Genomic DNA, 70,232 nt, shown 5'->3' with positions numbered 1-70,232 from the left:
AAAAGCCTCCTCCTCACTCACACGCCAGCTCTAGGGGCTAGACACATCTTGTGTGCAGCTCAGAATCCCTCAAGGAAGCCCTTTGTGTCCTAGAGTAATGACAAACAAATGGGCTATTGTTCCTTGTTTCTATTACCACCACCATTTAATTAGAAATGGCTCTGCCTGAATAGAAAAGTTTTCTGTTGGTTCCTCGAGCAGACAAGGCTAGGAGCAAAAATCCTAAACCTTCAGAGGACAGACACCTGTGCAACGCCCTCCGAACATCTCCAGCCAGTGCTGAATGCCGTTGCTGTCCTCGAATATTCCAGCGCCCATACTTTGACCTCTCATTGTCTATTTCAAGTGGCAACCTCATTAATACAAAAAGTTTCATTTAAAAATATAAACACAGTCTCCTCTGAGACTTTTCATGGCGTAGAGATTCCTTGGTAAACTGCTGCGTGTGAATGCCAAGAGCAGGGGCCAGACAGTTGTTCCTGCAAATAAATGAAGTGTTCACTCGAGTAAATGAAAAAAAAAATGGCTCCATGACACCTTCACTGTTATAAGAAAAATCTCCTTACTAATATGTAAAAAAGTCCTGTTCTCCCAAAGGGAGAGGTTCTTCAAGTCCTCTTTAGCTTGGTCTTTCTCCATCTCAGTCACTGGACAAGCACTCGTTCAACATGGAGCCACAGAAAGCAGCAAAGCCCAGATCTCGACGTGTGCAGGCTCCTCACCCAGCAGGTCCAGAGATGACACAATCATGTTTTAGGTGTAGGTATGTGACATGCAGAGAGTAGGAGACGGCGAGTGGAGGGAAAGCTCTGCATGGGATGGGAGGTTCAAAGAACCCCATCATTGTCATGGAAACAACTCACTTGTCATTGTTGAATTCACTTCCTCATCATCCAGGACAAAGGCTTTTACCAGTCTTCTTGGAATCAAGTGGAGCCATGAAACTAACTCTAGCCCATGTGGACAGCTATGATGTGTCAATGGTGGTTTACTTCCGATTCAGCCAGTAAAACAACTCTCATGCCAGACTCTTTGTTCCCCCATGGCAAATACAGAACCACACATTGGGGGTGGGGGGGTTGCCCAATAAAGGGGTCAGCCTCCATCATAGTCACTGCCCGCCGCAGAACACTAACCCCAGTGGACCATCTTCACTGGACATCAGGCGGGTGTGAAATAAACTTTTATTTGGTTGAATCAGTGAAACAATGTGTGCAATGTTATGGAAATTGGTGTTTTGAAGTAGGTTGCTGCTATAACAACAACAAAAAAAAACTTTCTTAGAAACTGGAAAAAAGTGGGGAAAGGTTCCAGCAGGTGGCTGGAACCTGTTACACTGTGAGTGCCCATCTGGGGAAGGGAGCATGGGCAGAGACTCTGAGGCCGATTCTAAGGGCAAAGGCACAGAGGAGTGTCACGGGCATCAGAATGGTAGGAGTATGTTGTTACTGCAAACGATTGTTTGGAAAGGCAAGGGATGGGCTGTGGCTTCTCCAGGGACAGGTGTCTGGGCTCACTTCCTGTGGCAGACGCAGAGCACGTTCTACTCCCTGGGAAGGAAAACAATGCAAGGCAAGGACCAGAAGTGTGGCCAACAGCAGAAACAATGCTATGCTTACATTGCATGTTTTTGTTTCCCCTCCACGATAAAAATAAATCCCAATCCTGTTCTGTATGGGTATGTTAGGTGATTCGTTTTGACTTGTATACTATAGGTAAAAATTAGATAATCCTGTAATGGCTGTGTTGTAAAAAAAAATGCTTTGATGTGCATTCCTTCTGCTGTGATGGTAGAGGCCTGGCGGTAGACAGCAGGATGCAGGCGCAGAGAGAGCCTACTTCCCCGAATGACCACCCAGAGAGCTATCCAAGAGAACCAACCAGAAACATCCACAGAAGATTCTGAGGGAAAAATGAACTGCTAGTGGGCTGAGCAGTCTACAGCAGACAAGAGAAGGGAACCATAGGAAGGCAGAGGAAGGCCTAAGATGCATGAGTGTGTTTACCAGACGCAGTTCCTACTGGCCAAGGGCCCTGGCGATTCCAGCAGCAATGTGGAAATGAGGGAAAGGGCAGAAGGATCAGTGATAAGGATCCACAAGTCCCATTTGGAAGCTGAAGACAGTAGCACTCTGTAAGCAATATGGCGAGACCGATTATAAGCTGGAATTGATAACGGTATACTATTGCCATTTAACGTCCTTGACAGCTTGCATATGGAAATGCAAACTTCTTAGCCTGTATTCTTCAAATCTATGGAGGTGAGGAAAGATGAGTCACGCAGAACGGTCAGACCGGAGGTGGTCAGGAAGACTACTCACACTGTGCAAGTCTTGACTTCATACCAAGACAGAAAAGGGGTGGGGAAAACTGCAACTCCACCAAGATCCGTGGTTTAGCTCAGTGTCCTGTGTCCATTGCAGTTTTTCTGGCCTGAGAATTGTACTCAAGTCATGTGAGAACTCTGTACTATTTTCAACATTTCCACAACCATCTACAGCTATCAGCAAATAACAGTTCATGAACTACATAACTGGAGAGTAGGGATGGGAGAAGAAAGGAGGAGAAGAAAAGAAGGTGTGACATTGATCAAGAAGCATTGTAAGCCGGGCGCTGGTGGCTCACGCCTGTAATCCTAGCTACTCAGGAGGCTGAGATCTGAGGATCGCGGTTCAAAGCCAGCCTGGGCAGGAGAGACTGTGAGACTCCTATCTCCAATAAACCACCAGAAAACCAGAAGTGGTGCTGTAGCTCAAGTGGTAGAGCGCTCGCCTTGAGCTGAAGAGCTGAGGGACAGCACCCAGGCCCAGAGTTCAAGCCCCACAACCGACAAAAAAAAAAAAGAAGCATTGTATTCATAATCTGACTTACGGAATTGCAACCTCTTTGTACAATGACATCATCATCATAAAAGAAGTTAAACAACCCCTCTCAAAAGAAAAAAAAACAAAACACTATTGCAAGGGATCAGATTGGAAATCTGAAAGGACTACAGCAAGAATAGAATGGGGCAGAGAGGTTTGCTAAGATGGATAGGTAGACGGAGGTGGCACATAAAATTCTAGTCATTCGTGTTCCTAAAGCAAGGCCCCCAAGCTTTAGGCATCAGATGCCTATGTACACGTAGCAAATGTCAAGTTCAATGGCTTTCACCCCTAGACATCAGCCTGTTGCTTCTCCAAGCTTTCTTACATTGAATCCAAATTCATCCTCGAAGTTAAGAGATGGCAAAGCGTAAAGAAGGCAGAGACCAGTTTAGGTTGGTAGGAGTCTGTCTAGATCCCCGAAAGTTGTGTGATGGCTAAAACTTAGTATTCTAAACACCTGTCATCTGGGCCTGACATGCTATCACCAGCTGGGGACGCGGAAGAAGAAAGCGGAGGTTTGGGTGCAAGACAACGCTTACTAACAATAGGGTTCTCAGCCTCAGCTGGGCCCAACCCCGAGAGCAATCCTTTCCCTCTGCCTGAGCTAATTCAGACACGCAGGAAGTATTCATGTGCCCAGCTACGTCTGGCACCCTGTTCAAATCTGGGAATATGGGAATGAGCCAGACAGACATGCCCTCTGTTGATGGAGCTTAGATTCCAGAGGGAAGACAGCCATTGAACAAACAATTACACAACCAATGGCACCGAACACTGCCAAATATATATTCTGTTGAATCTTTCTCCTAGCCTTCTCCAAAAGGCCAGAATCTATTTAGAAGAACAGATGTGCAGTGGGAAAGAGAAACACTCAGACTTTTGAGGATGACTAGACAATGGCTTTGAAGTGATGCTAATGTGTAGAAATAATAATGCCACTGTTTCATGAGACACAGGGAGGTTTATGTCAGGACAATGGTAAATACGGTCTGGCCTGAGTCCTACAATGGGTCCTGTGGGCCGTAGACTCACTTTGGTGCTATTTGCCCAGTGCCTCACAATATTAATTAGACTGCACACAGTCAGCAACTGGAAAATTATGCATGTTGCTTCCCAAAGTGCTCAGGATAGGATAATAAAAGGGGACAAGAAGTCTAAGAACATTTCCTTCTTTTGAGATCAATAAGCCAAAACCCAATACTGCCTCTCTGGCTGGAGTACAGTTTGGTATGATCTGAAGCTTGAATGATATGAAGTATCAGAAGTATTTCTGCAGTAAACTCTGACTGGCTTTCCTAATAATCTGAATGTACATCGGTAAAAAGAGAAGGTAACTGGACTGTGGATTCCTATAAACGTACAAAAGTGCTAATTCCAACAGCAGCCGCTCTTCTGTGCATAGTGCCTTTATCAGACTATCAGCACAGTGACTGGTACTTTATATGTCATGATTCATTGTGGAAAATACTTTTCCAATTTGCAAGGACCAGAAATGACCTGTGTCCTCTAAAGGTTGCAGCGTTCACTTCCTCTGTAGGAGGTGTCAGCTTTGGGAAGTGTGGTTTAGGATGCCCATCTCATCCCTCTCCTCCGTACTAGCTGACTCTTCTTACGGTCTTTGTGGCTCAGAAAAGATCATCTTTAATTGGGTTTTTACTATCTTTCAGTAGTCCTACAAAGGGGTTGCAGTCCCCAGTCAGTGCATGAGTACATGCATCTTGATCAATGTCCCTTCCATCTTCCTCCCCTTCCCTCCCCACCCAAGAGCAGCACAGACCTGCTCTCCCCCTCAGCCAAGCTGTGGGGACTGGTATGCCAGAGCTTTGGCTTTATCCCCGCTTTGATCTGCTGTTACCGCCAAGTTCCAGGCTAGTGGCAGAGGAGGCTTCTTATTCCTTTCTGGCTGGAGTTCTTCCTTCGAGGGACGACCTCCCTCGGGAACAGCCTCCCCTCCCCCCCCCCCCCCCCCCCGACTTCTCTTTCACACACAGCAGAGAGGAGGAGACCACAGCACAGCTATCTGGCATTCCCGCCCCAGGGCTGTGTTCAGGCCTCGAGACACTCTCAGGAGCTCCCCAAACTTCTGACCGGGGGCAGATGGCACTCATCAAGGAGTCTGTGCTCTGAGGGGGGAAGGCGGCTATTCTAGAATTTACCCCACCCCTGCCCCACCCTACCCAGCTCTGGGCCTGCAGGGTCTCTGTGCAGGTGCCCATTGCGGCCTTCATTTCCCAGGAAGACTTAAAATGAACGTCCCTGCCCCCCCCCCCCGAATTTGGATAGCACCAACAGACCACAGAATGAGTGGAACAAGCCCAGCTTGACAAGCACCCCAGTTTTCTCAGGGTTGGGTGGAGATTGCCACCCCAGCTCCCACCTTTTCCTACTTTATGTAAGTGTAGGTGGCATCCAGCAGAGGGCAGCCCAGAGTCAGCCCAGACAGTTGCTGTGCGCCTGAGGGTGAGCTTTCTTCCAGTCCTCACTGGGTCCTTCAAAGGTCTCTATGAACCGCTGTCCTGCCGTGGCTGGCTGAGTCTTGCTGCAGTCTGGCACCAAGCCTCGGCGCATGCAACTGCCTAGTCTGGCTCTGCCTTGCATTTGGAGAACTGGTTGTTTTTCTTTTTCTCTTTGGAGTGGGGGAGGGTAAGAGGTTTGAACTTGGGGCGTGCAGCTTGCTTGGCTTTCTTGTTCAGCTGGCTCTCTATCCACTAGCTACACCCAGTGTTTAAATAGTTACATTTGGAGTAGTCTCAAGGACTTTTCTACCTGGGCTGGTTTTGAAGCTCAATCCTCTTATCTCAGCCTCCATAGTCAATAGGGTTACAAGCTTGGGAAATTGACACTCAGCCCCGCCCACCCCACCCCCCTTAAAACAATTCCAGCATGTTTCATTGTTCTATGTTCACACATGCATGTAAACTACTTGGACCATATGCATCCTCCTGTTAATACCCCCTCAGCACAGCCTGCTTTACTTTCTTGAAACATACCAGATTTTGATAAGTTCATCCTTGTTACTTGCACTCGTTCTATCTAGTGAAAGGCACTGCAAAGAGGGATTCATGAATGCTGGAGCATTGCTCTTAGAGGAAATGTAGAGCTAGGTTCCTGCCAGTATCTGGTGACAGGTTCATCAATTGATCAATAAATAACCTTGCTTTATTGTTAACTAACTAATAGCTTATTAAAGACATTTTTAGAATATGTTATCACCCAATTAACATTGAACTCACCCAACCAACACATTGTTATTCACGTGTGAATGAAGTGGACCTAGAACATGTACGTCCCCGTAGCCACAGCACTGAAGCAGGGTCATTAGGCAGCACTTTCTTTCACAGTCAGTGTACTTGGGCCCTACATTAAACAGTGAAATGGCCAATTAAAGGCACAAAAATGTGAATACCATGGTACCTAGATGAATCACAGGAAGCAAGGTGTTAATAGTCTGTGAGCAGAACAGACAGAATGACAGTCTGATCAGCCTTGATCAGAAATACACACTTTGGAGGACTCACAACTTTTTTTTAAATTGCTTTATAAAAGTGTCATGACTTGCTAGATGCTAGTGTGCATGCCTCTAATCCTTGCTACTCAGGAGGCTGAGGATTAAGGTAGGACAGTAGCCTGGTCCCTTAAGAAGGGATACCAATGGAATATATGTCCCTAAAAAAATAATCTTTCTGTAGATGACTTGTGAAGATCTTAAATCAGAAACAGGGAAGGGAGAGAGGTAGGCAGCTGGGGTTTAAGATTTGGTGATACTGGGCTTAGACTATTTCTATGATGCACCATGTGGAAAGGAACTGGTGTCTTTTTTCAGAGAAGAGACTTTTCTAACAATCATCTTGAATGTATCCAGATATATTTAATGAGCACCTATTGGGTACCAACCATGGGGCTTCTGGGAAGCAAGGATGAGTAGGCCACTGTCTCCCTCCTGGGGACTTGGGCAGGCCATAAGTTCTAACTGGGAGAGGACCAAACCCCGGGCATCACTTTTGGCAGGATGATCATCTCTGGGGTGAGAAGTCTGAGGTTGGGGAGGAAATACATTCCCAATGAAGTCAGAGAAGGCTTCCGGAAGGAGGCCACCTTTGGGAAGTCTTGAAAATCCTTCACCAATTTTATAAACATCACAAATACCCCAAGACGGTTCCAGTTGAAAATGCGTGGCCTTCTACTGCTAATCTGTCTGTTACCACTCCGCTGCAGTGAAACTTCATGGGAGAGGAGGACATTCTTTTCTCCCCTCCAATCATGCTATACGGTAGCAAAGGGAAGAGCTGGCCACCACTAACCCACGAATGGCTTATTTTCCTGAGGACACATGCTGCTCTGCTGGGTAGGGCTGGGCATTTACACTGTTTCCTTGTTCAAGTGGTTTGCATAGGAATTCTCATCTGTTCTCAAGGCCATCCCCTGAGGCTCTCTCTTCACGTTACCTCCCAAACCCAGGTTATCGGGACAAGGATACTGACCTTTCTTACCATATGAACTTTCTAGCTGGGAGTGGGGTGGGGGGTGGACACTATATCTTTTTGGTGCTTCTACTTCTTGCTCTCAGCCAGAGTAGAGCCAGACCTGTTAGAGGCAAGAGAAGTGGATTCCTAGTACTCTATAGCAAAACCACTACAGATAAGAAAACAGTACTACACAGGGCCAGGGCCCCAGCAAACTTTTCAGGCCTTTGGACATTAAAAAAAACAATCTAAGGCCAACCGAAATTATTCCAGCTATTGGCCAGATTTCTTTTAGGACAATAGACAACTTATTTTCGAGTGTGTGTGTGTGTGTGTGTGTGTGAGAGAGAGAGAGAGAGAGACAGACAGACAGACAGACAGACAGACAGACAGATAGAGACAGAGACAGAATGAGAGAGGAGAGACAAACAGACAGACAGAGTTCCTGAATACAACCTGGAATCTAGCTTCCAGTGATGTGCAGGCCATTCTGACAAGCAGCATGTTCTCAGGTACGCAGCAGAGGTGACGGTACCACCATGGACAGCGCCCCGAGGTTCTCCACCAGGATTGGCTGCCCAATAAAACAGCACTGCGGATCTAAAAGCACTGCAGGCAGACCGGTCAGAAAAAAAAAATCAGAAGAATTGCTATGCGTGTGAATATATTTTAAAGCAGATCACACAGTTTAACTACTGACATTTAGAGAAGAGATGGGGATGTGTCTGCTACAGTGTAAGTGTCTGTCTGCTACAGTGTAAGTGTCTGTCCATGACCAGCATTTGCCTGTGGACTGGGTACAGCAGACCCGGTGGCCCTGGGGACAGACAGCACCTGGGAGAGTGGCAAGGCCTGGACCTGGGAATTAAGCAGCCCACAGACCACACGGGGCAGGGGAAGGGCCACAGAACCAGCTTTGGGCTCAGACTGCCCTTCTCACAGTATTGGTTTCTCTCTGTTCCATAAAGATGAAACACCTCTCCTGATTTATAGTTTTCAGTGTAAAGATCTTTCACCCTTTTGATGTACCTATTTCTGGGTATTTTATTGTAAGTGGTGGCGGAGATGGTGGCGGTGGTGGCTTGTGTGTGTGTGTGTGTGTGTGTGTGTGTGTGTGTGTGTGTGTGTAAAATGAACTACTTTGGACTGCAACCTTCCTATTTACAGTTCCTGCATAGCTGGGATGACAGGTGCGTACCACCACACTAGCTTTCTTGGTGGAGATGGGATCTCATGAAATTTTGTTTTGCTCCTGCTACCCTGGAATAGTGAGCCTCCTGATCTCCATCTCCTAAGTCGTTAGGATTAAAGGTGTAGGCCACAAGCACTGGGTTTCTTCTGCTATTCATATCCTGATTATTACAGCACAGGTTAGTTTATTTTTATTAAACATTCCTAACCTGAAGATTATAAAAGATACATTTAAATAGGTATCAAAATACCTATTGGGAAAACATCTGACAAACATGACAACTACAAATTAATAGAAAAATTGTGATTCAATGTATGTTGTTTTAAGACACATGCTTAGTGAAAAAAACGTATTTCTCCAGAAATATGGTCTGATTTGAGTTGGCCAAAGAAATACATAATGTTTGGAAGGTATAAGTAATCATTGGTCTTAAAAATAAGAAGGTACCAATCAGAGAAGGTTATCAGAGTCAGAAATAATAACAGAGGAGGGGTTGGGAAGGTGGTTCAGTGGTAGAGCGCTTGTCTTGCATACCTGAGGCCCTGGATTCGATTCTTCAGCACCACATACGCAAAAAGAAAAAAGCCAGAAGTGACGCTGTGGCTCAAGTGGTAGAGTGCTATCCTTGAGCTGAAGAGCTGAGGGACAGCGCCCAGGCCCAGAGTTCAGGCCCCACGACCAGACCCCTCCCCCCCAAATAATAATAACAACAACAGAGGAATACAGAGACAACTGGTAGACCTTAACTCACCTTTGTTTTTCTCCAGTTCAGGATCCAGGTTGTCATACTTGCTAATAGTCCTGCTTGGAAACTGTGCCTCCAGTCCAGCACCAGGCATGTGGCTGTGGGCCTGGACAGGCAGCAGTCACATAACACCAGTGCTTTCTCCACATGAACTTGCCCTCTGTGGCCCCACTCTCTATACCCACAGATCCCACTGTGCCCCGCCCCGGATGCCCCAGGTGAGCAGATGAATGTCCCCTTCTTTTACCTCCACCACCCTACCCACCCCCCCCCCCCATGGTCACAGAAAGCATCTGTCTTTCTGACACAGTTATGACTCAGAGAATTGAATGGTGCACAGAGGAGATTTTATATTGTTAGAGTGTTCAGTTCAGAATTAATATGCAATGAATGAATCTTCAGTTACCAGAAGAGTACTTTTTTTTAAAAAAAAAAAAAAAGGCAAAAATTATTTAGACAGAAAGAAAATTGGCAGAAACAGAACTTTATGTTACAGAAATTTGAGGACCTAATGAAATTAGTGTTCTGTTAGAAAGAGACAAACAACTCCGAGAGATGTGATTTGAAATAGAGTGCCAGGGAAGAGCTCTTGAAAATCTGTCTTCAATGCTGTGGTGGCCAGACAGTTGTACAAATCATTGTCATGATACATGCACTTATTATTCAATTTGTATATTACATGTACATGCATGCGTACTACATCTATATGTAATTTTATGGTTGCTAAGGAGAGAAGCCAGAGTCTTTCACATGTAGGTAAATACTCTATCACTGAGCTATGCCTTTAGCCTCCCAATTATCATGAAATCATAAAGGTCATGATCATGACATCTTTGTGCCTAAGTATATTACAAGCACAAAAATGTTAAAATATGTTTATTGACCAGTAGTATATTCCAGAAATAATGCACCAGGCCTAAGTAGATATTATTGCTGGAGAGTGAGGATCATATAACATGAATGAATCTGTTCTGTTCTTTTTGTTTTGGTTTGTCTTCATGAAGCTGGGATTGAAGCCAGGGTCATGCACAGAATAGGTAAGCACTCAACCACTGAGCTACATCCTCAGCTGGTCCTATGATGCTTTCATTTTGTTTTTGCAATAAGCTTAACAAGGATGTGCAAAGTTTCTGAAAAGCCATACTCCATTTCAAGACCAAATATTCTTCTTATAAATATTTAGTTATAATTTCATAAAATTATTTATAGAAACTAAAAATTTCATATAATCCAGCAATTTCAAATAAATAACAACTCCATTCAAATTTCACATTGTCCTTAACAAAAGTATGCTATGATTTCCCTGGAACAATGCATTTTTGCTAGAATACATAATCTTAAAGGTAACAAAATTCCGAAGAAGGGTGTCCTGTGTGAGTGTGTGGGTGTGTGGGTGTGCGTGCATGTATGTGTGCCAATAGAAGGGCTTGGACTCAGAGCCTGGGCACTGTCTCTTAAATTTTTTTCACTCAAAGTTAACTTTACTACTCAAGCAACAACTCCATTCCTTGCTTTTTGCTGGTTATTTGGACATAAGAGTTTCAAGGACTTTCCTGCCCAGGCTGGCTTTAAACTGTGATCCTCAGATCTCAGTCTCCTGAGTAGCTAGGATCCCAGGTGTGAGCCAATGGTGCCCAGCTCTGGAAGGTGTCTGTCTTACTAGATATGAAATGGACAGATTTTTATCAGTATATTATATAAATGTAATCTAATAATTAAATGTGATTTTTGGTCAAAGAGTAAGCATGCAAACCATTGGACTAAAATACAACCTTTAGAAACATATCAAAGTGTTTGCAGGAATTTACTACATCATAATCTTGATCACTGCAGAAATAGTGCATTGAACAAATGACCAATAATTTAGGAACAACCATTTCTTATCTAGTGTTTTCCACAAAAATAAAGTTTTAAATGTAAAATATAAAAGCTGTTGGAAATTATTCAATGTCCTTGTTGGGTGAGAAAAGCCTGGCATGACTCACTATCAGAAGCAAGCATTCTACCTGAACTTCTTCCCAGTTTGTTGGCCAGTATTCTTAAAATATAATACTTGAAAGTTATCAGAATAAAAAAAAAGTTATCAGAATCAAAAAGGAATGTCTTGTGTCAAGCCCAACAGAAAAGAAAAGAAGGAGGGAAGGATGGATGTGAAGGTAAGGAAGAAATGGAAGAAGAGAAGAAGAGAAGAAATAGGGAAGGAAAGGAAGGAAAGTGGAAGGAAGGAAGGAAGGAAGAAAGGAAGGAAAGAAGGAAAAGCAAGTGAGCAGGCAAGCAGGGGAGTTGTAAAGTTCTTATAGTTGTCTGGTAGTTACTGTGTACTATCACAAGAGACTGCTTAATCCACCTTGTCGGACAATGGCAATTGTAACTCTACACAGAAAGAGTTCTGCAAGAACTTTGTGGCAGGCATCATCTGTGATTTTGATCCTTGTAGTCAAGGATTATTGTTTCAAAATGTCTTTTGTAACCATCCTTCTTTCTTGTTGAAAATCTTCCCCTTGTCTCAACCTTTTCCAATTTGCAGTTTTCTATGGCGCATGAAATCCCTCTGCAATGAGACTCCACAAGAAACTTTCTTTCTCTACTTGTTATTTAATTTAATACTAACCTGTTGAATGACTGCTTTATGTTTCAAATCTATCAGATAGAAATGGTGTGTACAGGCCAGGCACCGGTGGCTCACACCTGTAATCCTAGCTACTCAGGAGGCTGAGATCTGAGGACGGTGGTTCAAAGCCAGCCCTGGCAGGAAAGTCTGTGAGACTTTTTTTTTCTTTTCTTTTTTTCAACAGCACCACTTCTGGTTTTTTCTTTTTTGCTTATGTGGTGCTGAGGAATCGAACCCAGGGCCTCAAGCATGCAAGGCAAGCGCTCTACCACTGAGCCACCTTCCCAGCCCAAGTCTGTGAGACTCTTATCTCAAATACACCACCAGAAAACTGGAAATGTCAATGTGGCTCAAGTGGTAGAGCACTCGCCTTGAGCTGAAGAGCTGAGGGACAGCAGCCAGGCCCAGAGCTCAAGCCCCACAACAGAAAAAAGAGAGAGAGAGAAAAGAAAGAAAGAAATGCTGTGTACATTTGGCCCTGAAATCCATTCTCTCCCCCCTCAAACTTAGAAATTTAGAAGATTTTGCCAGTAATGGGCTTTATCATGGGCATTTTTTTCTATCACAAAATTATATCACATTTTACACATCAGGAGACTTTAGGTTCTAAGAAGTTGCAATTCAAATTTAAAATGTATATTATGCAATGTTACTGTCATAAAGAAAAATGGAATCATATCATTTGCAGAAAAATGGATGGAACTGGAGTTCATGTTGAGTGACATAAAGCCAAGTTCAAAAAGCCAAATATCTGTGTTTGCATTCATCAACTTAAAATGCCTATGATGATGATGATGATGATGACAATTATGATGATGGAAAACAAATGTAAGAGGGGGATGAATGTCGGGGGATCAGCAGGAGAGGGAGAGGAAAGAGAAGGACGATAAGATGGATGGAAGCATCTCATAGTGCAGGTCTATGTCTAGCCACATCTATACCTACATGGAAATGGCATATTGAAATTCACCAAGCACTGTTGAAAAAACAAACAAAAAAGCCCAAGGAGGAGCATGTTGGGTTTCCTTCTGGCATTTTGTAAATGTGGTATGTTTGGCCTAGAGCTTTCTGATTTGTGAACCGTCCCATAGTTTGTCATTTCATTGTTTAGACTGGAAACAGATGCATCCATCTGCCACTCACCTCGCTCCATGAATAGCCTTGTCACAGTATTTATGCACACATTTCTTCTAATGCTCCAGATGTGACAAGGCCTTCCTTAAAATTACTGGTAGAAGAAAGAGGGGAATTTCTCCCCTCTCCCTGCCATAGTCTGTGCCTTGGAAGACTTGTGCTCTGACCCTTGTCTCTAAATTATGCTGAGAGCATTGATCGAGAGGAGTAAGCTCCTCTGGGGGGAAAAAAGCTCAGCTAAAAATCACTCCCTGTAACTTGATTTTAAAAAATAGCATTGTAGCCAAAATGCAAATGTTCCATTGCAAAAGCAATAGGAATAAATTTTAGGATGATTTTTTTTGATGGAGCCAAAGATGAGGGCAAAGTCAATTGAACATATTTTCTTCTACTCTGACAGTTTCCTTGAAATGTTTAAGCTTCTCACTATGACTGTCCTAATAAGCAACCCGTTTCAAACTTTCGACATGGACTAAGTAGCTGCTTGCCACTTTGGCCATGTGTAAACACTTGTGCCTCTCATCCTCTAGGAAACCTCTTCCTGAAAGTGGGCGGGTTCAGTGTTTGGCAGCCTTGGCTGAATAATCCTTAAATATTTATGGACATCAATGCTTTTCTGGTACTTCTGATGTTTGACCACCTACAAAGGAGCCGTGCTTCTCTCCCTCTCGTTTTGACAGACATAATGGCTGTTAGGACACTCCCCTGGGATTCTGGGGACACCTGCTGCAATCTCTGTTTCCCCCCACATCCAAGGGTAGCAGAGGACTGGAGAGGTGTGTGGACAAATTCAAACCACATGACCAAGTGTGAATCGAGTACAGACCACAGACTGCGGCCGGCGAAGGGCTCAGACTCCTGGAAGCCAGGCTCCGCAGTCCTCTTGGAATATTCAGTAAGAGAGTGAAACATTAAACACAGCAGCTCTCTAATTACACAGCTAAGTAAATCATTTATTTGAGGTAATAAGAGTTAATATAGTTCAATGCAATAAAAGAAGCCATATCACTCATTTCCAAAATCATGGCAGTAATAATCAAAAAATGACTATAAATCTCTACCTCCCAATTCTCCCGCTTAGGGGAAGAGGCTTCCTGGGCCAGGGTCTGCAGGCTTGGGCTGTACTGGGAGAGGTGGCCATGAAGTGGGGAGAGTCTTCAGGAAATGGAAATGCCCTGAACCATGGGGAGAAGCAAACAAGCCTGTGGCTCCATGGTGGGGGGAGGGGGGGCACTGTGAGCAATCAAACCTTACACTTCAGGCTCCAGCAATTTAGTGGGTGGCTGATAGGAGACTGGGAAGGAGCTGTGGTCAGAGTGGAGAAGATCTCACATGCTAGTTCTGTTACTGAATTCAGCCAAGGCCACACAGCAACACTTTGCCTCAAAACAAAACAGAAGACCAATGCAGTAGCTCACACCTTTAATCCCAGCTCCTCAGAGATTAAAGGCCAGCCCAGGACAAAGTGAGATCCTCTCTCTACCAGTAACAGCTGGGCATGGTGAGGCACACCTGTCATCCCAGGAGGACCACATGTAGGTCAGCATCAAGATAAACCTGAGACCTGTTTGGAAAATAATTGGAGCAAAAGGGTTGGGAATGTGACTCAAGCAGTCGAGCACCTGCCTAGTAAGTGTGAGGCCCTGAGTTCAAAATCCAGTACTGCCAGACAGACAAAACCACCACAACAAAAGAGGGCAGAGTTGGCACTGTGCTTCCAATGTAAACGAGCAAACTCGCACGCACAACCCGGCCCTGTGTGAAAGGGGAAGAAGAGGGCTTCTCCCAGGTCATCTGAGCCAGGCCCCAGGGGCAAGGGGGGGCAGCGTCGTCAGGCAGCAAGCCAGGCGCCTGCAGGGACGGCCGTGGGACGCCCCCTCCCCCCCAAGTAAGGGCATGGCTAGAACGTGGGATGAGGAACACAACCCCGCCCCCCAACACAAGGCTAAACCTTCACACCGCTTTGGCTCCCTCCATTTCCAGACACCCTGAGTCAGAACATCCACAAATCTTAAACTTTTTTTTTTTGACAAAGAAAGTAGTGGACTTGCTATTGGCTATTTTTTAGTCAGCCGGACAAGGGCAGGAAGCAGCACCCCATTTACTAGCTCGGCCTCCCCGAGGTGGACGCGCAGGCACCAGGCAGAGCATCCTTGGCCCGGATGGATTTCCCGTTATCCACCTGGGTCTCCGGCCTCTTCTCCCTCCCAGAGGCCCACGCAGGGCAGGGCAGGGGTTCCCTGGCCCTGGGACCGAGGGGCACACTGCTGCAGCCCAGGTCTCTGAAGGAAGTTCTGTAGGGAGAGCTGCCATCAGTATGGGAGAGGGGAAGCTAGGTAAAAGATGGCAGCTGGGACAGGCTCCAACGCGGGGTGGGGTGGGGGTGGGATGCGGGGGCGGGGCTCTGCCAAGTGCCTGTGGAGAGCCCCCCTTGCCCCCCCCCCGCAGTGCATGCGCACCCCTTAACCAATTGGATCAGGAGCACGCCCTAAGGAGCAGGAGACAAGGGGCCCTCCAGAATACAGACCAAAGGGGCAGAGGAGAGGAGGAGGAGGGGGGAGGAGACGAGGGGGAGGGGGAGGAGACGAGGGGGAGGGGGAGGAGACGAGGGGGAGGGAAAGGAGAGGGAGACATTGTGGACATTTTGCTCCAGGAATCCTCCTTGTACAAGGACTCTATTTTGCTGTCTCTTTCTCACTGAGACTTTCACTCTTTACATTTCAAACAAACTTTATCTGCTTTAAACACATTCCTGGCAGGCGCAGGTGGCCCACACCTGTAATCCTAGTTACTCAGGAGGCTGAGATCTGAGGATCATAGTTCAAAGCCAGCCCTGGCAGGAAAGTCCTTGAGACTCTGATCTCCAATGAACCACCAGAAAACAGGAAGTGGCACCGTGGCTCTAGTGTTAGAGCGCTCACCTTGAGCTGAAGAGCTGAGGGACAGCGCCCAGGCCCAGAGTTCAAGCCCCACGACCGACAAAAAAAAAAAAAAATGTTCCTGTCCTTTAATCAAACCCAAACCCTAGACTAGATGGCATCCCTATGTACGTGTCGATCTGAAGGCTGTTCCTTTTGATAGCACTTGTGAGCAAAAGCTAACTATGAAGACACTTTAAAAAAAAAAAAAGAACTTTCACGCAATGTTTTGTGGGTTGGATAAAGCCTGCCTTGGGCTAGGCATACTCCATTATAGATACTCACCCTCTCCCTGCCTCCAGGGCGGGAGTGACCTCTGGTGCTGCCAGGAGGTCGATCTCTTACCCCCAGAAACGATGCTCTGCTTCAAGAAATGAGTGTGCAAGGGCAGCGCGATGGCCCACAGCCCTGGCAGCCATCCTCCCCCCCCTCCCCCACTTCACACCAAGCAGGGGCAATGTCTCCTCGGCCTCCCCAGACTTCCAAAATGGTGACTACCACTGAGATCAGCACTCAGATCTGGAGGGGAGGTCTCCAACAGCCCTCCAGGAAACCACCATGCTCTGAAGCCCAGCTGAGGCCCAGCAGAGCCAACACAAAACACTCCTCCAATTGCTCACATGGCCTCTGGAGGAGTGAATGCATCCAGGCTGCTCAGCCAGTGCAAATGCCATCGCCACAGCGAGGAGGCCTGAGTGCCCGGACAGGGGACTTCAGAATGTGGCCATCCTATGTCCCCCCTGTCAATGGTGATTAGTGGCTGGAGCCATCATGTGTGGAGTGACCACAACTCGGAGGGTGGCATTCAGAAGCAATGGTCCAGAAGGTAGGAGTCTCTTATTCACAATAAGCAACCAGTTGGAGGGATATAGTGAGTGTGGTCATCTCCTACTGCTGAGGGCACACGAGTCTCTGGAAAGGTCTGGGCTGGTCAGGCCCTGGGCCCAGCCTCTATCTGTCTGTGTCTGGAAGTAGGGCCTGAGCCTTCCAGGCTGCTAGCGGGCGGGCGGGCGGGCGCATGCACAAAGCCTTGCTGTCATGAGGAAAGAATGTGCAGGTCTGTAAACTTGCTATTTTTAGACCTCTGTGGACTTAGGCCAGTCCCCTAGTGTAGTAATGCCCACATATTTCATTGACTAGGGCTTTGAAAAATTACAACACATGCTTCAAGCATACTCAGAAAGACAAGCAGGTTGAAAAATGTCATACGAGTAATTCACAAAGACAGACTGACCAAGCCCCAAACTCCCTGTGTCTGCTCATGCTCTCAGGCTGGTCATGTGCCCGGTCTGCCCTGGGATGCAGGAACTCGTGTGGCTCCCCTCCTCTCTAAGAGGCACAGGAGCCTGCCCTTGTCTCTGGCTCTGATATGCTTTGTATAGAAACAGGTAACAGAGGTAAAGATACCTCAATTCAAGCCTTGGCTTGAACAACAGAATGAACACCAAAGGGTTGAGTAGACACTAGAGAACAGTTAGAGAAATAGGAAAAATGATTAGTTCCTCAGAGCTGGGGAGAGGAGAGCTCTTCTCTTCCATTAATGGGAAAACTGGAACTTGAACCAAGACCAGAAAGCAGCGAGAAGCTCCACTGATTGCCTTTCTACCACATTAGAAGAAGAGATGACCAGAGGCTGGCAGCGCGGCGTCAAGGAGAAATGAGTTGCTAAGACACCTAGAGGCTGGGTACTATGAGAAGTCACTCTTGAAGCATGCCGTGTGAATCCACTTCATCTTTACACAGTCCTAGAAGAGCTAGAGGACCAGGCACATCCTACAGATGAGGGACGTGAGGTTAATTAGCTTGTCAGGGCCACCTGGAAGAGGCCACATCTGCATCCGCTGAGGTCACATCTGAATTTGATGTGGCCACACCTTTCCCCGCCCATACCCTAGATAAGGCCTAGCGCAGGCCCAGACTCTCTCTCTGTTCTTTTCTTGCTCTCTCTGCTCTTTTCTAGCTCTTTTCTTTCTCTTTCCTCTCTTTCCCAGCCACGTGGAGTGCCAGCCTTGCCTGGTCCCAGCAGGTGTACCGAATAAACCTACCCCTTACCTGAAAAAAAAAAAAAAGGCTGGGAGGAAGAGAAGTGCAAGTGGGGGGGGGGCTGCCCCACGAGCGCTGGGGGGCGGCAGCGAGGGGGGGCGGCAGCGTGGGGGGGCGGCAGCGTGGGGGGGGCGGCAGCGTGGGGGGGGCGGCAGCGTGGGGGGTCAGTGGGGGGGCGGCAGCGTGGGGGGGTCAGTGGGGGGGGCGGCAGCGTGGGGGGGCGGCAGCGTGGGGGGGTCAGTGGGGGGGGCGGCAGCGTGGGGGGGGCGGCAGCGTGGGGCGTGCGCGCACAGCCTCAGCACTTGTGACCTGTGCTCAGTGACCTGTGCTCAGGCGGCGGCTCCTAGGTGCTGGCAGGTGAGCAGAGTGAGAGCTGTCCGGTGCTCCTGGGCTTCCCTGTCTCCCCTCTCTCCCTCCACCCTGCTGATTTGTTCACTGATGGAACCCTGGCCGATGGTTTTATCTCCTAAACATTTCGTAGCAGAGCCAACACTCTGTTTGCCAGACCCCGTCCTATAGTTCTGGGCTCGCTACTAGACGGCGAGTTTTCAACCTTCCTCATTCTAGGGAGGACAAAGTGAGGTACAAAGGAAGTGTAGACCTTCCTGGGGCCTGATCCAGACTGGCCTGCGGGATCTACCACCCTGATCCTTCCCGTCCCTGCACAGCTGGCAGGGAAGCCCAGGACCCAGGGAATAGCCACTTCCACAGAAGTTCATGACTCAGGCCTATTTCAAACCTACAGGCATGTGGCATGTGAATAAGAAATTCAGTGTGTTACACCCCACTATCGCAATACCAGTGCTGACTCTCATTTACATTCTTTTGAGTTTTCTCTGTGGCTACTCTTGATCTTCAAGTTCTGTCAACAGGTCAGGTTCACCCTCACCTTCAAAACACCTCCTCTCAGGCCAGCTGGTGAGGCAGAGTATGATTCTTAAAGCACAGCCCTTGGTGCGACCTTTGAATGGCTTGCAAAGTGTTACCACACGACGCTCAGTCTTCCTATACCTGGCCACCATCGCCTGCCTCATTCGAGTTCTGCTGCTGCACACCAGCCTCAGGGACCACACATGGGCCACACACACAGCCTGGTGGCCGAGAAGCCTGGGGCCAGAGCCAGGGCTGCATGAGTCAGAGGGCAGGGAATCACAAACAGGTCAGCGTGGACATCCTAGGCACTGGCAGCCATGTAAATACCCCCCTCCCCCGATCTTTTATAACTAGGCTAAAATAACCTGTTTTTCTTTAGGCTTCTTTAGTAGGTTGAAAAATACTCTTCTCTAATCTACAGCCACCCAAAACCTCAGGCCATGACATTACTTGGAAATGGTCTTTACAGATATAACTAGGATCTTAGATGAAATGGTCCTAGATTTAGGATGGGCTGTAACTCCAATGACTGGTGTCCATGTAAGAAGAGGACAGGTCTCAGAGGACACACAAAAGATGGAGGTTGGAGCAAGGCAGCCCCAGGCAACCCCTGTCTAGTATCCGTGCCCCGGCCTTGTACATGTGATCATATCCTTCCATCAAAGAAGTTGGGCACTAGTGGTGGATATGGGTAATCCCAGCTATTCTGGAGGCTGAGATCTAGTGGAATGTGGTTATAACTCAGCCTGGGCAGAAAGGTCAGTGAGACTCTCCCAAAATAACCAGTAAAAAGTAGGTTCATGTGCTGGGTGCTGGTAGCTCACACTTGTAATCCTAGCTACTCAGGAGGATCTGAGGATTGAGGTTTGAGGCCAGCTTGGGCAAGAAAGTCTGTAAGACTCTTACCTCTAATAAACTAATCAGAAAAGCCTGGAAGTGGCATTGTGGCTCAAGCCTTGAGCAAAATGAAGGTCAGGGATGGAGCTCAGGCCCTGAGTTCAAGCCCCATGCCCAGCAAAAACAAAAAGTACCACTTCCCTGTCGCCCCCCCCCCCCAAGACTTCAAAGCAGGTTCAAGTGGTAAAATGCCAGCTAAAAGCAAGCAAGCTGAGCAAGTGTGAAGCCAGGAGTTCAAACAGCAGTACAACATATACATCGTTATATCTATATACTGTTTGGGCCAGGTACAGTGGTGAACGCTTGTAATCTCAATAGGTGGGAGGCCTAAGCTAGAGCCAGTTCCATAGCAAGACCCCATATATTTCCATTTAAAACACTTCACATACACAAATAAGGAAGCCCTCACCCTACTGAGCAAATGTTGGCCGGCGGGTCAGAGGCTGAAGCAGTAGAACACAGGGCTGGAAGACGTGAACAAGGACAAACTGTGTCTTGTACCAGAGGGGACTGTATACTTGTGCCCACTGGGCCAATCAGCCTTTGGTCAGTCTGCCACTGTTCGCTGACCATTCACCACAAGGGCCACCTAGGCCTGGAGCTGGTACAGCGGAGAAGAGGACAGACACTCCTCTGTGGACTTTCCATTCAAATGGGGCTCACGGGTGCCCACAGGGACTAAGATCAATAGATATTAGGGAGCCTAGTGGCAGAATTCTGTCTGCTCAGAAGATGGCCATGTCCTTGCCTGGGTGCTTGTGGCAGCGGCATTATTTGGAAAGTGTCTGCACAACCGTCACCAGGTTTGGAGAGAGTTATCTGGGTGCGCCCTCATCCACTACAATCCTTACAAGAGGAGGCAGAGACACGGGAAAGCCTGTGACCACAGAGGTAGAGACAAGGGTGTTGTGTCCACAAACCAAGAAATGCCCAAACAGAAACTCAGAGAAGTATAAGAAGTGGTGCCCCCTCCCCCCAAAGCCTTCTGAAAGAACAAGGCTGAGCTCACTCCGAGCCACCAGGAAAAGGGTGTGGCCTTCGAGCCACCCGGCTCATGGAATTCTATTACATACACCCCCCCCCCCCAAAAAAAAAGAATAGACACAGAGATACGGGATATTTAAAAGAAAGTCTGCAACTCCAAGAGAGCCAGTCCGGGTCCAAAGGCAGCCATGCCGGGTGTCTGGACAAAGAGCAAGTCTGGCCGCTAGAACAGAAAGTGCAAAGGTCCTGGGAGTAGCAGTAAGGCCCTGTCTGTGGCTGGTTCAGGTTGGGTTAGGTAGGGAACTGGGAGAGGAGCTGGGAGAAGGAACAGAGCCAGGAAAGGTCTTAGAGCGAGCGCAAGGTGACTTCTACTTTTCTGGTTTAGAAGGCAGCCACCCAGAGCGGGGCGCAGCCGACTGGGAGGATCTCATTCGTGTTTTTAAAATAACATTTCAAGAAAAATTTAAGGTTTCCTCCACGCTGACTGGGCAAGAACGGATCGCAAGGACCCAGGTGCGAGGCAAGAGGAGAAGACCGGCTAGCCACGGGGCTGGCAGGAGGCGGGGAGGGGGGGGAGGGGGGACAGGGACGGGAAGGGGGGGGAGGGGGGGTAGCGCTCCTGGCCGTACGGCATAGAGGAGCCAGGCCTGAGCATAAAGAAGCTGAGAGGAGGTTTCCCCAAAATAAAGACAGATCGATCTGCGCGTTAAACGTCCGGCGCCGGATGCACGTGTGCGGGCTCGGTGCCGGGCACGGGCGCTCCAACCCTCCCGAAGTGGACACATTCTCCTTATTGAAAAACCAGCGGCGGCGAGCTGCGGGGACCTGGGAGGGGGGGCGACACGGGGGGGGGGGCACCCAGGGCGGCGAGCTGCGGGGACCCGGGGGAGGGGGGCGCCGGGCACCCAGGGCGGCGAGCTGCGGGGACCTGGAGGTGCAGCGGGGAGGGGGCGCCGGGCACCCAGGGCGGCGAGCTGCGGGGACCCGGGGGAGGGGGGCGCCGGGCACCCAAGGGCGGCGAGCTGCGGGGACCTGGAGGTGCGACACGGGGGGTGGGCGCCGGGCACCCAGCGAGGCCGGCTCCGCGGGAGTGCGGGCCCGGGACGGTCGCTTTCCAGGCCTCGCTCCCCGGTGCAGACCAAGAATGGAGCCCAGACCGCCCGTCGCCCCCGCCCCCGCCCCGCATCCCCGGCGCCCGCACGCGCCACGCGCCCGTCAGGTGTCCGCCGCGGAGCGCGCGGCGGCGGCCAGCCCGGCGTGGCGAGCCCCGGGTACCGGCCCTGGGGACTGACTCCACCGATGTTGCAGGAGGGAGAAGAATCGCAAATCAAAAGGAAACGAAACGAACGCGAGCGGAGGGGGGGGGGGGGTTCCGGGCACCGGCGCCCTCGGGCGGGCGGGCGGACGCGGGAGAGCGCCGCGGGCCCAGCCGACTGCCGGGGCAAGTCAGGACAGTCTCGCCTTTTCCGGAGCCCGGCCCTTCCCAACCCGCCGGCGTCCAACGCCCGCGCCCGGCGCGCCGCGGAAACTTCCACCCGGCGGCTCCCGGGGCCGTGCGCACGCGCGGCGCGGCGCGGCCGGGACCCCGGCCCACAGCGCGCATGCCCGCACTCCAGACTTCCCATTCCCTCCCACTCCACCCCCTCCCCCGCCGGCCCAGCCCTGTCTGGTCTGGAAGGGTCCCCCGCCGCGGCGGACGGCGCGCAGTGCGCAGGCGCGGTCACCAAGGCGGCGCTGTCGATGGAGGATTTGAAATCGCCGCGCGTGCGCAGTGCGCCGCGGCCCGCGAGGGAGGCCGCGCCTCCTCCCCGCCGCCCCCGCCCGCGGCCTCCCCGCCCCTCATTGGAGCGGAGGCGGCGGCCCCTCCTTCCCCCGCGCCCTGTCGCCGCCGAGGGTGTCTTTTCGCCGCCGCTGCCGCCGCTGCAAGAGCCCCGGAGCGCGGGGTGCGGGCGTGGCGGAGGGCGCTGCGCTCGGGCCCCTGGGCCCGCCCCCTCGGCCGGTCGCCGCCCCTCCGATGGCCTCTCCCGGCGGCCCGAGTGCAAGCCCGCGGCCCCCGCGCCCGCCCCGCGCCGCGTGAGCCGCCCGGAGCCGTCCGCGGGCCGTGCCCAGCGCCCGAGCCGCGCCGCGGCCTGCCCCGGCCCGACACCGACGCCGACGCCGCGCGGCCCAGCTCCGCTCGTCCGCCGATCCGTCCGCCGGTCCGTCCGTCCGTCCGTCCGTCCGTCCGGCCCGGGGCGCGGCGGGGGCGGGGCGCGGCGGGCGGCGCGGGCCCCGCGGGGGCGGCGCGTGGATGGATCCGCGCGTGGCCTGGATCCAGCCCGAGCAGAAGGGGCCGGCCAATGCCCTGTGGATGCAGATCTGGGAGACCTCGCAGGGCGTGGGCCGCGGCGGCCCGGGCTTCGCCTCCTACTTCTGCCTCAACTCGCCGGCGCTGGACACGGCGGCCGCGGCGGGGGCGGCGGGGGCGGCCGGGCGCGGCGGCGGCGGCGGCCCGGGCCCCGCGCTGCCCGCCGCGTCGCCCCCGCCGCCCGCGCCCGGCCCCGCCGCGCTGCCCCCGGCGCTCCTGACGGCGCTCGGGCCCGCGGCCGAGGGCGCGCGCCGCCTGCACAAGTCCCCGTCGCGGTCGTCCTCGTCGTCGTCCTCGTCCAACGCCGAGTCGGGCACCGAGAGCCCCGGCTGCTCCTCGTCGTCCTCCAGCAGCGCCTCGCTCGGCCGGGCGGCCGCGGGCGGCGGCGGCGGCCCCGCCGGCCCCGGCAGCACCGGCCCCGCCGCCTTCTTCAGCTTCGCCGACGGCTCGCCCGGCACCCCCGGCCCGGCCAACGGGCACCCCGGGCCGCACGGCCCCGCGCCCGCCGGGTCGCCGCCGCAGCACCAGTTCCACCCGGGCCGGCGGAAACGCGAGAACAAGGCCAGCACCTACGGCCTCAACTACCTGCTATCCGGCAGCCGCGCGGCCGCGCTGAACGGAGGGGGCGGCCCCGGGGCCCAGGCGCCGCGGCCCGGCACGCCGTGGAAGAGCCGCGCCTACAGCCCGGGCATCCAGGGGTGAGTGCGCGCGCAGGCCGCGGGCCCGGCGTGGGGGGGGCCCGGGCGGGTCCGCGGGGAGACCCCCCCGCCACCCCTCCCCCCCCGCCACCCCTCCCCCTCCCCTCCCCCGCCGCCGGAGCGTCACCACGCTCTCCCCCGCCCTCCTCCCCACCCGGGCGGGGGGCTAACGCGGGGACCCCGGGTCCGACGGGGCTGCAGATCAGGTGTGCCCCTTCCTGTAAGTTCACTGTACCTAGGGTGTCAGTATGGCCGGGAACCCATCCGTCACGTCGGAGGGAGCTGCGTGGATTTATTACTATTATCGTTGAAAGCGAAAGCCCTTTTTAAAGGGAGAGTGGGGTTTTGTTCACGATGCAGCCCTGGCGAATTTAGAAGGAGCTGTGTGCGCGGCTGCACGGCGCTACCGAGATTAAAGTCTGAAGGCGCATTCGAGGGTCGGTCACGCACACGCACATTGCTCTGTATGCGTGTTCTTTGGAAGTACACATTGATGTATGTCCTCAGAGCCTAAAGGACCTTAGAAGTTCCGGGTGAGCTTAGGGCACCCCCAGATCAGACAGGAGTGGACAGGAAGGCGGAGGCGTGGCCTAGGGTTGTCCCTGGTAAGGCTGCTCGCAGGCTGTGTGATGCCGTTTATTCAGCCCCTTTTTTTTGCCATTTTTTTTTTTGTTGTTGATTGTATGTTTTCTGAGCTTCTAGAAACACATGTTCAGGTTGTGTGTCAGTATTTTGAGACTTCAATCATGTGCCATGCCTGTGTGGATTCTTAGTAGAGGAATTCCCAGGGCATCCATTAAGGTGGGGGCAGACCCTTCTAATCTTAAAAACCCTCCTGATCCCCGGCCTTAAGATTCCTTTGGAAAGTTAACTTTTCCTCTTTAGAACTGTTACATTTCGCTTGAAGTGTGTTGGAAACACTTAGGTTGATACTGTTTTAAAGTGTTTGCTACATGGTAACAACCCATCTTGCAACTTGTTTCTTTTGGTCTGGGTTAGGAGTGTTACTTTGTCAGAGTTCTAGCCTGAAGGAGGGGGTGCGCGCTGCAGACCCAGGAGGAACCAGCCCAGTCTCCTCTGCCCTTTCTCTTTCCAGTTCTTGATTGCAAAGACCTCTGAGGCTGGCGGTGGGGTGCAGGTTCTTGTAGACATATGGCAGTGAACTTAAGGCACCATTGGCTGGAACCTTCAGGTTGCCAGCCTGTTACATAACTGGAATGGATGCTATGTCTCTTGAAGTAGAAAAATATAGGAAGAGCCTGTTTTACCCCCCGTTTGTGCAGTGTTATACTTCTGTCCTTCCTGAGCAGTGGTGGCATTATGCCCTTGGGCTCTTGAGGCTTCCTCATCAGTAACCCACAGGCGTCTGCGACGTTGCTCATGGGACACTGTGGGGAAGATGCAGTGCTAGGATCTGGGGCAGAATTGGCCTTCAAGTCATATCCCATGATTTTGACCCTCTTCTGAGTGCCCCATGCTTGGTAAGCGTGGCACCAGCTGTTCAGAATTGCAGTCTCGGTTTCTGTGACTCCTTCTGTGAAGTTGTCATTGATTAGTTGTCCTTTTGGCCCCTGTGTCTCTCATCCTTACCCTTAGAGTAGGCTGTAGCCATTTCTGTGGAGTCTGGGCAGCCAGGCTCCTGTCTTTCATGCATGCTGGCCCTTTGCTTGCACTGCTACTGGGCCAGGGCCTCTGCAGTGGGCTTGATTCAAATTCTGCCTCCTAACCCGCTGATGATCCCTCCCTGCCTCTTGTCCCTTTGGTTAAATACCAAGGCCTGAAAACCATTGCCGCCTCAGGGCCCTGCCACGGCTTCCCTGGAACCCACCTCCATTCTTCTCTGTCACAGTTGTCCCCTGACCCTGCCATCCCCCTTTAAAACCCAGCTCAAAGACAACATAGTATAGAGCTTAAGCATGAGCTCCGAGGCCAGCCAAGGGGACTGGTTTGGCCATTATGTAAGCAGGAGGGACTGTCCTCATGCGTTTTGAACCATGCTTTTTCATTTGCTTGGTACCCTGCCTTAGCTGTGTAGGTGTCTTGTGCCACGACTCTGATAGGGGCCTGGGAGGTAAATCTACTTCCTACTGTCTCAGCCTAGATGAGGGACCAAGAGTGGGGGAGGAGGGGGGAGGAAGAGATTCCACCTGGTACCATTAATGAGAGGACAGGAGGTGGCCCTAACTATTGTTTCCATGTGGCCTGTTGTTTTTATGTGAACTGACCTCCACTATCAAGAAAGGTTCCTATCTGGAACTGAGCACATGTACCAGCTTACCCAGAGTGCCAGGCAGGGCCAGCACCAACCTTTCCATGTGGCTTAACCTGCTGGGGTCCCAGGGTCTACTTACAGCAACGAGGGGCCTTGATGATAGCTGCTCACAGTTCTTTTGTTGTTGTTGTTGTTGGTTGTGGGGTTGAACTCTGGGCCTAGGCACTGTCCCTTGGCTCTTCAGCTCTACCACATGAGCCACAGCGCCACTTCGGGTTTTCTGGTGGTTTATTGGAGATAAGAGTCTCATGGAATTTCCTGCCTGTGCTGGCTTTGAACTGTGATCCTCAGATCTCAACCTCCTGAGTAGCTAGGATTACTAGGCGTGAGCCACCAGCGCCTGACCTGCTCAGATGGGCCCAGATACACATACCTGAAAAGACCGAGTCTTCAGACCCCAATAAAGGGTGGGGTGGGGTGGGAGTTTGTCAGCTGCTCAACCCAGTGGGTCTTGGCCTGCATCATTTGTCCTTTTCTGGGGATGAGTTTTGTGTCCTTGGAAACCGCTGGGGGAACTGGGTTTATGAGTTTGCTAGGTTGATTTCAACTTCAGTTAGGATGAAGAATAAAAACAGGTGAACGGGGTGCTTAGGCAGTTTTTGACTTGAACTCCCAAGAACTCTTACTTTGGGAATGGAGTATAAATTGTGAGGAAGATGGGCGGGTGTGTGAACAGGCTGTCTGCTTTTCTGTACCACTTTTGTACTGTCACCTCTGACCCCTCACCTGCTGATCTAGCATTGTAGTTAGTTCCTGCTCTAGTCAAGTCTAGCAGCTTTAGGAACTTCCTTTATCTTTAATCAGGATTATGTGTTGGTGGGAAGCTGGCCCTGCTGGACTTGGCTTTACCCCTACTGGTTGTGACAGAGCCCCCGGAAGAATTCACTTGAACTTTGGGAAGTCTTCCCAGTCCTGCATGCACACAGGGCGCAGCTCCAGGTCACTGGCATCGTGAAGGTTGTGTTGGCTCCGGGTGTCTGGGATGTGCTGCAGCAGCTTCCTTTTTGCAGGTCTGTTGGCAGTACTCGCGCATGCGTGTGTGTATGTGTGTGTGTGTGTGTGTGTGTGTGTGTGTGTGTGTGTTGGTCCATGGGCTTGAACTCAGTGTCTGAGTGCTGTCCCTGAGCTTTTTTTACTCAAGGCTAGCACTCTACTTCTTGAGCCACAGCTCCACTTTTGGCCTTTTTTTTTTTGGTAGTTGATTAGAAATAAGAGTCTCATGGACTTTGCAGGCGGCTTCAAACCACAGTCCTCACATACCAGTCTCTTGAGTCGCTAGGAGTACGAGTGTGAGGCACTGGTGCCCGTCAGTATTAACTCCTTATTGTCTTCCTTGTGCCTCGTGGAGCTTCTGGTCCCACTCTGGATATCAGCGGCGCAGGCTGGCCAGCGGCACCCCAGGGCTTCAGTGGTTGCTTCCAGCTTGATGTGTGTAGTCTTTACTCCGTATGAGGGGGCCACAGCTTGATGGAGCCCCTCCTTTGCCTCCAAGGCTGGCTTAACAAGACCGCAGGAGAGCCCTGGGCTCTTCCCAGAAACCACCCTGCAGGCCCCAATGACAGGGCTCAGGTGAAGGCCCTGCCCAGGTGTGATTATTCTGTCTTCCCGCTCTGCTGTGTGTATCAGGCCTGCAAGAGAGAGGTGATTCCTGGCCTGTCTCAAAGGGTGATGGTGGCCTTTGTGGGTTTCAGCCTCTGAGACTCTGAAAGTAGAAGGCTGGGAGCTGCATGGCCTAGAGGCTGCAGGGGAGTGGGTCTTCATGGCATGTGTGGAGGCGCCCTGCTCTGTGACCACGGTCTCAGAGAGACAGCAGGTGATTTCGTCCCCCAAACTGCGTGGGGATATGCACCTTACTCTTAAGCTTCCTGTGCTGAACTAGGTCTCTGCTGCTGTGTGGCAGTTTGTCACACACTTCAGGTTAGACAGCTGCTATCTGGCCATTTCTTTGGTCATGTCAGAGATGGTTTGCCTGGGTTTTCTGCTCACTCTTGAAAAGTTGAGGTATCATCTGGTTGTGTTCTCATCTGGCTCGAGGGCCCACTTACAGTCCCATTCTTCTTATTGGCAGAATTTGACTCCTTGCCTTGGCTCATGTCTCTCCCCCCAGCCCCCCAAATCTAGCAAGGTGCTTTGAAACTCTTCTGAGGTCCCCTGTCAGTTGGAGGAAGGCTCGCTGGATTGAGTCAGTCTGCTGTGCCTGCCCATAGGCCCGAGTTGGTTTGTGAATGAGGTGCAGGCCTTCCACGTGGAGATGACCCTGTGTGGAAAGAAGGGAGGAGGCAGTGGGTGTCTCGTTCTGTGCTTCTTGCTCTACACTTCTCCTGATTGGATGGACCTTAGCCCGTGATGGTGACTACATCCTGTCCTCTGGCATGACTGTCACTCTTGGAACTGAGTTACCAAACAGACCGTGAGAGAAATAAGAACTTTCTTGTGCCTCTCTTTGATGACCTGTTCTTTAAAATACGCCAGCTAAGGAAAGGTTGCAGGGAAACCACAGGGCACATGAAAATGGTGATTGCAAAGTGTGATTTGTGAGGTGCTCTGCATTGGCCTCCTCAGGAGAGCTGTCTTCCTGTGCAGGTGGCGTTGGCCTGTCTCAAGTTATGCCCGCTAGGGAGGGGCTGCCTCCCAGCTCCCACTTCCAGTGTGGGTTCGTACTAGCCACTGAGAGAGTGCCCATCGCAAGGCTGGCAGCTGAGGAGGGGCAGGTCTGCATCCTAGTCAGAGCCAAGAACATTTTTGTAGTTGTCCTAGACATTTTGAAGATTTGGTTGTCAGTTCTGAAGTGAATTACATACAGGACAGTCTGCAATTGGTCAAGCTTTCCGAAGAGTAATTAAATCAGTACTATGCCTCGAAACACCAGAACATTCATAAAAATTATAAACTAAGGATTGGGAAGGTGGCTCAGTGGTAGAGCACTTGTCTAGCATGCATGAAGCCCTGGGTTTGATTCCTCAGTACCACATACACAGAAAAAGCCAGAAGTGGTGCTGTGGCTCAAGTGAAGAGTACTAGCTTTGAGCAAATGAAGCTCAGAAACTGTGCCCAGGCCCCGAGTTCAAGCCCCAGGATGGGCAAAATAATAAAAATTTTAAAAAAAGTCTAAACTACATTTGAAAGGTGTTCCTCTTTAATTTTAACTTGTTTCTTTCTGCAAAAGTAATGCCAGAATAAGAAAACTCACTGGGCCACTGGGTAGGTGTCCATGGTCAGTGTGTTCTGACTTGGGTGGTGTGCATCCATTTACTGCCAGCCATTGGGGTCGGAGTGGCACCTGAGCTTGTATGCCATCTCCATGCAGGGCTTGATCTGTCTCTTAACTGACAGGGCAGGCTGGATGGGAGCCCTCTGAGGGCCCCTGGCCGGGATACCCTGGGTTGTGAGTCACACCCTTTCTTTGTGGGCTTGTGCTCTTTTTCTTTCCCAGTCAGCTGCTTTGGGTAACCACTTGGCTCCGCTGTACTTGAGATTGTCTTGATTTCCTACGTAATAGCCTGTGGGTGGGGGTAGTTTCTATTTCCCATGCATGGAAAGGCTTCCCATGGTCCTCATCTTTTCTGTAGTCCTTGACACCTAAGTGAAGGATGGCTAGGGTGCAGTAGGTTAAGGGAAGTAGACAGTGGGATTGCTTATGTTCTTAACCCCCTCTCTCACATTGGAAGCACACATTTGGCCATGAGGGCCTGCCTGCTTCCACCTTGATTCTCACATCTGAAACCAATCTCTTTCCATATGTGGAAAGCCGAGCATCTACCTCGAAGCAGCTCAAATGGGGGCATGGAGGCAGGGGGGCTGTGGTGTGAGTGCCGGACAGGCCGTCCTTCCTGCCCCTTTCTTCTCCCTTTTCTAAGGAAATGGAAACCAAAAGTTAGGCTTTTGTTGCCAACAGGAAAAGCTTAACCCTTAGATTTTGAAACTATAGCTAACATTTTCTCAGCCTAAGATTTATGTTGTGTTTTTGTTTTTGTTTTCTTGGAGTAACTAAAGTTTGGAATCCTGTGGTGTTGAGGGTGTCAGAGACCAGAAGTTGATGTGTGGGAATTTTTCCTCCCATTGCACTGAAAGATGTCCTTGTGTTTTTTTAAAACTGTAAAGTGTCCTAGTAGTGAGTGTTCTTCAGCCTCGAAGAATCTTATATCCACTGCCTGGGCTTCCAAGCACTTTATCAGCTCTGCGTGTGGGGTGGGCATACCTTGTTTAAGGTTGGTTATGACCTCTCGTGTGGTTGGTGAAAGGAGTAAGTGAAAGGAGATGAAGTGTTACTTCTCTGATTTCTAAAATAGTGTTCAATAGGTGTCCAAGAAAGACACAAAGGGGGCCCAGAGCAGTGAACGGGTAGCTAGCATAGCACCGTCCTGCAGTGTGCCATTGAGGAGGGGCGTTTGGTGTCTGCCGTTGTGTGCAGTGGCTCCTGGCTCTGTCTAGCCGGCACTTGTAGGGTGACTGATGCAACTGGAAAATGGAACTCACATTTGTTGCTGTGGCTAAAGCAAGGGGCCTTGCATGCACTAGGCAGGTGCAGGATCACAGGTATTACCTTCACCTTTCTTGATTTTAGTCAAGATGTAAATGACCATATTTGGACATTGCTGACCTGGTGTAACATGAGGTCTTATTTGAAATGCCGAGTTTCATTCAGTAACAATTTTATTCAGAAATAAATTAAAACTAAAGTTGGGTGCCAGTGGTAACTCCTAATCCTAGTAACCATGGAGGCTGAGATCCAGAGGATTTTTGTTGGAAGACAACCGGGGAGACTCCACATCCAAAATAACCATGAAAAAGCCAGGTTGGAGGTCTATCTCATGTAGTAGAGCACCAGAAAAGCAAGTTGAGCATATGCAAGTCTCTGAGTTAAACTTTGTCACCAAAGAACCCAAAACAAATCCCAAACAACTCAAACAGCAGTAAAACTGTTACCAATGGGAAAGCTCTAGAAATTGGGTTTTGAGTTGCCAATGCAAATCCTTTTCAAAAGGCTACTGTTTTATGTTTTGTGTGAGCTGTCCTGTGCACAGAATACAGGAAATATACAAAAGGGTCATAGGCAGAGTTGTTTTTTTTTTTTTTTTTTGAGTTCGGTCGTGGGGCCTGAACTCTGGGCCTGGGCACTGTCCCTCAGCTCTTCAGCTCAAGGCTAGCGCTCTACCACTTGAGCCACAGTGCCACTTCGGCTTTTTCTTTTCTTTTTGCTTATGTGGTGTTGAGGAATCCAACCCAGGGCCTCAGGCATGCAAGGTAAGCGCTCTACCACTGAGCCACCTTCCCAGCCCTCATAGGCAGAGTTTTATGGAACAACGTTTAAGGCTGTTTGTGCCTGCCTGATACTGACAGTAGTGCTCCATGGAGTCTCTTTTCTTGTTCACACAGCTTTGCCTATCACCAGTGCTGCTTTTCTGGGCTCTGGGCTCTGCAGGACTTTGAGTTTCCCAGCACAGCTGTGGAATGAGCCTGACCTGGATGTGTCTGGTAAAAGGTGTTGCACTGTTTCTCCACACCCTGTTGAGTGAGGGAGACATGTGATGCCAGGGGTGAATCTAGAGTCACTGGAGACCTGGTAAGATGGTAGAGGGTCTTTTGTCCTCCCAGACTTCCCTTTTCCTAAAGAGAGAGGCGGAGACTTAGAGGACCTCTTGTGCCCCAGGAGGAAGATGCTGGTTGGAAGGGGGAGTCTGGGGAGCTGCTGTTGCAGTCATGGGGCTGGCGCTTCCCCGTGCTGCCAGAGCTGCCTGGAAGGAAAGCTGTTCAGGGAGGCGAGAACTAGGAAGGAACCTACATATGGAATTCTTGGTAAAGAGGGTCTTTTAAGGATCAGCTGCAAGTGAAGGGCCTGTAATTGGAGAAGATGATGCTCACAGAGCCTCCCTTGACAGGTGGGTGCTGTCCGGTACCAGCACTGACCTCGGGTACTGACGAGCTGCAGTACTAATCATGTCCCATCCCCCATCCTGCTAAAGCTGCCTAAGGTCAGGCCCTGCCCTCACCCCTTTATGCAGCAGCTTCTCCATACTTGTCCCCGCTTTTCTCATGAAAGAGCGCATGAGGTGTACGCGTGCAGCAAAGCAGCTCCCCATGATCACAGAGCTGGGAGGGGCGGAGCTGGTGCTGAGGCAGGCCTACTCCAGGCCCAGATCTTCGCTTTTCAACCACTGGAAGCAGCAGAGGGGCTTGGGCAGGGGGAGGGTGGAGACTGAATTCCATCTGCTCCTTAGCGAGGTTACAGATGCTCTTGTGAAGTTTGTCCAGTGTCTGGAAGGGTCAGCTGCCCCGGGTGGACAGCTAGTGCCTGCCTTTCCCCCAAGGGAATCTTGAGAGTAACATCTTACAAACTGAACTGGAGGGCCTGACTTCCCCCTCTTTCCCCCACCCCGCTCCCACCCCATTCCAGGCTAGAGAGTGTCTTTCTTTTCTTAATTGACTTCATAGTTCAGGCTACTTGGTGTACTCCCTGTATCCCAGGCTTGTGTTAAAAATCTAGATCCTTCTACCTCTACCTACTGAGTGCTGGGATTATAGGCATGTACCACCTCTCTGCGCTTTGAGTGGTTTCACAATGTGAGTGAGTACTGGTGACAATACTGCTGTGACACATGATTTAGAAATCGTTCTAATCGCTTCAGAGTTAGGACTTATTTTTAAAAGTAGTCTACACTAATGTTTAAAAAAAGGCATTGTCTTTAGGAAACTGTTGTCTCAATGTGGAAGTTTTAAAGTCTTCCCATCCCTCCATCTAGAAATAACCAAGGTATAATTAGATGACCGCAGTTTTTTTTTTTTTTTTTTTTTTTTTCTCTTTTTTATTTTTTTTTTATTTTTTATTGTGAAAATACTGTACGGAGGGGTTACAATTAGATGGGCAAGATAATGAGTACATTTCTTATCAAGCCTTGTAGCCTCTCCTTTGCTTCCCCTTCCCATCCCTTCCCATCCTCCCCCAGGCCCCACCCCCAATCCTCCCCACCCCCCTCACCAAAGTTGTAAAGTTCGTTTTTGACATGACGACTTGTAATTCTCATTGTTGCAACGGGTCCACCTGTATCTTTAAACGACTTGTTTTTCACCTTCTCCTCCACAAATTATACCGATATCAAATATAGTTAAAGCAGGGATTATACTGTAAAATTCTTGTCTGAGGCTTCTATTATCCATTATCCATGGATCTTCACCTTGCTCCAGCATCATGATCAATTTAGGTTTAGGAACACAGTGCCCCAAGGACATGAGGTTGCTATAGGTCTCCAGCATTACATCTCTATGAAGGGTCCTCTGACCAGGATCCACATCCTGCCACTCCTTCCAGGTGAATTTCACAGCCACATCATCAAATGACACCAGCTTCAAAGATCCACTCATTCTGTCTTGCTGCTGACAATGAGAAGATTCTGGAAGCATGGCTGACATCAGTTCCAAAGCCTGAGATTCCTTCAAGTTACAGCTCCCAAGCTCCACTGCCCAGAGCTGGGTGCCGGCCTTGTGGCTGCCACCTATGGAAGTCCAAACTTTACTTCAGGGCACTTCCAGCAGCAAGGCAAAGGCTGACCGCAGTTTTTAATCTTTTACTCTAAGTGCACATGATCCCTCAATAGAAAAGAAACCACTAAAATCATGTTATCTTCGTTGTAAATTTGATAAGCTATGTTGTTTAAGAAAGACAGATGTGCAGCTTCTGAGGGAAAGAGGAGTTTTTAAGATATTCCAGAGGCCTGAGAACATAAACATGAGAGCCCTGAGTGGCCAGGAGCGCAGCACCAATGGGAAGAAACACTGGCTGCTGGCTGCTCTGCGGGTGCTCACGGTTCACATCACGTTGCATGCGTTGCCATGCAGTTTGGCCTTGTGCATTTTGTTCTGTACTTCTATTCACTGGCATTTCTGAGTGCCAGGCCCCGTTTTCTGTTCCTTATCTGTGTGGATGGCTGAGTTGTAGCAGCGCCAGGTGGGGTGTCAGAGTCCCACTTCCACGCAAAGAGACTGAAGCACTGCACAGGCAAGGTTTCTGGCTGCACAGGTGATCTCTGGCCGCCAAGCAGTCTGGGCGCTGGCTGGAGGAAACAGTCTGCAGCTGACCAGCTTCGGGCTCACCTGGGAATCCTTACTTTTCTGGGGACTCACAAAGGTAGTCTGCATCTTTATGCTGCTTGTGTACTTAACTGATTTTGCTGAGCCCTTCCGTTTTCCTCACAAGATGTCACAGTGTCCGATGGCTGTGACCTTCTTTGCTCTGCTGTGACCCTTCCCTGCCTTCCCTGTCTCTACAGGAACCTCAGTTTGTATTGTTTTATGGGTCTGTTAAATGGCCAAGTTTTCAAAGAAGAGCTGATAGGAGGTGGGGGCCCTGTATGGATGTGTGATTGGCCTTTCAGCGTTAGAACTGTGCTGGACATGGTCTCTCACTTGCAGCATTGTGGGGGAATCTGAGGCAGCACTAGTTTCCCTCCAAGTAGACAGTTGGCTCTGGTTTTCCATCTGTCCAGCATACTCCTCCAGCCAGGGGGTCCCCCTGTTGCAGTGTGGACTGCCTCTCAGAGATCCTCTGGTGTTCTGATACCAGCATACCCACAGGCGCTTGGCCCCCTCCTGCGTGGCTTCATGGTTCCTGGGTCTGCCGTGGTGCTCCCCCCCCCCCCCCCCCCGGGGCTGGGAGTCAGGATGGCCGGCTGGCCCCCGCCCTTGGCGCTGTCAGCCCTCTGTGCCTCTCACTCTGCTGTCTTCTCTCACTACGCTTATCCGGCATGTCCTTCCTCAGCTTTTTCTGTAGAACCAGAATTTTTAAAATCCTCTCATCCTTCGTGTAGCGTTTTTTTTTCCATTGTTCTGTGTTGTATTGGCTTCACCCCTCCCTCTCTTCCTTGCCTCCTTCTTACAGTTTCTGCAATGGCTTGTCTTTATTCTGATGTGCCATGGGGTGTTTTTTACTGCCACCCCTCCCCTGTGCCCTAGAACATTCTCTCTGCTCAGGCTGCATCTGAAAGTCTGGCCATATCTGCCTGAACTTTTCTGAGGTGTGGTGCCCAGCAGTGGCTAGCAGTGTTAAGGGCCAGGTTGATGTTCCGCTTTTGTTGGGGGTCTAGACTGTTCTCTTGCATGCCACTGGGTTTCCCCAGTACCTCTCTCACCTTGTAGTCGGCCTTGGGGCAAGCCTTGCATGCTGGGCTCTAGCACTGTCTGTTGCTTCCTGAAGCTCTCCCTCACCTTGGAATCCTGCCTGCTTTTCAAGTCTCCCTAAGTAATTCTTTCTGCCCCAGCCTCCCCATCAGCTCTGTGGGAGCCCCCCCCCCCTCCCCCCCAGCCTCAAGTAGCCTCCCAGAGCTTGGATTTCCTCACAGCTCCTTTTTGCTTTCTTTGCTTATTCGCTTTTTTCTCCTGCGCCACGGGTGGTTCCGTCTCAGCAGGACTATGCGTGCATGCTCACACACACCGTGCTGGAGCTCATCCTGGGGCCTCTTGCTCTCACTAAGCTTTTTTGCTCAAGGCTGGTGAACCACTAGTTTAGCCCTGCCTCCAGTTTCCCCTTGTTTTTGCTGGTTAGAGCCTCTGATTTGTCTGCCTGGGCTGGCTCCGAACCATGATCCTCCAATCTTGGCTTCATGAGTAGTGGGATTCTAGGATGAGTCAGGGGTGCCCCGCTTCACAGTGGAATCTCAGTGCAAACATGGGCCTTGTCTGTCTTCCTCGTTGCCTACCCCTCCTCTGCCCCCCTCACCCCCCCCAACACCCAGAGCAGGCTGCGCTGTGTGAGTAAGAGGGGAGTGAATTACATCTGAGTGCTGTCCCTTTTCCCTTTCTCCTTTTCTTTTGTTCTTAGGGTTTTCCAGTGATTTCAGTTTGTCCCTTACTGTACTTTTTTCCCCTTTGTTGGTCGAGGGGCTTGAATGTCCTTTTCTTATAATTTCCTCCCGCCTTTTTTCGGTGGGGCTCAGGCACGTGAGTACCTGGAAGGCAGGGCCATACTGTCCTGCTAGCTGTGTGGCTGAGGCAGGTTTTGGACCTTTGGGCTGTGTGCAGAACAGATGTCAGTGTCGTCTTCAGGTTTGTGCCAGGGACATTTGTCATGCAGGCCTGGACAGAGAAGCAGGTAGCAAGGAGAGCTGGACAGAACGGTGACAAGACACCATTACTAGTAAACGCACACCTCTTTCTCATGAGTGTGGGCACCACCTCCGGCCTGGCTTGGCACAGCCCTCTGAGCTTCTCACCGACAGGGCTGAGTAGGTGGCGGTGCTCCCCGCTCACCAGCTGCCCTCCGCTGCTGTCCACACCAGCACAGGTCTCCGGGGCTCACAGGTCACTTTTCAGGGGTCCAGGCTTTGCAGAAGGATGGATTGGCTGACGGCAGACATCCGGACGGACTTCCTACGCCAGTGACCAGAGCTACGCCCTGCCTGAGCCTCAGCGCTCGAGACGTGTCCTGCTGGTAGGGAGTGGGGTGGAGAGTCTCGAGGACAGGGAACTCAGTGGCTGGGAGAGACTCAGACATGCTGGCCTGTATGCGCAGGGCTTCGGGATCCAGTCCTGCAAGCTTGAGGCAAGGCGCCGTGGGGTCTGCTCCCAGCACTTTGGGATCAGGTTAGTGGGAGTTTGTGAAGCTGAAGCAGTAGCAGTTTAGGCAAGGAATTGCTTAATAAAAGCAACATTGTACTTACTGAAGACACTTTGGAAAAAAGCAAGAAAGAAGCAAATTATTTGCCACTGTTAACATTGGAACATATTTGTTTCCATTGTTAAATGCTGCTCTGATCATGTAGCAAATGCATCACTTTGTATTTGTTTCAACCTAATCCTGGAAAAATGTGAGGAACACACTTCTGGATGAAAGAAGCCAGTTACAAGAGGACACGTGCTGTAATTCCACTCTCGTGGAGACCAAAAGTGGCAGCATTAAATTAACCTGTGGCATCGGAAGTCAGGAAGGTGCCGAGAGAGGTTTATGAGCGGGAGAGGGGACAAGGGGGGCTCCTTTGAATAATGGTACTGGACTGCTGTGTGCGGCATCCAGGGCAGTGTTTTTAGGGGTCAAATGGTGAATTTTTTAGTCCCTACGCTCTGTCACAACTGCTCAGCGCTGCTGTGATAGTGCCAAAGCAGCAGTGGAGAACCTGTGTAATAGTGGGTTTTGTATGGTACCAACACTGTTTATCCTGCAGAAAGACAGGGCTGGTTCTGGCTTACGGGGACTAGATTTGGTTATGTTTGTGCATGTCTTTGTGAAAATGCACCCAGCTGCACCCTCATGATTTATAGACTTTTACCATTGTATATTATAATTCAGAAAATTACCTATTTTAAAGTATTAAAGCAGAGAATAATACAGAAAATAAAAAGCAAGAACAAAAGCAAGCAGGTAAGAGTTCACTGGTCTGCCTGACCCTTCTCATGGCTGTAGGGCAGAGATAGTGTAGTGTTTGGAATACCAGCATTGCTTTTTAAACATTTCAATTGTTTCCTAGATAATTGGAGAATTATACTCCCAGTTGTGTAAGGACTCAGGGACTGCTTTGCTAGGTCAGGTCACGTCCTGGGACAGCCCTCAGCTTGAGGTATGAGCATCTGTGGAAGGGCCTCTTAGTTTAAGACTCCAGTGACTTAGGCAGTTAGCAAATGCTCACTTAGCTTTCTCCTCTATGAAATGCACAAAATGCAAGTGTTTGCTTCAAGAACTGGGAAGAGCTGATGTAAACGATGGCATGTTGATTTTGTCGAATATCCCAGAATCCTAGTGTTCTCACTCTCCCTCCTCTTAATTGTATGCACTGTCTCACAGTGACCCTGGTGTATCATCAAGCATCCAGGGTGAGGATATCTGCAAAGATAAGAGAACATTTAGCGATTTCAATTTTGAACAAGGTCCGAGTACCTGAACTAGCAAACTAGACCTGGGGCCCGGGCTGCCTCCCACAGTGGGCTTGGTTTCTTTCGTGGCTCCTAGAGGAGTGGAATGGTGCAAGGCTGGGTGACAGGCAGCCCTGAGGTAGCCAGCCCTGAGGTAGCCAGGAAGGGAGTTGGCATGTGGCTTGGCGAGTTCCTTCTTGTCCCTCCTGAGCCTCTGCTCCCACAGCGTGTGCAGGTCTCCTTTGCATAGTGCTTCTTGTCCTGCTAAAGATGTGCTAAGCAAGAGGGCTGCTTGCGCCTGAGTTCTCCCACACCCACCCCCGGGAAGCACAGTTCCCAGGCTTGCCGTGGAGAGTGGCTTGGGGTGATACTGGTTCTGGGTGGATCAGTGCACTGGGGTTCTGGAGCGTTGGTGCTTGTGCTTCGCCCCCATACCATGGCTCACCTAGTTTGCTTGTAGGTATCTTGTCACAGGTATTTTCCTCACTAGCTCTGGGAGTACGAATTACCAGGAGTACGAATTTCTAGTTTGCATACTTTTGTCCTGGTTTAGCTACTGGAAACATACATCTAAGTTCTTGCTTTCTGAAGCCTGCTGTGGTTTTCTCTCCTAGGTTGATTGGTCTCTGCCTTTGCTCACATTTGCTGTGTGCTTAGGTTTGCTTTGCCTGGGTAGTAGAGTTGTGTCTTGTATTGTGCACAAAGGTACCTTTGCTGACTTTGAGATTAGGCACTGAAGGACCCTTGGAACTGCTCCACGGTCCCTATGTCTGATCTCAGAGGAATCTGGGAGGGAAAAAAGGGAAGGCTTGTGTTATGACGAGCTGAATTTGAATGAACTGCGGTTCCCACATTGGTTTCTAAACGGCAGGCTGTTATATGTACTTGTTTGGCCTTAACCTTTCTAACCACAGTTGGCCTTGTCTGCCCTGGGGAGCTGGCCCCACCTCTCCACCTGGCTCCTGCCCGGTTCTCAAGGCTCCTCCTCGAGGGGCTGTGCGCCCTTTCTGCCGCTGGCTGGGCTGCCAGCCTTCCCCAGCAACAGGCTCTCCCAGGACCTCGCCCTGCTCTCCATTCACATTTGAAAACCACATGCCTGCAGCTTCATTCAGAGCCCGGTGTGGAAAGCGCCAGAGAGGCCCCTGCCCTGGTGGGGAGGAGCTAGGGCTGGCACTGGCAGCAGCTCCCCGGAGTTCCGGAAACGTGGACCGTTCCCACTTACGGTTCCAGGCCACGTCCTTCCACTTGTTTTAAAAGCCATCATGGTTGAAGGTCTGATTCAAGGTTTTCTAATTGTGCAGATACTATTTGGCACGTAACATAGTTAAAAAAGAAACATAAAACAATTTGTAATTGGCGCATTAGCCTCAGTAGAGGGCTGCTTTGAAGAGGCAGCTCCAACCTTCAGCATAGTAGAGCAGTTAACTCACTCTCTTGTGGCCCTCACATGTCCATTTGCTTAGCAGCCCATTCTGCTAGTTAGTAAAGAGGGGAACACTAATCCCGCCCTCCTGTGCAGCCCTGGGAAGTTGGAATCAGTTATTGTACTGTAATTGCATCAAAGCATGTGGAAATGTACAAAGTGAAAGTGATGTCCAGCTGTATTGACTGACCAGTGTATGTATTGTTTTCTGGAAGAATACAGACTGTGAATACTGGGACTGAAGGGAGGGAGGTCTGGTTTCAGGGAAACCACTGGTCCTGAAGCGTATGAAGAAAGAGTTGGAGGAGGGGAAAAAGAGAATGAAGTCACAATTGAGCACAGGCGCCAGTGTTTTCTATTGCGTTTTATATTATAATGCAAAGCACTGTGAACAGTTGAATCCAGCTTATAAATCACTTTTGCCTGAGCATTTGGAATCCACCAGATTAATGAGAGGAGTTCTAAGCATTGACCAAGGCAGGCGGTTAACCGTAGGCAGACCTGAGTGTTGACTGGAAACCTTGATGGTTCAGGGGTTGTGAAAAATAGCAGGGACTGGGCAGCGACAGCCTACAGAGGGCAGCTCTTTGTGGAGAGAGGATTCCAGAACATGACAGAATGGCACGTACAGAATCCAAGGACGCCCTTAAAACAAGAGGAGGGTTACTCCTTCTTACTGGCTTTGCTTTTTTTACTTAAGAAAATGCTGAATGAAATCTGACCATCCACTGCTTAGAAGAAAGTAGATCTGAAATCTAGAGGAACTGTCTTGGTCGCAACGCCGGGGTGCGTTTCTCCTACAAGTGCTGGCACACTCGATCACTCAGGGATTGTTTTGTGCCTTGTTGCTTGCACAGTTATTTTAAGGTTCCCTTGCTTCATCAGGCTGTGGGCTCTGCACTCGGCCCTTTGTCTCTGTGTCCTTCACAGCTGTTACCTGTCCATCCGGGTCCTCCTTGAATGCTGTACGTGACATCTTTTCATCCTCTTACCACAAAGAATGAAACAGCCCAACAATCATGCTAGCAGGAGGGAACAGAGCCAGAGGGGACGTGGGGGTGTGCACAGAGGGTCCAGCAAACGGCTGGTAGATGCGGAGCCCCAGCCCACACCTTTGGGACCAGCATGTCCTCCCTGGCTCTGAGTCAACTTTAGACAAATGGGAACCATCTTAGCTTTTAAAGGCAGAAGTTAATAGACTTACTTCTGAATGGATTTGGACTCTCAGGAAGTAATCTGTCAGTAGAAAAGTGCCAGAATGTAGTGCTTTTGTGTTCTCTTCTCCAACAGTTTCGTGACGAATGGCAAAACTCAGTTTCCCTCACTCTTAGAATAGGAAGGCAGTGAGTCACTGGGGCGCATTCCACATAGTGTGTCTGAGAACCCACCTTCTAGATGGAACCCAGGTTGCCCTCATCTATAGGCCAGGTACCATTGCTTGCTGCTAATAGATTCCCCCTTTCTGCATACTCCAAACCTAAACTGAGGCTAATACCTGAGACCCAGTGGGAAGCCACCACTGTGGGGTGGTGGGAGGCTCTGCTGGTGAGACCTCTCCTGGCATGCCTACAGCAGAGTGCTGCAGGGGGGGAGGCATGTGTGCAGTGTAGAAGCTTCCAGCTCACTCCGTCTACCTTGGGGACAGGCAGCCGTGGAGTATCAAGACAGGGCTCCTTACAGTTAACAGTAGCAGTGGTTGGGACACATGGGGCTGGCTTACCTTTCCACCCAAGCTGTGCTCTGGCTCCCTGGGTGATCCAGTTTTGACACTGGAGACCAGGCTGCCTCTCAGAGGGCTCCTCAGAGCCTCACTGAAAGTGAAGGACACCTGTCTGGCCACCCTGGCTAACTAAAAGACTGTGTGGGACTCGTGCCTGGCTTGGCGCTTGGCTGGTGGACTCAATGTGTAGCTCGACTTAGGAATGTTAAACGGCAGAACTTAGGAACTCTGCAGGTTAACATGGCCTGTAGAACTTCTGGGAATGGTAGACGTGTGGCTGGTGTTCAGTAATTGTTGAAAAGAAGCAGAGGCTTTATTACGCAAATCTTGCAGCTGGATCTGTATTTTGCAAAAGTACGTCATTTAATGCCTCATAGCACCATTTTGGATCTATGGAAAACGGATTGTGGCTGTTTGCTTCAGAAATGTGTGCATGGCTTAGGGCTAACTTCAGAATCCCATGCTATAGAATTAGGTTGCGGAGACAGGCTAATGCCGAGCCGAGCGTCCAGTGAGTGGCGGCCCTCAGGTCCCACCCGTGGGGTGCTGTGGCTGCCCTTGGCACTTGATGCACCTTTAGTCTTCCTGTGGGGACTGTGCAGCACTGACCCAGGTGATTCTCTGGCGGGGGAGGAGGGGTGGAGGGTGATGATGGTCAAGCTGCAGATTAACTCAAACAAAAGCCGAAGTGTGACAGAACATCACTATGCAACCTATTCTAGAATGGTCCTGACCATGGTTTTTTTTTTTTTTTTTTTTTTTTTTTGGGGTCCCGTTGTGGGGCCTGAACTCTGGACCTGGGCGCTGTCCCTCAGCTCTTCAGCTCAAGGCTAGCGCTCTACCACTTGGCTCACCACAGCATCACTTCTGGCTTTTTTCTTTTTGCTTATGTGGTGCTAAGGAATTGAACCCAGGGCCTCAGGCATGCAAGGCAAACGCTCTACCACTGAGCCACCTTCCCAGCCCCACCATGTTTTATTTTTGTCTTGACTACTTGCTGTATTATCCAAATTACCATGGAAGTAGCCAGAGTAGATTTGTTGTATGTTCTAGGATTGAGCTGTGTATGATTGTGTGTGCACCTGTGCACCGTGCATGCTGGTGTTAGTACTGGGTCTTGAGCTCAGGGTCTGAGCAGGTCTCCTAGCTTTTCACTCCAGGCTAGGACTCTACTAGAATCTACTTGAATCATAACTCCACTTATGGCTTTTTGATGGTTAATTGTAAGTAAGAGTCTCAAAGGCTTTCCTGACCAGGCTGTCTTCAAACCTCAATCTTTAGATCTCAGACTCCTGAGTGGCTAGGCTTACAAGCCACCAGCTGTTAGCTTCATTCTCTTAATATAAAGTTCCTGAGTATGACTTCAACTGTGTATTTGTATTTGAGCTTGGTAATGTTCACCTTTGTATGTGTGTGGTGCTAAGCCATAATGAATAATATGGTTCACTATACAGTCTTCCTTTCATTGTACATTTTCTGAGAGAAAAAGAGGGATCTTAGTGGCAGAAATGTTTTTTTTTTTTTAAAACTGATAACTGATCTATGAACAGAATGGACAGTATGGATCTACTTAATTGTAACTCTTGTGTTCTTCTCTTGTATCCACTAGGCTTCATGAGGAAATAATTGACTTTTATAACTTCATGTCCCCGTGTCCCGAAGAAGCAGCCATGAGAAGGGAGGTGGTGAAACGGATCGAGACTGTGGTTAAAGACCTCTGGCCAACGGCGGATGTGGGTACCGTCTGTATGCACAGCTCACACATGTCCGTGGAAATGCCTTGTGATTGTCTGTGTCAGTCAGACACACAGCCCTGTCTTTTTCTCTGGCTCTCGCATTAGAGGTGCACTTTCCCACTCCATGTTCCTGCCGAATGGTCAGCCCTGTGTGTTCGGCCCTGGTGTCTCACGTGCTGATGCCGGGCCACGGGCCTCAGGGCCTTGTGTTTGAGTGGTGTGGGAATTCTTGTTTTAAATTCACCTTCAGATCAAACATTTTATCCTCATCCCTACCTCCTCTGCTTGTCACAACACCAGGAAGTGTACAATGTGGTGTGATCGCTTCATGAAAATTGGGAGAGTTTCCTCGCCCTGCACTTTCATGTGCACAAATACGTGTTTATTATGAGGTGCATGAACGTTTTGTTGTGCACAGCATCAGGAGCTGTGCCTTCTGACCAGGCTGCTGACCACCTGGAGTTCCTGGTCTCGCCAGTCCACCTTCCTACCAGTGACCTCCCGGGACACTGGATAAGTGATGGTAGCCGTGGGCCCTGGCTGCAGGGCCCTGTGCTTTCAGCACCTCCACTCACAACATGAATGCACTTTTGCCTTTACACTTCAGTGCCTAGGACAAAGTTTTGCCCTAATCGCTTAGCTAGGGGCTGCAGACATTGCTGAAATATCAGAGGCAGGCCCTGAGAATTGCTGATGTTTGAGTTGATATAGGTGAGGACGTTAGTTTTATCAGTTAATTTTGAAGTTAAACATTTTTCTTTGTGAGTAATGTACTGTAAGGGTGGAAGACATTTTTTACTTGGCTGTAGACTTACCTGTCCCCTTCAAACTTCCACAGTGACTTGACCTGTTACCCAGGGATTTATTAGGTGTGAAGGAAGTATGCCTGCTGGATCTGTGGACATGTTTAAAGACAGTCTTGCTTTCTTTCAGGTGCAGATATTTGGCAGCTTTAGTACAGGTCTCTATCTTCCAACGAGGTAAGTATCAGATATCGCTGTGTGAGCTAGTGCTTGTGCGTACTGAGGTGGGCGGTTCTGTGAGCTCATGAAGGGCTAAAAGCATGTTTCTCGTAACCAGATATGAGGCTGGAAATGCCAGCTGAGGAGAAAGATTGGGTGGCACAGAGGGAATTGGCAGTACATGAAATGTGATGTGGTCTTATGGCAGGGCATTGGTGGCCTGGCATTTTTTCCTCTTTAACAGTTTGCTGAAGAGCAAAAATGCTGGGTGCTAAAAACAGCAAGATGAATGAGAAGACTTAGACTGGTTCCACTGTTGTAACAGAACAGACTTGAGTAAATTATAAACAATAGAAGCTGATTTGGCTCTCAGTTCTGGAGGGCCAGGTCTGGTTCGGCCTTGCTATGTCATAACCTGATAGAGGACATCATATTGAGAGGAAAAAAGGGGGCCTCTTCACAAGTAGCCCCATCCTGGGTGGCGGCCCCTGTGCCCTGACTAGTCACCTCTTAAAGGCTTTGCTTCAGGTTAGCTTTGAAGAACAGATCATAGTGGACCTGGTAGTGAGTACAGCGGAAGATGCTCTGATTTATACACATTTTGGAGCAAGTGACTATCGAAGTTTTGTTTTTGTTTTTGTTATTTTTTGGGTCTGGTCATGGGGCCTGAACTCTGGGCCTGGGTGCTGTCCCTCAGCTCTTCAGCTCAAGGCTAGCATTCTACCACTTGAGCCACAGTGCCACTTCCTGCTTTTTTCTTTTTGCTTATGTGGTGCTGAGGAATCGAACCCAGGGCCTCATGCATGCAAGGCAAGCGCTCTACCACTGAGCCACCTTCCCAGCCCCCTATCGAAGTTTTGATGAGGATTCAATTATATTTAAACAGTATTTTGTGAGGATTTTTGCATGATCACAAATGACAAATTCACTTTTAATCATGAAGGATTTTTAATTATAAATGTGCACTGTTTCATCAGAAGCTCCTGTTAACCCACTGCTAGTTAGCATTTGGAGGTGGAAGTGGAGATGACAGTAGAATTTGGGGACTAGAGGGAGCTGAACAGATCTGAGCTGCTCAGGGACATGGGCCAGCAGGCATGGGTCAGGCAGACAGCACAGGTGTTGGGTGTCTGGAAACATGGGCCATTGCTTGTTTGGACAGCAGCATTTCCATAATAGCTGGCCGCATCTTGTGACCTTCCTGCTTTCTGCCTCTCTCATGATAACAGCTCATCTCCCTGAGGGCAGGGAGCTTTGGTGGGCTGGGTGGTGTCTGTGGGAGTCGGGGAAGTGAGCAGTGGCTGATGTGCATCTTCCTTCTGTCCAGTGACATAGACCTGGTGGTCTTTGGAAAGTGGGAGCGTCCTCCACTACAGCTCCTGGAGCAGGCCCTGCGGAAGCACAATGTGGCTGAGCCGTGCTCCATCAAAGTCCTTGACAAAGCCACCGTGAGTGTCTACCCGGGCCTCGGGCACGTAGGGGGCCCTGCACCCTGCACAGCTGCTTTGTTGAGCACAACTGCTTGACAGCAGCTACTCCTTGGCATAGCACATGCTCATGATTACTAGCTGAGAAGTGTTCAGTGACCACGCGGTGGATATCTGTAAGATCTTCAGACTACGTCTGCCCCCAAACCCACAGTGTGTGGTCTATGCAGGAGGAAGGAATAAAGGAGAAGAGTTAAGAGGGGAGCAGCTGCCCTGCACTTAGTGCTGCCTGTCCTGGGACATACAGCTCAGGTTATCATGTGAGAAAAGATGATTGTTTGCCAAGTTCTAATCAGGAAAAGAAGCCAGGTGCCAGTGGTTCACATCTGTAGTCCTAGCTACTCAGGAAGCTGAAGAGCACAGTTTGAAGCCAGCCTGGGCAGGAAAGTTTGTGAGTCTCTTATCTCCCAATAACCAGCAAAAAAGCTGAAAGTGGCACTGTGGCTCAAAGTGGTAGATTGCCAGCCTTGAGAAAAGAAGCTCAGGAACAGTGCCTAGGTCCTGAGTTCAAGTCCCAGGACAGATAAAGAAAAAGAAAAAGGAAAAAAAAAAAAACATACTTGCTTTTCTTCCTGCTCAGAGACTGTATCTGCAAGCGAAAAAGGACTCGGAAAGCTGGAGAGAACCTGAATAATTCAGCTGCTTCTGATATGCACTTGTTTAGGTTTAGAGAAATTAGTGATTTCCGATTGGTGCAGACTGAACACGTAATTTCATGTGCTTGGGAGGCGGAGAAAGGAAGATGATGGTTTGAGGCCAGCTTAGGTAAAAAATAAGTGAAACCACATCTCATGGAAAGGTAGAGCAGTAGTGATTCATGTCTAAAATCCCTATTTTGCAGGAGGCATAGGTGGAATGATGTAGTCCAAGGTCAGCCCTGAGTTGACATGCAAGATCCTACCTGAAAAAGTAGACGGGAATGGAAGCATACGTAGTTCAAGTGGTAAAGCACTTGCTAGGTAGGCATGAGCCTAGGAGCCCTGTCTTCTGCTCCCCCAGAGATTAGATTGGTGCAGCTCAGGACTTGCACGTCGCTTGCCTCCTAGGGGACGGCCACCAGCTCAGCAGCACCTGGTCTGCCATCTCAGCTTCCGGCTGGTGCGAGTTGGAGGGATTGAGCTCGCGCACTGGCGATCAGGGCGTCGGGCGCACTCTCTCCTCTTTCCAGAGCCTGCTTTCTGCTGGGTGCTTTCGGTGGAGATGGGAGGGTGTTCACGCGAAGCCCGTGCTCTGAGGAGCAGCGGTCCTCCCCCTGCGGCCGCACGGAGCGCTCGCACTGCTCTCCGCTCTGGCAGCACCCAGGAGCTGTCTCCCTCCAGGTCCAGCTCTGGGGGAGCCTGTGTGCTCCTCTGACCTCTGCTCTGGAGGAGCGTTGTCCACCTGCTGAGGTGCTGCTGAAGGTCGTACACACCTAGCGCTCCCGGCCATTCTCAATGGCAGACTCTGTTGTCTTTCACATTTTATAGGTGAGGAAACTGAGGCATGCAGAGCAAGGTAATTAGCCCAAGGTGGGATAAACAGCCAGAGCCCATGCCTGGTGAGATTGTGGCCTCCGTGAGGGCCCGTCGGCTCTGAGCCATGTCCCTGTCCATTTTCCCACACCGGGAAGGGGCCTAGCTATCCCTGGCCCTCTGGCTTCCTTTTTTGGCCATCATGTTTGTGCAGTTGAAGAAGATGAAGCCCTCTGAAAAGCAAAGCAGGTGGGAATTTGTCTGTTTTACTATTTCAAGGTAAAGGACCTAAAGTGGGGCTTATTTCCCTGAATTCCAGAACATTCTGGAGGACAGATGGTGCCTGAGCAGTGTTGCAGTAGCTGCTTAGTCCCTGCGACCTTGCTGGTGTAGCACACTGGGCGGAGTCGCTTCGCCGTAGCTGTTCCAGGCCAGTCCAGCGGCCGCCCTTGCTCACTGCCTGGGCTCAGGAACGCAGGGCTAGAGCTCTCTCTGAGAGAGATGAGGGGAGTAGGTAGGAAAGGAGAGAGAGAGAAGATAGCAGGGCAAGGGGGAGAGAGAGAGAGACAGACAGACAGACAGAATATGAATGTGATGTTTCTTCCAAACCCTCACCAATAGAAAGAGGACTCATCAGCAGGCAAAGGTGGTGTGGCTTCTCAGGACACACAGGGGTTGGGCCTTGCCACCTGTTTCCCTTGCCCTCTGCTTTGGACCTCTTCGGCTGCCCCCTCTTTCCTCCAGCAGGGGTGGGGGGCTTGAATACACCAGACCCCGCTAGTCTGACTCCTGACAAAACCCCGACTCATGAAAATCCAGGCTTCATGATCTCTCAGTCCTCTTTCGAAAATAAGAAAGAAAACAATCTCTGTGCAATGTTGGAGACCTGTCAGGACTAATGGTTTTCTGAATTGAATCTTTCTAGGTACCGATAATAAAGCTCACAGATCAGGAGACTGAAGTTAAAGTGGACATCAGTTTTAACATGGAGACTGGTGTCCGGGCAGCAGAGTTCATCAAGAACTACATGAAGGTACTGCTGTAGGCTCGGGAACGACAGGGACTTGAGATTATGCTGCATGCGTTTACTTCTTGTAGAATTGTTAAAAACTTCAGCTTAAGAGGAGTCATTAACGATACTGACTGTATGCTGAGACCATTTATCCTATAATACTGTTGCTAAAGATTCTTTGGAATCCATAGCTGTCTTTCTGATTTGTTTAGTCATTTCCTGAAGTTGAGTCTTAATGTCCTTCCCCCTTATCACAGTGATGCCCAGCTCTGGGTAGCACACTGCAGGTCTAGTCCAGGACCCTGGGAAGCTGCAGGAGTCACCTTGCAGTTTAGCTTGGTTTGGTGCTCTCAGTAAAAGTAGGCTCAGCAAGTGTGAGGTAGGCTTAGCTCTTCAGCATCAAGCAGGTTTAGTTTCGGGAGATTGCAGGCACACCCAACCCCATGACCTGGGTCCTGTCTCCCACCCCCTCAAGGATCTTGTGCCCTTGATTTCCCCCTTCCTTCTGCACCAGCCTCTTCCCTGAGGAGTGTTTCTGACCTCTCCTGGTCATGTCCAGTTGCTCTGCCTTTCAGTGCCCCTCACAGGGTGAGCGCCCTGCTTGTTGCCCCCAAGCATCTGTGCTTGGAGCCTCGTGGCTGCTGGAAGGGTACGTCACCTGGGTTCTCACCTGACATTCAGGAAATGGATGCCTTGGTCTCCCAGAGCCTGAAAGTGGGCAAGAGGATTGCTGTCTTAATGTTCTTCACCAATGTTTTAACTAATCAGTAAATCATTTTCTTTTGAAATTTGCAGAAGTACTCATTGCTGCCTTACTTGATTTTAGTATTGAAACAGTTCCTCCTGCAGAGGGACCTGAATGAGGTCTTTACAGGCGGGATCAGCTCGTACAGCCTCATTTTAATGGCTATCAGCTTCCTACAGGTATGTGCATGTTCTAACGTTTGGGTTGAAGTATGCAAGGTGCTATCTTCCTGATGCTCTTCCCTCTACAGCCTTGCTGTCCTCCCCTCCTGGATTCTCTGGGTGGACAGAGCTGGACTCCTCATCTTTCATGCAACCAGCCTGCGTGTGCTGCTTTTGCTTTGTCCTATGACTTGGGCTGGTGGCTTACTGTCTGATGTAGCGCTCACCTGGGAGTTACATGATGTCTGTCAATGCTCAGAGATGGTCTTTTTACATTGGGAGAGTTTCCATTTCTTTATGGACAATAAAAAGTTATTTGTCGGCTACTTATCTGTGACTTACATTGAAAAAAAAAGTTTTAGAAAAAGTTGGGTGTCTCATTTGTGTATAATTTAAACCTTGTGAGATAGATGGAACATGGATTTTTTTTCCTTAAGTCATCTGTGATCTGTGTTTTGTTGAGTGGTATTCGGGAAAATCATGGTAGCAGACCTACCTAAGTATGGAATACTACAGGGTTCAATACGTAGCTGTACCTGTTCTTTTTAAAACATATAAAATAAGCCAGGTGCCGGTGGCTCACACCTGTAATCCTAGCTACTCAGGAGGCTGAGATCTGAGGATCATGGTTCAAAGCCAGCCTGGGCAGGAAAGTCTGTGAGACTCATATCTCCAATAAACCACTAGAAAACTGGAAGTGGCACTGTGGCTCAAGTGGTAGAGCGCTCGCCTTGAGCTGAAGAACTGAGGCATAGTGCCCAAGCCCAGAGTTCAAGCCCTATGACTGACCAAAAAAACCAAAAACCAAAACAAAACAAAAAACCATATAAAATAGTGGCTGAGTTAATTAAAACATTGAATGCTTGTTTCTATTTTCTAGAACAGGTTCCCCATTCTTTACAAAACCTTGTCCATCTATTTTAGCGACACAGCTGTATTCCTCTCTGTCATCAGTTTTGTATGTGGGCTTGTATAGGGAGGCTTCTATGTCCAGACCTAGTCAGTCTCCCAGCACATGGCAGTTGTGGACAGAGCTGTAGCCTGTCCACACAGGTTTTTCTTTTTTTCTTTTTTTTTGTCGGTCATGGGGCTTGAACTCTGGGCTTGGGCGCTGTCTTTGTGCTCTTCAGCTCAAGGCAAACACTCTACCACTTGAGCCACAGCACCACTTCCGGTTTTCTAGCAGTTTATTGGAGAGAAGAGCCTCACGAACTTTCCTGCCTGGGCTGGCTTTGAACCGAGATCCTCAGATCTCAGCCTCCTGAGTAGCTAGGATTACAGGCGTGAGCCACCGGCGCCTGGCTTATACAATTTCTTTATTTTGGGGGAGGGGGTCTGGTCGTGGGGCCTGAACTCTGGGCCTGGGTGCTGTCCCTCAGCTCTTCAGCTCAAGGCTAGCACTCTACCACTTGAGCCACAGCGTCACTTCTGGCTTTTTTCTTTTTGCTTATGTGGTGCTGAGGAATCGAACCCAGGACCTCAGGCACGCAAGGCAAGTGCTCTACCACTGAGCCACCTTCCCAGCCCTCACACAGGTTTTTCATACATGGAAACACAGCGAGCACTCTGCGGTTTTCTGGTTCTCTGATCATATCGGTGTGCCTTCCATCCTCTCCAGTGATAAGGCCCCAGACACCTTCCACCGTGTGTAGAAATTACTTTGAACTAAAAGTAGCCTTCTGTTCTTCATTGTCTGGTTTGGGGTATTTTAGTAGCACATTGGCAACTACAACCATGACATACTTACGCTGTGAATGTACCATTTGTGTCCTGTGTCACTGATTTTTAAGGTCCTTGCAGCTGGCCTAGGAGCCCACGGAGGCCACACTGAGCCCGGGCGGGATTAGCACCTCCCTCCCACATCCCCATGCTTTGTCTCTGCCCAGAATCATCCCTGCTCAGGGCAGGACTAATTGCGGCACCTGTGCTCATTTTATGGCTGAGTGAGGGAGATGGCCAGGCTCTGCCCTTGGCTGACTTTCAGATACTTGATTATGACTAAACAGTAAGGAAGGCAATAACGGTGAGACAAAACTAAGAGCTCTCAGCTTGTATGTTCTGTGGAAATGAGCAAATCCTCAAAAGCCCAAACCTCCCGAGCTCTCGAAGTAACTTCTTGCTCCTTGGGGCATCGTGTGTTCACAGGTGTCCAGTCAGGACTTGGGCATCTGTCAGGAATCTGCCAAGATTCCGCGTTGACACAGTCCAATAGAAAGGCGACGCACCCCGCATTCCTGAGGTCCAGGGCTATAGCAAGTGAGATTGACAAAGGCTGCTTTTTGAATTCACTTTAAGAGCAAGAACTGCATGTGGGCAGCCGCATGTGGGCTTCTGAGGATTATGTGAGAAGAGTCACACTATCAGTGACATAGGACTTGTTCAGGAACTGCCGCTCAGGGTCAGAATGAGGCCATTACTTGCTCGATGAAAGGGTAGCACTGAATTAGGGCTGATGCTGATCTGTATGATGAGCAGGATATGAGTTTGTTACAAATATTGTCAGGCAATGCTAATTACCTCTAGGCACAGATAAAGGGAATCACTTCACTGTCGAAGTGATTGGTAGTGGTATTCAGTGTAATGTTGCCCCCTACTGGTTACATTTCAGAACGGTGCTCTTAAGGTAAAATTACATCCAACCATCCAGATGACTAAATTATGCTGAGTGTAGCCAGCAAGTGTGCCAGCATTTGGCAGCTTTTGGCGAATTAGGTGTATGTGTGTAGGCCTCCCTGTATGGACTGCCAGTTGAAGTGATGAAATGTAAGACTGCCATCTAGACATAGTCTTTCTTTGGAGCACTTTGTTCCACAGAGGCCCCGTGCAACTGCTCAGGTCTCTCTGTGCTGGAGTCTGCTGGATATATGTCATTTTCTTTAGACTATGACTTGAGTCCATATGAATTGTGACTGCATTGCTTTTACAGTTGCATCCAAGAATTGATGCCCGGAGAGCTGATGAGAACCTTGGAATGCTTCTTGTAGAATTTTTTGAACTCTACGGAAGAAATTTTAATTACTTGAAGACTGGTATTAGAATAAAAGAAGGAGGTGCCTATATCGCCAAAGAAGAGATCATGAAAGCCATGACCAGTGGGTACAGACCGTCGATGCTGTGCATTGAGGACCCCTTGCTGCCAGGTGAGGCTCCGAGCTCCCCTGGCAGGGATGGAGGCCTCTCAGCCCCCTCTTCTGACAGGAGAGCGCTCAGCGTCACCCTCAGAATGCCTCATTCTTCTAAGGAGATGGCTCTCTTTACAAGTGTTCATGTTCTATAACCAACCAGAATTAAGAATAAAAGACCCAGCATTTTCAGATTACAGAGGTGTTCGATACTCATTGTAAACTTGTCCCTCCCAGGAAGAAGTTATGAAGATAGAAAGCAAAGTGTTTTAGAATCTTCTTTTGGGGCATTTTTTCATTTTTTCCTATGGGGATATTGATATTTGTTACTGTCATCTTTTATTTATTTATTTATTTATTTTTGGGTCCAGTCGTGGGGCCTGAACTCTGGGCCTGGGTGCTGTCCCTCAGCATTTCAGCTCAAGGCTAGCACTCTACCACTTGAGCCACAGCGCCACTTCCGGCTTTTTTCTTTTTGCTTATGTGGTGCTGAGGAATCGAACCCAGGGCCTCATGCATGCAAGGCAAGCACTCTACCACTGAGCCACCTTCCCAGCCCATGTCATCTTTTGTTTAAACAATGTCTACAACACAGATTACCAGCTTGCTTTTTGACTTAACAGTCCATCCTAGTCCCTTCCTTGGGTAGATGGGCAGGTTCCATTCCGGGATAAGGATAACCAAATGGAAGAGTCCAAGGCAGGGCTCCTGGCTTCATCCACTGGTGCTGACATGTAAGTCAGTGCTTATACATCCAGACCCTTGGCAGGAGTCCTTTTGAGTCTTTGCTAACCCAATGAAGGTCTTTGATATAAATTTAAATTTTAACTTACATTTAAAAAAACAGTAGAATTAAACACATTGTTATTTATCAATCCCACACATGTTTATTGAGCAGTTATTAGGTGAGACACTGGTCTTACTGTTGGTGATAGTATTGAGGAACAGGTGACAGGAAAGGTGGAGGCCAGCTCCAGGTACTCTGCTCCTCCGTGTTGCTTCCTGGTGTGACTTCCTGTGCTCTCCATTTGTCTGCCCTCTGTCTTCTTGCGGGCTGTGTGTTAGGAAAACCATATGCTGCACACAGAATACTCTCTCTTCCTCACTTTAAGTTTTCATTGCAGTTGGTTTCTTGTTATTAAGCTGCTCCTATAGGCTTTGTTTTAATATCTTCAAATTCAGTACTATTTTTTAGTCTTATGGCTTCTTGGGCGAGATCATTTTCCTAAAAATATCCTTCAAGATAACGTGCTGGCGTTGGTGTCATGGTATGGGAGCATCTATTTCCTGGCTGCACTGGGTGCAGTGTCTCACCCATCTGTGTTTTATGTTGTATTCTCAAACTAGAGACTTCCACTGTCCTCAATTGTCTGCTTAATTGTACTTGAAAAGTGAAGAACTGTGTTATCACTGGGTTATCTTTAAATGTAGAAAAGATAAAGTGCTTATACTTAGACTATTCCTCCTTAAAAAAAAAAAGAAAAAAACCAGCCATACTACCCTGTTTTGTGCAGGATGACACAAGTGGATCCCTTATAAAAATGAAGCTGACTGGCTTACTTGGTGATGGCCTCGTTTGGTTTGCTGTGAATCCAGTTTTAGCACCTGAGGGTTCACATCTAGGGCTTTCTTCCCCAAAGGGCTAACTTCCTGCAGGTTCCACAAGCATGAGTTCAATGGCAGCGTACTCAGGGTCAGCTGTCAGCTCTATCTGCAGTTATTCCGAACTCACAATTATGCAGGTCAGCGCTGCTGGCTTCCTGTGATTGTGGCAGTCTGGGGTGTTAGCAGCTTTTCCATGTGACTCACACTTCCCTGGTGATGGTGACAGACCAGAGCCACATAGATGATGCACACTGAGCCTGCAGGCACTAGCTGTATGTGCCGTGATGCGTGGTGCGTTCACAGGTGCTGCTTTCCAGGCGTACTTGTTGTGCTGGCCTGGCTTGGCTCTGCTGGTGGAGCCTGGGAGCATCTTGGTGGTGAGAGCTGGACTCCCTGTAACTTGCGGGATAACAGCTCAGGCCTGCAGCCAGGTTTGACAGCTGCCTTTCCATTTCAGGGAATGACGTTGGCCGGAGCTCCTATGGGGCCATGCAGGTGAAGCAGGTGTTTGACTACGCCTACATTGTGCTCAGCCATGCTGTGTCGCCGCTTGCCAGATCCTATCCCAACAGGGATTCTGAAAGGTAATGGAGGTCCTGCATCTGCATTCTGGGCTCCCCGCTTCTTCCTTGGGCCACGGGCTCCCATGGCGCTTCTGACGTCCTGCTGTGGAGGCTGTCTGCGCTCCTTAGTAACACGACACAGTGTTCTCTAAGTACAAACAGCTACTCTAGAGGGGTTTTCAGCTCCTTCCACCTGCCAAGTGGTGTTGATGTCCTACCTTGTTCTTTTCTAGTACTTTAGGAAGAATCATCAAAGTCACTCAGGAGGTGATCGACTACCGGAGGTGGATCAAAGAGAAGTGGGGTGGCAGGACCCACCTGTCTCCAGAGCTCGGTGAGAGGCGCGCGCAGCCGGGGACCCAGCCTCTGCGGTCTGCCTTCCCGCCAGCTGCGAAAACACCTAGGTTTCCCGATGAGCAGCAATTCAATACTGTAGGCTGTAGATCGGCACAGTCCAGCGGGACTGAGTGCATGCTCTCCACCTGTGGGTTGTGAAGTTTCTAGTGGCTGTATTAGTAATGTGGAGAAGATGAGCACATGTATTTTATTCAGTTTCACTCAAGGTAAAACATTTCAGCATGTAGTTGGCTTAAGAAATTGCGTAGCTAGTTTATATCCTTTTGTGTTACTCTGTCTTTGAAATACGGTATGTACTCGTGTTTATAGGACCTCGTTTTTAGGGTACTAAATTTTTATGAAAAATGCTTTCTTATTTCTTAAAAGCTACAGGAGATGATGTTTTTATTTTTTTTTTTAATTTTTATTTTTTGGGTCCGGTCGTGGGGCCTGAACTCTGGGCCTGGGCGCTGTCCCTCAGCTTTTCAGCTCAAGGCGAGCGCTCTACCACTTGAGCCACAGCAGCACCACTTCGGCTTTTTTTCTTTTTTCTTTTGTGGTGCTGGGAAATCGAACCCAGGGCCTCAGGCATGCAAGGCAAGCGCTCTACCACTGAGCCACCTTCCCAGCCCAGGAGATGTTGTTGTTGTAAGCATAATCTGATGTTTTTCAGTGAATGAGGTGAATACTGTTCTACAATCAGACGAGTTGAACGTAACATTCTGTTTGCCCCTTGTACTGGCCGTTCTGGGAGCTCCTCTCAGTGACCTGTGCTGTGTTCTCTCACCCCAGACAACAGGATTAAGACAAAGGAGCGAATCGGCACGTGCAATGGGGAGCAGGCACAGAGCCGGGAGCCCGGCTCACCCTACAGCCAGCGCCTGGCTTTGTCCCTGTCCAGTCCCCAGCTCCTCTCCTCGGGCTCCTCTGCTTCTTCCGTGTCCTCACTTTCAGGGAGCGATATTGTGAGTACCCCCGCGTCCCCTGGGTCGTCAGCCGGGGGTGCAGGCCTGGCAGGCCTCCATAGCAGTTTCACCAGCCTTGGTTTCAGTGTGTGGCGTGTGTGCGTGCATTCCCCGCAGCCTGCGCTGGGCTGCCCCTCTGGCATTGGCTTGAGAGTCCCAGTCTTAGTTGCCCATGTGACCTTTTGGTTGGGAGCAGCGGAAGCACATGGTTGGGCTGTGGACTGTTAAGAACCGATTTGGATGTTAAAAAGACAAGTTAGGTCCAGGTGTCTCTCCAGTATTTCTTCGATGTACTCTCATGTTGCAATGACTGGCGGGCAGCGTGGCGGGGTGTTCAGACAGGAGCATGGTTCCAACAAGCTCTCAGAGTGGCCTCCGTGCGGGTGCTCCTCGGAGCTGAAGTGCTGCTCTTTTGGTTGTTTGTGCTGGATTCTAGGACTCGGACACACCGCCCTGCAGCACACCCAGCGTTTACCAGTTCAGCCTACAAGCACCGACCGCGCTGGTGGCCACCCTACCCACTGCCTTGCCGATGCCCAGCAGCAAGGCTCAGCCCAGCACTTCCAGAACACTGATCATGACAACCAACAATCAGGTACAGCTCTTCTCCCTGATCATGACAGCCAGCAATCAGGTACAGGTCTCTTACTGATCATGACAGCCAGCAATCAGGTACAGGTCTTCTCCCTGATCATGACAGCCAACAGTTAGGTACAGGTCTCTTACTGATCATGACAGCCAACAGTCAGGTACAGTTCTCTTACTGATCATGACGAACAACAGATACAGGTCTTCTCACTGATCATGACAACCAGCAGTCAGGTACAGGACTTCTCAGAGGACAAGCCCAGGCTACGGCTTTTGACTACAGAGCTCAGGACGGGAGAGGAGTGCTGGCTTAGAATTAGAAAAAGAATCTTTTGCATCTGTGATAGGCCAAGCATCTTTATCTCACTATATGTTTTTTCTAGGGTAGAATTTACTTCCCATCGTTCTATAAATGATAGTCTTTGAGGCTGTTGGTGGAGGCCCATGGTGTCTGATCGTAGCATTCAGAACACTGTTGGGTTCTTGAGTATTGAATGCTACTTGACGAGGGCCAAGGTGATCATCTTTCTAGCTGCTCCCTCAGTATCCAAAAGGAGACTGTTGCTGTCCTGGAGAGATTGATGCTGGCCACTGCTTTGATCTCAGTATCCCAATGTTTAGGCTTTTAGCATTTTAATATGAATTGAGACTTTTCCTGTTATTATTTTGGAGACTATTCCTATTAGACTATGCTCTACTTTGAAATTTGGATTAAAGGTAGAAGTCTAAATGAGAATGTTGCAAATACTAAACTTGGTGTTAGTATCTTTATTATACATGAATTAAATATGAATGAACACAGCACATTCATTTACTCGAAAGTGAATGAAACCAGCTTTAGAGCTGTGGGCTGAGTTGAAACAGCTCCCACGGACTGGTCTCTTGAGTAGTTTGGCTGGCTGGGATCCATCCATTCGCAGAGTCAGACGAGCTCCCCAAATGCAGAGCTTCACACTGCGAGGTTGACATGTGAGTGCTGACGGAGTTTGTAGTCGCACCCAGGAAGTGCAGCACAACCCACACACCTTGTTGGTGCATATATGTAACATTCTCAGTCGGTTGTTTAAATTATTAAATTTTGTCCAGATAAACTTATTTGCCACATCTTCCCATGGCATTGGGCAGCTACTTAACTGGTGCCAAGTTCAGTGTCTCAGAGAGCTCTGTCTCCTGTTGTGACTACTTGTGGTCCTTGCAGACTTTAGGGATGTTGGGGAGTCTTAAGTCAAGTGGGTGCTGTGGCCGAGTGTCTCAGTATTTACACAAATCTGTTGTCTGATGTGAGGCAGGCTAAGGTATTTATGTCAGTAGAAAGTGGTTCCCTCCACTGGAACAATTCAGTGAACTCCATCCTGAAATACGGAGCTTGCAGAATGATGGCTACCCATGAGGGACATGATTTCTGAGTCTTACAGGGATGCAGTTGGGGATCCTTGATTGGTGGTCACTAAGGGCGTTGGAGATCCCAGAGAATGGAGCATGCTTTTCTGGAGATCCACTTCCCTGGAGAGCAGAGGAAAGGCTGAGATTTCCCTAGCACAAGATTCTAGCAGAGTGTAACAAAGGGGATGTTTTACTGTTGCCCCTGCTCTTTATTCCCTGGAGTGCTTTTGATGGTGGCCAGCCACTGCGCACCATTCCCCGGGTGTCTCCCTCCAGAGGTGTTTGTGGTGAACAACAGGATGCCCAGATGGGACGGGGCATTCGTGGCCTCATGTCAGAGAACTGGTGCTCACCAGCACTCCTCCGCTGTGGCGGAATGGGTGCTTTGGGAAGGAGCAGCCCAGGAGCAAGAGAAGAGGCAAGAAGGACTGCTCCTGGCTCCCACCTTCCCCTCCGTGTGGACCTTGTGTTCCCTTGGGTCAGAAGCGGGGGGTGGAGGGGGTGGGGGTGGAGTGTTTACTCAGGGGCCCTTCCCACAGATCCAAGTGGTACTTGCTATTTTGATGGCTTGAATTGTGGTTTGGTCTTCAGTGAGTTTTAGAATTGGGTTCTGGGTTGACTGAATATTGTATTGCTCTTCCAGAAGTTGAGTTATTTCCAATTCAAGGGCAGTACTGCTAGGTCCTGAGAAAGCACTGAGGCTTTACCAAGCGTACGAGCGGGTGTGCGGGTGGGTTGTTCATAGACAGGCCTGGCTTGCAGTGACCTTGGGCTTTGGGCCTTTGCTGTGCACAGGTGTGAATGTTTCTTTCTTTGTTCCTAGACCAGGTTTGCGATCCCTCCGCCCACCCTTGGGGTGTCCCCGGTTCCCTGCAGACAGGCTGGCGTTGAAGGAACCACCTCCTTGAAGGCTGTCCACCATGTGTCCTCCCCGGCCATCCCCTCCACGTCCCCCAATCCGCTGTCCAGTCCTCATGTGTACCACAAGGTGTGTGACACCCGCCGCTGCCCTCCAGCAGTGCATCCAGGCGTGTGGGGACACGTGTTCACACCCCCAGCTGTGTGACACACGTGTTCACACCCCCAGCTGTGTGGGACACACGTGTTCACACTCCCAGCTGTGGGACACACGTGTTCACACCCCCAGCTGTGTGGGACACACGTGTTCACACCCCTAGCTGTGGGGGACACACATGTTCACACCCCCAGCGGTGTGGGACACATGTGTTCACACCCCCAGCTGTGGGGACACGTGTTCACACCCCCAGCTGTGTGGGACACACGTGTTCTGTGTGGGACACACGTGTTCACACCCCCAGCTGTGTGGGACACACGTGTTCACACCCCCAGCTGTGAGGACACACGTGTTCATACCCCCAGCTGTGGGGGACACACGTATTCACACCCCCAGCTGTGGGGACACACGTGTTCACAACCCCAGCTGTGGGGGACACACGTGTTCACACCCCCAGCTGTGTGGGACACACGTGTTCACACCCCCAGCTGTGAGGACACACGTGTTCATACCCCCAGCTGTGGGGGACACACGTGTTCACACCCCCAGCTGTGGGGACACACGTGTTCACACCCCCAGCTGTGGGGGACACACGTGTTCACACCCCCAGCTGTGGGGACACGTTCACACCCCCAGCTGTGTGGGACACACGTGTTCACACCCCCAGCTGTGGGGACACACGTGTTCACACCCCCAGCTGTGGGGACACACGTGTTCACACCCCCAGCTGTGGGGACACACGTGTTCACACCCCCAGCTGTGTGGACACACGTGTTCACACCCCCAGCTGTGGGGGACACACGTGTTCACACCCCCAGCTGTGGGGACACACGTGTTCACACCCCCAGCTGTGGGGGACACACGTGTTCACACCCCCAGCTGTGGGGGACACACGTGTTCACACCCCCAGCTGTGGGGGACACACGTGTTCACACCCCCAGCTGTGGGGACACACGTGTTCACACCCCCAGCTGTGGGGGACACACGTGTTCACACCCCCAGCTGTGGGGACACACGTGTTCACACCCCCAGCTGTGGGGGACACACGTGTTCACACCCCCAGCTGTGTGGGACACACGTGTTCACACCCCCAGCTGTGGGGACACGTGTTCACACCCCCAGCTGTGGGGACACACGTGTTCACACCCCCAGCTGTGGGGACACACGTGTTCACACCCCCAGCTGTGGGGACACACGTGTTCACACCCCCAGCTGTGTGGGACACACGTGTTCACACCCCCAGCTGTGTGGGACACACGTGTTCACACCCCCAGCTGTGGGGACACACGTGTTCACACCCCCAGAAGTGGTTTTAAAGGGGGTGGGGGTCACTTTCTGGTTACTCAACTTTCTTTTCTGAACTATTTTAAAATGGAATATACTTCCATTGTCCCAAGACGTCTCAGTTCTTCTGCTGAGCTGGTTGGCATACAGCTGAAATTTGAAGCAGGCTTTTGTTTTCCCATTTACTCGTTCTTTTCACGCTGAGGTATTTACATTAGTTTTCCAGAAGCAGAGGGTAAGACCAGGAACACACTTGTCCCTGGTGCTGTGTTTGCCAGTAGCTTGCCTCCCTGCCTGTGTGGGTGAAGGGCCGCATGGCCAGGCCCTGTTCACTGTCCTCCAGCTCTCCCAGGAGCCCCAAGGGGCCTGCGGCTTCCGTGATGAGGTCCCTGTGCTCTTCATGTGCGTGGAGAAGTATGACCTGGGTTTTCTAGCAAGATTGCTCTGCAGGGTTTGATGTTCTCCCTTGGGATTCAGTAAACTGGTATATCTGTTAGTGTTCGCATTTTATGCCAGATCGTCCTTACGTCAGGCACTGATGGCTCACACCTGTAATCCTAGCTAGTTACGAGGCTGAGAGCTGAGGATCTCAGCCAGCTCAGACAGAAAAGCCTGTGGGGTGCTCGCTGATTTGGAATTAACCACCAAAAAAGCTAGAAGTGGAGCTGTGGCTCAAGTGGTAGAGTGCCAGCCCTAAGTGAAAAAAGTAGGCAATAGTAAGAGAACCAGAGGTTTAGCTCCAGTACTGGCATGCTAAAAAAAAAAAAAGTCTAATCCAGTTATGCCAGTGCATTTTTATTGTAGAGGGTTTGTCTTTAGCTCTGTGTGGCTCATTTCTAGCATATAACAGAACACTCCTGCCATCCTTTAGCAGTAGGGCTTTTGTCACAGTCCCATGCTCATCTGTCAGAAATAGGTGATAACTGGTCAAGAGTGTTTCTTGATTTTTATCCTCCACTTCTGGAAACTGAGTAATGAAATCAACTTGACCAATAAATTGGAAAACAAAATAATTTTCATTTTCAAGCTAGCTTATTTCAAATTTTAGTTTTTATGCTAATTGAGCAGGAGAATGGAGAGATGTCTTGTGCCACTACACTTCTTAGCGGAGCGTCTTCATCGCGTTAGCTTATGCTTTCCTTTCTGCCTTTCTGCTATTTGGTTTGCTCTGAGTCTTACTCCGTCTGTGCGGAGAGCGTCCCCAGCCCGTGTGCTGCCCCTGACAGTGGCCAGGGCACACGCCACCCACTTGCGTGGTTCCAAGTCATAGTCTCGGGGAGGCCTGACAGGGAGCTTCTCATCCCTGTGGGGTGCAGAAGAAACCAGACAGGAGAGTGGAGAAGCTGTGTGGTGAGACCTGGCCCGCCCGGCTTCCGGGAGTGGCTGCAAGGAGGTGACATCATTAACCTGGAGACGTCGGTGCCCTGCTCTGCTCTGCCTCCAGCCGTGCACGTGGCAGCGCCCGCACCTGCCAGTCGTCCTCAGGCCTCTTCCTGTGGCTCCGGCCTTGCCGGTGGAGGGCAGTGCGCCAGGGCGGCCAGGCACGCTGCCTGCCTTGGCAGAGTGCTCTCCAGTAGATGGGGTGGGTGGCTGGTGTGGGGCCCGCGTGTCCGTGTCGTACTCTGACACTTCTCCCCCATCTCTCCAGCAGCACAACGGCATGAAACTTTCCATGAAAGGCTCCCACAGCCACGCTCAGAGCGGTGGCTACAGCTCTGTGGGCAGCGGAGGCGTGCGGCCCCCGGTGGGCAACCGGGGGCACCATCAGTACAACCGCACCGGCTGGAGGAGGAAAAAGCACGCGCACACGAGGGACAGCCTGCCCGTGAGTCTGAGCAGATAATGGCTCCTGTCTGTGTCCGTCCTGGACTGCCCCCGCCCTGGGCACTGCAGGGAACTAAGACCAGCATCCAGCACCTCAGCCGCGGGCCAGAGCGCCCACCCCGCCCCGCCCGCCCGCCGCTGATCACTCTGCATGTTTCTCTGTGTGGTGGTCGCGTCCATCTTCCAGAACAGCTCCCCGTGCTCATCTGTGAAGCCTTATTCAACACGGACATATGTCTGCCCGTCTGCCGGGGGCCGCGCCGTGCGGGCGGGGCGGGTTTGGGAGCACAGGGTGTGTGCTCCGTGGTCCTGCCGTGGCCCTGTGTGTGTCCGCGCTGGGGCGTGGCGCTTCCGTGGTGGGCCTGTCGCGGGAGTCGGCCCCTCCTGGCGCTCTTGCGTTCCTGCTGGGGAGGCCGGTCGGAGGCCATCGTTTTACTGCCCTCACATCTTGTTTGAAACTCTGGAACTGTTTTTCTATGTAAATATTGAAAACTTATGATTTGTGCAATAACTCAGATATTTTTTATTTAATTTCATATTTTCACATAAGTTATATTTAAGGGAGGAGGGAATTTTTTTTTTTTTAAACAAGCGTAGATCCTTTCCCAAGTTGCATTTTCTAAGTTGGGTTCATCATGTTGGCTGGTTGTCTGACGGGCATCATCGCAAACACCGTAACGCGAGGGTCTGGGCTTTATTTTGTGTCTTTTCTTTTGGTCAGATGTGCGGAAGGAGCGACGTGGCCTGGGTGGGTCTCGGAGCCCCGAGGCAGGCCGCGGGCTGAGGGGCTGTTCTGACCAGGAGTTCTGCTGTTTTAGTTCTTTTAAACTAGACAACAAATCCAGCATTTAAAGTGCCAGAAGTATAACTCTCTAAGGGGAGAAAAGGTTGTTAGATCTTTAAGCAAAATGTGAACTTGGAAGCGCCCGGCTCCGCAGAGTCGTGTGGCGTGGCGTGGCGGGCCGGCGTGGCGCCCGGAAGGCGCGCCCAGTTTTAGGAATGTGGAGAAAGGAATTCCGTTGATTCCGTGGAGGAATCTGCATAGCAGTATGCATTCGTTCTGTTAAGAGCAACTATTCCCGAAGTACCTCCACTGCTCGGGGCAGGCGGGGAGTATCTTCATGTATCGCAGGAGAGCACAGCCCCGCGTGGGCCCAGGAGCGTCCGAAGCATACCGGTATCCTATGCAAGTGTATTCTGCCACAACAACCACTGTCTTTCTTACCTTTTTCTGAACAAGAATATATCCATCCTGCCGAACCCTGAATGTTCAGAGCACTATGGTTGTCCCGGGAGTTGGTTGCATCTTGCAGGCCCTCTGACGTCCTGTTTTGAAAAGGGGGGGTCTGGCCCTGCCAAACACTACAGGTAGGTTGGTGTTGGAAGTCTGCTAGCAGAGAGCGCGGAGGTCAGAGGCTGGAGGCCCTGCCCCCGAACGGCGTGCGGCAGTGGCTGTCCTCGCCAGGCGCCGGGGGCTGTGGCCACCGGCACAGCAAGGGGCCGCCGCTCTAAGCGGGGCCCGTCCATCTTCTACCCGAGCGGTCCGGCTGTTTACTGACCTCGGGCGCCTGGAGGCCTCTCGGAGCGGAGCCGCACGCACGCACACATGCGGGGTCTGTAGTCGAGAGGATTAGAGTCATCCAAAATATTTAAAAATATTTAAATCGTGAACCTATTGATAAAGCATATTTATCAACACTGATCCTTAGGCCTGTACTAATCTCTACACATTAGCAATATTGACTGTAAACCTGCGAAAGGAAGCCACTGCGGGCCCAGGCGCGGGCCCGCGGCATGTAGGTGTGCGTTTTAAAGCTTGTTCCCTAGACACAGGTACCATGTCCATTCCTGTCACGGTGAACCAAATGAATTGGCCTGGCTACCACGGTAGTGTGTGCTGCAGGTTTCACAGAGTTACCATGTTCCGATTTATGTGTGAGTGTGTGGACAACAATGTGGAAGCTAAAATTGACATATTTTTATGTAAAGTTTTTCTATTCTTTGATTTTTAATAAACTTTGAAAACCAGCTTTGTGCGTGAGTAGGCGCTTTCCTCGTCGCCCGAGGCGGCTTGCCGGGTCGTGGGTTGGGCTGTCATGGGCTCGCGAGGGAGCAGGTACTGGGCCAGGCGCACGATGGCTCCGGGCTTCACGAGCCCCGTGTGCGGAAGAGCAGCAAGCAGGTCCCCACGAGTGAGCTGGCCAGGGACCCGCAGTGCGGTCTGGCGCCTCGCAGGCCAACACCCTCAGCAAACCCTTCCCAGCACCCATCCGGTGTACCTGGAAACAGCTCACGTGTGAGCAAGCGTGGTAAGAGTGCTTATAAGCCCGTTAGTGACGGCTTGGAGTCCAGGCTGCGTGGCACCTTCGCGTGTGCGTGCAGTTTTCATGGTGCCTTCAGCATCGCCAAGGTGGGTGTTTTGGCTAAGTAACTCACACCTCTCCACAGATGGATGGTTTGCGTTGTCCAAGACCGGGATTCGAATTCAGTATGTGACACTTGATTTCATTCATTTGCTGGTGCTCCACCCCCTGAGCCATGCCCGAACCCCCTCTTACAAGTGCTCTGAGCAGGTCCAGCCTGGACAACAGTCCAGTGCTCAACACTGTTCAGTTCTTAGGGTGTGTCAGGAAAATGCACCTGGGGGAAGTCCAAGCCCAGGGCCAGGAGCGCCTCTCGCAGCCACACCTGCGGCCCAGGCCTGGCCGCCGCTCCACAGCAGCTGTCCACTCCCAAGGGAGCAGCAAGGGATGCTGGGAGCTGAGCCGGGCCCTGGCAGCCATGATGTTTGCGTCAGGGGCTCAGCACGCAGTATGCGTTGACTTCTGATCCAGGCCTCCATGCCTGGGGAGACAGCGAGCTCAGAGGCCCCGTGGAGGTGTGATCTCCCCCCACCCTGGTAGTGCTGGCCTTCCATAGCCAAAGCAAGTGACCGACACAGCCAGTTGCACAGAGTACACATCCTGAGCCCTGGTGTCAGATGCCCAACGGCTCAGGTGTGTTCCACCTGCTGCGGCAGAGGTGGCTTCCACTGGCACCATCCTTCCTTCCAGGCATGATCTAGTCCTAGGGAAGAACTGGTTCATTACACCAAGGGCCTTGGCAGGTTCTGGGTAAGGTAAACCCAGACCTGAAGGGGCTCCTGGGGGCGGGAGGGGGGAGCTGAGTCTCTGGTGGGCCCCAGGCCGTGGGTGCAGGCCTTCCAGGACACTGCTGCACGGTGCGTGAGGTCTGCACATGTCCGATCTCTGACGTGGATGTGTAGGTTTGATGCCGCAGTCACACATGGGACCAGAATGAAGTGTGCGTGCGGGTTGCTTGGACTGGGAAGTAGATGGGATCGTTACTCTTGTGTATGTGTTGGTCTGCTATCAGCACAGTGCTAAAAACCAAGTCCACGCTTCCTCAGCTGTGTGGCTCAGGCTCAGTGCTCAGCTCGAAGCAGCTCTGTCCTGTAGGAGAAGCACACAGGCGCTGTGAAGCGTCTTCTCTGGGCAGACAGCAGAGCAGAGACGTGGCTGCTCGCGCTCTCCTGCCGGGCATGGAGGGAAAGGCTCCGTGGCGGCCTGTCCCCAGCTCCGTGCTCTGCTTCGCCATGGCTCCCTGAAGGTGGAATCGTCCTCAGCCAGGGTGAGTTGCCCCAGCCTGGGCTGACAAAAAGGTCAGGGTGAAACTGCTCAGGCTCACACGGGGCCTTGGGCTTCTACTGGGCTGGGCTGTAATGCCAGCGCTGTGCTTACCAGATGGAAAAGCTGCCTCTGGGGTGGTTAGCTTTGGCGGTTACACATATGCGAATGCCACCCTAGCCTTTAGCTTGCCACTCATTTCTCCCCAGTGCCCTGGGTTTGCCGGCCTCCTTTCCCTTCCCTCCCTCCCCTCCCTCCTTCTCCCTCCTTCCCTCCACTCCTTTCCTGCCAGCTCCTTTCCCACCAGCTTCAAGGAGACCAGGACCCGTGTGCTAGAGTCTCACCCATTGTTGTGTGCTCAGGAGAGCTTCAGGGTTTCACAGGGTACTACTGCAGGTGAGGGACTGTGTGTGTGTGTGTGTGTGTGTGTGTGTGTGTGTGTGTGTGGAGGGGGAGGGGGATTCAGGCAGAGGAGAAGTAGAATGCTCAGGCAGCCTTGGCCCTTCCGATGATGGAGCCGTCCCTTGGTCCAGCGTGCAATCCCAGGACACCTGTGCAGCCTGTGGAGGTCACCTCCGGGGCTCTCCCCGCTCCCCATCCTGGCGCCAATCTCAGCCTGGGCCTGCGCTGAGGTGCTGCACTCGGGCTAAATACTGGCCTCTCAGCTGATCTGTATCTAGTGCTGGTGATTGTTGTTTAATCTTTCCCCAGACATGTGACAACAGTTGTGTGAAATTCAGAAAATAGAGAATTGCTGGAAGAATGACATGGAAGAAGGAAAGCTCTGAAAACATCCACATAAAAGCCAGCTGGGTGATTTGGTTTCTGTCCTGGCTTCTACAGACAGGCGCGGTCAGCCTGGGGGCTGGGGGCTGGCCTCAGTGTCTGCGCTCACCTACGGCAGCTGTGCTGCAGGGAGAGCCTCAAACCCACCTCCGCCTACAGGCCAGCCTCTGTGACCCAGCACTCTACCACCCCCGGGAGCAGTGACCTTTCTGTCCTTGGACGATTGGGCTTCGTCATGGTCCCAGGATGCCTCTGGTACTCACTGCTCTGATTGTGTGTGTGTGTGTATGTATGTATGTGTGTGCACACTCATAGTGGGGCTGGAGCTGACGGCCTCTCTTGCTCAGCTTTTCCATTCATATCTGGTGTTCTACCACTTGAGCCACGCATCTACTTCCAGCCTTTTGCTGGAGAATTGGAGACAAGCCTCTCAAGAATTTGTCGGCTGGTTTTGACTTTGATCCTTAGATCACAGCCTTCTGGGTAGTTAATAATATGGGCCTGGTTTTTCTTTCTTTCTTTTTTTTTTTTAGGTATTAGTGGGCTTTTATTTTTATGCAAAAGTAACTACTAGAGGGTCAAAAATGAGAAAAAAGTAGCACATGGAGTAAATGTTTCTGAATAGACAGTGTGGTCTCCCATGAAGTATTTCTGTGCAGATAATGTCTTTCTTTTTTTTGCTCATGGGTGACATACGGATGCACAGTGCGCCTTTCTCTTAAGGAAATGTGGAGCAGGGTGAAGCTGCTCCATGGAGGCCTGCTGCCTCCAGTGTCCACCTGGCAGCGGAGGTGGAGCTGAGAGCACCCAGCACCCAGGAGCCTCTGGAATCAACCAGCTGAGTCTCCATCCTGGGCCCTGTCTTGCCAAAGGAGCGCGCCTTGCCTCCAGGTGTTCACACCTGCCTGAGCATAAGGAGCCGGAGTCTGCAGTAGTATTCCGTCTACCCCCCACCCTTTCTGACATCGCCCCCTGGTGGTCAGGACCCATCATGACAGGCATGGCCAATCCCAAACCACAACTCCAAATCTGCCCCAACTGAAGGATTTACCCCCAAAGGCAAAAGGGGCAGGCCCACAGTGTGTGGCCTCCACGTGGCTGGCTTCTCTGGGCACCGAAGAAGGTGTTTTGACCTTTTATTTCCCTGGCTGTGTCGTCTAGCTTCATCCTCACGGGGCACAAAGGCCTGAGATCCCCTGAGCACAGAAGGAAGTCAGGTCTGCCTGAGGGAGGGCCGGACACCCCGCCCTCCCCAGGGACAGGGTGGCCTCTGGCTGTTGTCTCAGAGTCCTCCTGGAGACTGCCCCCTCCCCACTGTCTGCAGAGTTCTTGGCCTGAGCACACTACCCCTTGTGCCCGGGAGGTTCCCTTCCGACGGTGCCCCATCCACCCCTGTGTAAGGAAGAACTGCTTTTATACGTTCAAGGCTTTCCTGTTTACCTTCCTTACCCCCCCATTGCAAGCACACGTGTCTGTTCTACACACCTCCACACTGGGCGGGATACTTCAGAGTTGCAGGTAGAATTTCAGTGCCTGCGGCTGCTAGCTTCTGCTCTTCGAGGCCAAAGAATATTGTGAGGGGCGGGGGAGGGGGGGGGAAGCACAGCTTTAGGGAGGAAAATTAGTTTCTGTTGAAGATCTGGATGTGGTGGGGCACAGGTGTAAAAGCCTGTTGCTGAGGAAGGGAGGGGAGGGGGTGAAGGTACAAGGCTAGCTGGGGCAGAAACAACAACAACAAAAACCAAGCCAGATGTGGTGGGGAGTGCCTGTAATCTAGCTGCCTAGGATGTGGGGATATTCAGAATTCAGGATTATCGAAAACACGAATGCAAACGGACCAGGGGCGTAGCTCATGGGGCAGAGCGGCACTTTCCTACCGAGGTCTCGGCTCAGAGTTCAATCCTCTGCAGCCCACATGCTTCACACCCTGAAGAGCAGCTGGAACTAGTTTTGTATTCTAGGAAAAGTAACTAGAAACTAAAGAAGTGTTGCATTCTCCTTTTAGCTGTCTCCGATCACTTGCATGTGTCTGGTCTGGGGTGTCTTGGTGTTTGGCCTCCTGTCCTGTCTGCGTGGGTGCCACACGTGGGAGTCCCACGGGGCAGATGGCTGCCGGATCTCACTGGTGTCCCTTTTAAGTCCCTAAATGTGTGTGCCTCGCCTTTCAGTGACCAGGGCCTCTGCCCACTCCTTGAACATGGGGAAGGGCCTCTGCACCTGGGTCTGGCTGAGCAGCTCCCCCTCAGCTCCCTCTAGTTAGGGTGCAGTCCAGGAACCCCTCCCCTGCGTGGCCTCCCCCTGCAGACCTAGCCCTGTTCTGCAGGCCCTTCCAGTTCTGGCTGCCATCTCTGGGTGAGAAGAGAGGGGACTCTGGCCTCCACCTCCAGATCTGTGAGCTGCCCTGCTCCCTCCAGGGCTGCTTGGGGTGGGGGGGGATCTCCTCTGGGCAGGAGTGTGTGTTCCCCAAGGCAGGCTGGGAACCCGGTTAATAGTTAAAGGGAAATCACAGGCAGCGCTTGGATTTTAAGTTGCAGGGAAAGCGGGCTGCAATCGTGTTCTCTCTTGTAAGAGAGAAAGCTGTGCGATGAGCCAGCAGGGGCAGTGGAGACCAGCCAGAAACCCTGCCCTCAGTGCCTAGCGGCTGCGTCGGCTGCCAGGGCCTTGCGGGCTTTGTGGGGGCTGACCGTTGAACTGCGGTCTCCTCACCGCACTCCCAGACCATCAAGGTCCTCAGAGAACTTGTGTCCTGTCCTGTCTTCCTCCACCCCTGGTGCTCTGAGGGTCAGATTAGGTGCCCTGCCCTGCCCTTGCCAGTGCGCACAGAGCTCAGCCCCCCCCCCCCCTGCCTGCAGACCCTTCCCCCGGGCAGTGGGGGAGCGCAACCTCCTGCCCCCTCCCTTAGAACTAGGCTTTGGGGCTCGGGTGCTTGCTCTTGCCCGTCTCCTCCCCCTGCCAATCCCGCATCTGCTGAGTTGCCACCAGCTTTCTAGAAATCTCCAGGAGATCCCCAGAATGACCCTCGGCTGCTGACCCTGAGTGTCCTTGGATCTGGAGGCCCCCATGGTCTCCTTGCTGTGTGGGACCTCAGGCTCCCCCTGCCCCCGTTTGTGTGTCAGAAGCCCCAGGCCAGGGAGCCCCACAGCTGAGTCCTTGGACAGAGGAGAGTGTGGAGACCTCAGAGGCCTCTGCCCTGCCCCCCCCCAAGGGTCTTGGGCCTCTGGCGGGGGATGGGGGCCCTCGGGGCCCGGGTGGGAAGGGGATGCTGAGCCCTCGCTTGTTTGGGTGAGTCAATTTATGATCGCAGTAGAAGAGCAGTGATTTGGTGAGCATCCTATAAATAGAACGGAAGCTGGTGGTGAATGAATGTTGTGTCAGTGGAAAAAACCCAAACCTGCTTCTCTCTCTCTCTCTCTCTCTCTCTCTTCCTCTCTCTCTCTCTCCCCCTCCCCCCTCCCCCCTCCCCCTCCCCTCCCCCCACTCGTCAGCTATATCTGCCTCCCTTTGCCTGTGGCTTCTCACGCTGAGTGTCTGCCCGTCTGGCCTCTGCCGGGGTTATGCTCTGCTCACGCTGAGTGTCTGCCCGTCTGGCCTCTGCCGGGGTTATGCTCTGCTCTTCGCTGTGATGTCTCGGGGATCCCCGCCCCCCCTTGTTCCCGCCGCATGGGGGCTGAGGCAGGGGCTCCCACAGGTGGCCTCACAGGTGACCTTCCCCGCAGGCCCGGAGCCCTCCTAGGCCTGGCGTGTGGCCAGTGTGGGCCTCACAGCTGACAAGATGCCCTTAGGGGTCGGAGGCATGGCTGCCAGCACGTGAACGTGTCAGATACCGAGTCCAGTATCCAGTCCTAAATAACGACAGAAACCCAAGAAGTCACACAGAATGAACAGATAGGAGGAGGTTTGGGGGACAAGCAGCCTTTTTTCCAGGATGTAGAGAATTATTGGGGTGTGTACTGCCCCCTGGTGGCTGGGTGGGTGAGGGGCACACTGGGAGCCCTGTGGCCTGGGGCTTCTGAGCACTTGGACATTTAGACCGGATGAGTTGGGTCCAGGGGCCCCAAGGTCCCCTCCAACCCTGTGCACAGGGTCCCTGGAGGGCCGTGGAATCCTTGTGTGTCCAGAGGAGGCGCAGGGGCTGATGTACCCTGGGAAACAAAGCCCAAGGAGAGCTGCTTTCAAGCCAGTGCCACAGGACACTTTGTCCTCACGCGTAGTCAAAAGACAGCATCCAGGGCTGCTCTTCCGGGCCTCAGAGAGCTTCCCCACACCCGCACCCACACCTGCACGCCTGGCCGGGTCTCCAGGAAAGAGAACCTCAGGCTGTGTTCGCATGCCCCATGGCACGCGTGGCCGGCGGAGCCTCCTCGGAGTCTCTGTGCACCCAGCAGGGCCCCGGGAGCCAGGAGAGAGTGGGGCACACCCGCCCCCCCCCCGCACCCCCCCCTCTGCCCCCCAGAGCAAGAGAATGGCTTGCCTGGGCTGCAGGGCTCTGCCCCGCGCTTGGAGAGGCATGCACATGTGTGCCTCGCTCCTTCTGCCACCACCAGAGGGAGCAGGCGGGT

The 70,232-nt window shown here is 51.1% G+C and overlaps 1 protein-coding gene across 2 annotated transcripts; it reads left to right on the top strand.

The window, feature by feature from the left end:
* Window positions 1-23,017: 23,017 nt before the first annotated feature.
* On the top strand, window positions 23,018-63,290 carry Tent4a (terminal nucleotidyltransferase 4A). 2 transcript variants are annotated; one of them, XM_042695234.1, is made up of 13 exons: window positions 23,018-23,772; window positions 42,632-42,755; window positions 43,692-43,738; window positions 45,048-45,168; window positions 47,584-47,691; window positions 48,466-48,594; window positions 51,503-51,716; window positions 53,761-53,887; window positions 54,100-54,200; window positions 54,995-55,167; window positions 55,604-55,762; window positions 57,962-58,126; window positions 61,089-63,290. In XM_042695234.1, exons 1-13 carry the CDS (start codon window positions 23,018-23,020, stop codon window positions 61,278-61,280), a joined length of 2,415 nt encoding a protein of 804 aa, XP_042551168.1. In that variant the 3' UTR covers window positions 61,281-63,290. The 2 variants fall into 2 exon arrangements, with proteins under 2 accessions (XP_042551168.1, XP_042551167.1); XM_042695233.1 differs by having other exon boundaries at window positions 61,086-63,290.
* Window positions 63,291-70,232: the final 6,942 nt, after the last annotated feature.

Source organism: Dipodomys spectabilis, unplaced genomic scaffold (assembly GCF_019054845.1).
Source record: "Dipodomys spectabilis isolate Male_0828 unplaced genomic scaffold, ASM1905484v1 ptg000179l, whole genome shotgun sequence".
In the NCBI taxonomy this organism is placed as follows: Eukaryota; Metazoa; Chordata; class Mammalia; order Rodentia; family Heteromyidae; genus Dipodomys; species Dipodomys spectabilis.
Note: the sequence above shows the minus strand (reverse complement) of the source record. Positions and strands in the feature narration are given on the sequence as shown.

What these genes read in the sequence shown, in the direction of transcription:
- Tent4a (XM_042695233.1), top strand. Translation starts at nt 23,018, where the DNA reads ATGGATCCGCGCGTGGCCTGGATCCAGCCCGAGCAGAAGGGGCCGGCC. An exon ending in CCCAACAGGGATTCTGAAAG is followed by an intron (nt 53,888 to 54,099) that starts GTAATGGAGGTC and finishes GTTCTTTTCTAG; the next exon opens with TACTTTAGGAAGAATCATCA. An exon ending in TCATGACAACCAACAATCAG is followed by an intron (nt 55,763 to 57,961) that starts GTACAGCTCTTC and finishes CTTTGTTCCTAG; the next exon opens with ACCAGGTTTGCGATCCCTCC.